This window comes from Nicotiana tabacum, chromosome 12 (genome assembly GCF_000715075.1).
Source record: "Nicotiana tabacum cultivar K326 chromosome 12, ASM71507v2, whole genome shotgun sequence".
NCBI classification, from domain to species: Eukaryota; Viridiplantae; Streptophyta; class Magnoliopsida; order Solanales; family Solanaceae; genus Nicotiana; species Nicotiana tabacum.
Genome location: NC_134091.1, coordinates 128411378 through 128483466, shown reverse-complemented (window position 1 = coordinate 128483466; position 72089 = coordinate 128411378). Strand labels below are relative to the sequence as shown.

The 72089-nt window shown below is 34.0% G+C and overlaps 4 protein-coding genes across 7 annotated transcripts; 2 read left to right on the top strand and 2 right to left on the bottom strand.

Moving 5' to 3' along the window:
- Positions 1-4012: 4012 nt before the first annotated feature.
- LOC107763500 (protein LIGHT-DEPENDENT SHORT HYPOCOTYLS 10-like) lies at positions 4013-6354 on the bottom strand. The gene is made up of 2 exons (XM_075227080.1): positions 5455-6354; positions 4013-4393 (listed from the first exon to the last, which is right to left on the bottom strand). Exon 1 carries the CDS (start codon positions 6062-6064, stop codon positions 5468-5470), a length of 597 nt encoding a protein of 198 aa, XP_075083181.1. The 5' UTR covers positions 6065-6354; the 3' UTR covers positions 4013-4393; positions 5455-5467.
- A 37921-nt stretch (positions 6355-44275) lies between these two features.
- Positions 44276-45706, bottom strand: LOC107763490 (uncharacterized). Its single transcript, XM_075227552.1, has 2 exons — positions 44970-45706; positions 44276-44885 (listed from the first exon to the last, which is right to left on the bottom strand). Exons 1-2 carry the CDS (start codon positions 45704-45706, stop codon positions 44276-44278), a joined length of 1347 nt encoding a protein of 448 aa, XP_075083653.1.
- A 2153-nt stretch (positions 45707-47859) lies between these two features.
- On the top strand, positions 47860-54167 carry LOC107777405 (phosphoenolpyruvate carboxylase). 4 transcript variants are annotated; one of them, NM_001325237.1, is given in 12 exon segments: positions 47860-47894; positions 48515-48702; positions 49845-50236; positions 50320-50404; positions 50617-50839; positions 51004-51107; positions 51206-51293; positions 51447-51601; positions 51785-52773; positions 52775-52778; positions 52781-53170; positions 53633-54167. In NM_001325237.1, coding segments are annotated over 11 exon segments (2892 nt in total). In that variant the 5' UTR covers positions 47860-47894; positions 48515-48534; the 3' UTR covers positions 53927-54167.
- Positions 54168-56318: 2151 nt separating this feature from the next.
- On the top strand, positions 56319-58355 carry LOC107777406 (AAA-ATPase At3g50940). Its single transcript, XM_016597415.2, has 2 exons — positions 56319-57372; positions 57725-58355. The coding sequence occupies exons 1-2, from the start codon at positions 56395-56397 to the stop codon at positions 58202-58204; spliced, it is 1458 nt and encodes a 485-aa protein (XP_016452901.1). The 5' UTR covers positions 56319-56394; the 3' UTR covers positions 58205-58355.
- The last annotated feature ends 13734 nt before the right edge of the window (positions 58356-72089 follow it).

Sequence of the window (72089 nt, the reverse complement as noted above, 5' to 3'; positions counted from 1 at the left end):
TTGATTAAAATTTTTTTTAAAAAGGATTGAAAAAGAAAATAGGGTGATAACTAGACTAAGTTGGAGGAGTTCAGATCTTGAGGAATTAAATATAGTATCAATTACATATGGTATATCATACGAAAATAATATCAAACCCAGTGTAATTCCATAAGTAAAGTTTAGGGAGGATAATGTGTACGTAGAATCAGTGGCGAAGTCACCTTTTGCTAAGGGTGATCAATTGAACACCCTTAGTCGAAATATTACTAAAAATCACACTGTGTATATAAGTAAAATATTAGATTTTAGATGTGTATAATATATATTGAACACCCTTTGTAGGGAAATTCTTTTACTTCTTTCAAGTCTGAACATCCTTGGAAAAATTTCTATCTTCGCCACTATATAGTATCCATCGGGGAGTGAAATAGAACATGAAATCGTAAGCTCCCAAGCAGTGTGGGAGGAGTTATGGCTCTAACCGCGTACCTGTTAAAAAATAAGTCAGCTGACTCATAAGCAGTAACTTGGTCAAGAGAACCCACCGAAGCTGTAACGAAACCCTACCTTACGAAAATAAATATGTTGTTTCAGTTAGACTAACTCTTTGGCTCAACATTCCGAGTAAACATGGTCGTTATTCTACCTTTTGAAAAAGTTAAAGGTATGTTGTTATTTTAGGTTGATTTGAATTAAGGTGGCAAAAGAACATAGTATGATGCCAATTAGGAATGAGACAAAAAGGGTGACTAAGGTTTCCCAAATCTCTCAAAAAGCTGAAGAAATGATGACATTTAAGATCCCCATAAACATACATGATATTACAATATCCATCCTTAGGTTTTAGATTAAGAAATTCTTAGAGATAAATGATTTTTAATACCTTTTATAGCATTAGAATAATCATCATGAAAATCAAATAGAGGCAAATTATCATGCCACCTTTCTTGACCGTTTAAATTGAGCAGGCGCTAACTTCTATACATAATCTTACGAATTTGCTAAGACATGTGTTTTCAATAAACAATTGCAAATCAAGCTAGAATAAAGTTTAATTAAACTTAAATTAAACCAAGAAAATTTCACCTTAAAGAGATATCAGATAAGATTAGTAATTAGTTAGTGGAGACTAATTACAATTAAGGTCAATCGTCCCTATCAATGAAAAGTTTGAAAGATTCTGTAAAGTTGGAAAAAGCAGTAGGGTCTCCTATAGATTTTTAATATTCTCTAGATATTGTGTCTCTTGCTTTTTTTGATAATTCACAAGGCAAAGGTACTTTTACTCCATAAGTTTATTTGCTATTGCTCTTCCCTTTTCGCTTTATTCTAGGTCTATCTATGAAAAATTGTACATAATTGGTTGTTCAAAATTTAACCATAGTTACTTCCATGAGAATATTTTTTAAGATTATCACCTTCTTTAACACGTTTAGAATTTGAAGCTTTTTGTAGTTCTCAATCAATTTCTTTTCCATTCTTTTTTGGGTTGGGCTGATCTAAGATTTAAACTTTACGTGTTCAATATTTAAGATTTTTAATATTATGGGTTCATATCTACTATTTTTTGCAAATTTAATGAATTTTTATGCACAAATTTTTACTTTGATCCGTGTTGAAAATTATAGATTTAATTGAACATGTCTTTGCTGAAACTTTCTGTGTTTCAGCTAGGATATTTTTGTCCATATTTTATCTTCGCCATAAAATATTAACTATTTTTTAATAACTTTGCAAACACTAGCTATTTTTCAATTACCAGTCCGAAAACTCACTAGCTCGTGCTATTTTCACGTAAAATTAACACAGAATTTGTTCAAGTGATTTGAGGATCTGAGTTTAGTATTCCAAATTTGTACCAAAAAATATGCCAAGTTTTTGTCCTTAAGTAGTAGTATTTTATGAAGATTGGAAGTTCTTATATATCCTTCCTCAAATCAATGAAAATGTTTTACACCATGATTTGAAAAACAATAGTTGATATTCAATTGTTTACCCTTAAAAATAAGTAACAATTAAATTTGTACGCGGTTTAAAGGATACGCGATTTAATTCAATACGAGTGATCTAAAAACAACAAGTAATTAAATTAAAGAGAGAATAAACGATCAAACCAATTGCGATGTAACAATCAAGCCTGGTCTCAAATTGAACACTGAAATCCAGCCTTGATCGAACCCTCGATATGAGCTCGATTGCAATTAAAGAAGAGAATAACTGAAGACCACTTTGAACAATAGCTAGAAGACAAAAATAAACTTTTAGTGCTTTGATATGCATGTCAATAGTGTGTTAGAATAATAAAAAAAAAATCTCTCTTTTATATAGTAGGGGAATTTCAGTCCTAATACAAGTCTAAATAAGGTAAAAATTTTCTTTTTCGGTAAATGTCGATCCGTAGTTGATATCGGACGGGATTCGCGCCGTAATATCCGGTTGAGGGCGAATATTACGGCTCCCTATTTGTCACGTCCAACCGTTCCTCTTTTTTCCGTAGTCTCGAAACTTTACTTGGTTCGGGTCCATTATTTTGCCGTGTCCGATCCCATATACACCGTTCACTCCTCCCGAGTTCCGATACGAGCGATCCTTCGGCCTTGCTTGTAGTTGCGTCGAACCGTGCTTCCCTCTTGTTTTCTTATTGGGGAATCGGGGAAAACATTGCCCCCAATTTTACCCGTACACATAATACCCCTAGATGTATTAAGGTTGCAGCTAGTAAATTGAGGAGACTTTGGAAAAATTAATTAATCGTAATATTTACTAGAACGCGATACTGAATGATCTGCAATTTAATCATACAGAAACCGAACATATCATGTTCACTCTCTCAAGTAGCTTTATTGTATGCAGTGTAACTTGTGATTCCTATCATCTCATTTAGAGACCAGAGATGCTTTCTTGATCTAATTAGATTTGTTTTAGCTTGTTTAATTTTGTTGAATGAATATTTGTTGCCTTAAAAAACTAAAAATTTGAATATGTCATGATCAAAATAAAGCTTGGTTAATACATTTTTTTTCCAATTTCCATCTCCTCATTTTAGTTAAATAACCCCCTTTCCCCCTCAAATTATCCCTTAGTCATATTGTTTCCCTCAAATTATCCCTTGAACTTGAAGTATCAATAATTATATTCTAATTTTAAGGTCAAGACATTTTCTTAAAAAAAATGAGAAAAACACAACCATATTCTTAATGCGAATGATCCTTATAATAACCAGAACAGCTATTCAACAGACAAAAGGACACTAAGGCATATACATGTATAATGAGCATGATTATTTTCTATTAGCCAGCTATTAGGACATGATATAATATTCCATGGGTAAGGTGGAGGGAGGCTAATGTGATGTCCAAAGAGGAGCCAGGATTTCAGGCTTATGGGTTCGAGATTCTAATCATTCTAAGTTACTGGGTTCTAAACTAATAATTTATACATATATTCAATGATTTTTTTAAGACAAATACAGGATTCGAACCAAAGTTATTGGGTTCGGCCGATCTCGCTCCCGACACTCTAGCTCTGGCCCTGGTGATGCCGATATAAAATAAATGAATGTATATGTTCCCTCTATAACAATTTAAATGCTTAGATGGAGCAATACACTTATCAACATGATATTAGAGTAGATAGAAGTTCCCTGATTCAAGTCTCAAAATCAACCATTATCAAATATTAGTATTCACAAGCTGGACCGGAAAAAGAAAAAAGTTTACACCTCACATAAGGAGAGATGTATACGCCAAAGATGGTCACACAATTCAACAATATGTTCTTGTATATCAGCAGCAAAAAGAATCAAAAATAAAAACATTGAGGCAACATTTTGTAATTTTCTTACATTTTTGTAATTCCAGCTTCAACTTGTAATTTATTCACAACCATACTATGTAAAATGCTATTAAAAAAGACTCTTGACACAGAGTGAAGAAATGCCTAAATTCATGTTATGTATCTTTCATTTTCAACAAGCATTAGTTTATGATTAACGAAAAAAAGGATCTAGCTAGCTTGAAGATGAAAAACATAAAATAAACCATCGTTATATATTAAACCTTGAAATGTACATTTAAGTTTCACATATGGTTCATATGGGATAGTTTTACTAGGCAGGAACACACCACAGGTATCGCTAGAACCTCAGAACCTACAATAATTTATACCAAAGTATGACAACAGAATAAGGCTAAGAAGAGAATTCACTATTAAGAATTCTCTACTTGCACATTCAAAAGTTTCTAATCCAAAGCAGTATGAATCAAAATAGATACTAGAGTTTAACTTCTAACACGAATAATACACAACAACAAAAAAAAAACAGTCCGGTACACGAAGCATCCTGCGTTAACGCATGGTCCGGGAAAGGGCCGCACTCCAAGGGGGTATGATGTAGGCAGTCGAAACCTGACTGCAAGCATCAGTGGCACACATAGTACATGTAAATTAAAATTTTCATAATGTTGTTCAAAGGAAATTTTATTAGTCGTGATGTCCATTTTATTAGTCGTGATGTCCATTTCTACTAGAACTATATATACTCGAGATGACTTCAGTTAATTTTCTGCTAAGATTGAACGTGATCAACAAATGACACAAAAATGGTCTGGTTTAGGACACATAGAGGGGGAAATATGGACAGAAATGAAACTTATAAAGAGTAGAAAAAGGACTAATTAACATAGTTTAATTGTAGAACATGTACAAAAATGAACGAAAATGACAATGATACAGCTTTGAGTATTGTTATGTTATATCTATTGTCACGTGCGGATTTAGAATTTAAAGTTTATGTATTGTTATATTAATCTCAAGTAAATGTACCGTGGTAATTGGATTTACTGTAAAATATTATAATAGATAGAATAGGAGCAAAATTAAGCTATACATATACCAAAGACATGTACAACTTCTACATATATACATGCAGGATCTATTTTATTTTTTAATATACTGAATTCTACTAGCTATATAACCTTTAATCCCTTAAATTATGCATAATGGCCACCCATGGAATATAATTACAACATCACATAGAATCCCAAATGAGACAAGATTTTACAAAAGCATTCACAAAGATATTTAAAAAATTCAATAAGACCCACAAATCAAATATCGCACTATGCATGTCTACAGAGAGAGCAAGATTCAGCTTTGACGTTTCGAGTTAATCTTAACACAATACTTATTTTAACGTGAAGTATTATATAAGGTATTCAAAACTTAGTTTAGGGTTTATTGACAAAGCCACGAGTTCATTAAATGAAATTTTTCCACATATAATGATCTTAGCTATAATAGAATTCAAGCAGAATAGAGAAAATTAAATAACTTAATTCAGAGTACGTAATTTATATAACACTATTTTAACATATTTTCATATCATGAAATACCTTCTAATAGTATAGGGAAAATATACGACCCACTTAAAAAAAAAAACAACCCTCTTATTTTAAAAGCTTAAAATTTTACCCTTTTTTAACAATCAAGAAGATTGTAACTGAAAGGTCGCAGCAACAGCAGCAGTCTTACTAGTCTTAATTTGCATATTTCTCTTCTTTTTTTTCTTCTTATAAGGAATTCCTCTTGCTTTAGCTTGAGAATCTCTTACCTCTCTTAAATAAACTCTTATAGCACCACTTGCAAATGGATTACTCTCTGGTAAACCACCATTTTCTTCATAAGCAGCTCTAAGTCTTCCAATTAAAGCATCAAGACTTCCCCATGCTTGTCTAAGAGGACAAGTACATGGTCCGGGCGGTTCGGGTTGTCCGAAAAACAGACAACCATGTAAGTGAACCTTAGTCTTACCAAACTGGTCGAGGTATTTAAGAAAATCTAACACATGGTTGTAGTTGCAGTTTGATAGTGGAACCGGGGGTCTTTGATTTTTCAAGTATTGTCCGAAAGTGTTCCAATCCCGACGTTTTTGTGACTCGTATCGACTCAGCTGTGGTGGTGGTGGTAGTGGTGGTTGTGGCTGATGATGATCGGGTGGCGCTATAGTAATAGCGCCACCTGATGATGATCTCGATGATGATCCTTCTCCTACTTCTCTTATTTTCTCATTTGATGACATCATAGTTTGAAAGGTAGTGAATCACAGTCCTATATTGACAAGAACCAGCAATAAAAGCTTCGCACTTAACTGCTTGTATACAGATCGGAAAGGAGCAGCTTAGTACTAGTTGTACTACTAAGGTGACATTTTTTTTTTTGGTGAGAATGTAATGGAGGAAGAGAGAAAGAGAGAGGAGAAGAAGTGAAGTGGAGAAGAATTGAAATCAATAATGGGGGTACTGAGGAGACATTTTATGGGGTCCAATTGTAGTGCTTTAGCTCTTCTTTTTCTTCTTTCACCACACCGTTTTCTTTCTTTAATTGTACCATTAGCATTAAGTATGGCTTTTTTAAAAAGAATTTCCTTATTTTAATAATTCTGCTAGCATCATACATGCAGTCATTATCAAGAATATTAGCAAAATCCAGTACTTTAAATTAACCCTAGTGTCTAGCTATAGTAAAGTGGCGTGTATAAGAACGTCGGAATAAGGTTAATGACTTGTATATGTAAATTTTACTGTAAAAGACTAAGATGGAAAACAAAAAGAATTAGAAAATTGATTTTTTCTAATTTAGGTGATGAATAAACTACTTGTTCTTTTGATCTATATGATTTAAGTTACACATATATATTGACATACACTCTAATATTTTTGTACATTATGTTAATTATAATATGTGATAGCAGATTAATTTTTATTTTACTATATTACTGATGTAATATTTATAATAGTGATGTAATATTTATAATAGTGATTTACGTTAAATACTCCTAGTTAACGTAACGAAAAAGAAGGTAAAATAGGAAGGTAAAAGAAGGTAAAAGAGGAAGGTAAGAAGAATTACAGAAAGGCAAAAAAAAAAAAAAAAAAAAAATAGATAGCTGTAAACTATCTCAATATTAGAATAAGGTGAGATTTTTAGGAAAACTCCAACCTATGAGTTGTCTAAGTATAATTAGAAGTTGAAAATTAAAAGGATCCTAAAAACCCTCGTTTGTAACATAAAAGCAGCTTCTGCAATAAGGCTTTTTACATCAGACAAATGAGAGTCTGTTACGTTAGGAAAATCATTATTTTCTAGTATTTCAGAAAGTGACAATCAAATTGAAAGGTGTAAATTGCGATGGCTACTTCTATTTTGGAAAAAAAAGGGGCATGGTCCCATTTGATTATCTTCTTTCAAATTTGTCACTACTACTATTATTGGTTCCTGTAGATTTGCACTCCATTATGGTTAAGGGAGAAAGTCAGATTTTTAATGAGTAGTGTTAAAATATAAAGAAGTAAGCATAGAAAAAAATTAAGAGAATTTAACATATAATATATATGCATAACAAAAAAAAAATTAACCTATTTATACAGTATAATTAGCTATAAATCAAAACTATAAAACAAAGGGAGCAGCCGAGCAGGAGTAACAAGGAATTCTGTACAAATCTCATTGAGCTTCTTTTTCTTTTTGATTTTCTTTTTCAGTCTTAGGAAGGGGAACAAATGGACTATGCTTTTGTTGTCCTTTAATGGAAGTCTGAATATAAATAGTCCGATTCAAATCTCAACTCAAGTAGTTCTTTTTTTAACAATCATTTGCTTGCTTTGAATATGTTCGATTAGATAGATTTTATATAGTCTTAAAATCGTTAAGATATTGTTCACTTAATGTTTTATGCAAATCAGGCCATGCGCGCAGGCACAATACAATGTCAAGCTTGAGGATTGGATTGTGCGCACGAGACCGATGTGCAGTGCCAAGCAAGGGACGTAGCCAACCCGGGGTGTGCACAAGGATAAGACCCAGCATACGAATATGTCAACATGAATATAGCAACAAGACATTGAAACCTTAACGTCAAATGGGTGGCACAAGAGAAGATAAACCTCTGAGGCAAGCTTCGGCATAGACACAAGGTCGTGCTAATGACGAGCGCAAAATCGGTGTATAAAACTTAGGCTCGCTAGTCAAAGATAGTATAGTATTAAATCGTCTCCATAGGAATTAGTTTAAATAATGTTCTAATAAATCTTCAGCTTAACACTATCCAGGAAAACAAAACCTTTGATTTAAGTTATGGCCGACTAATAATAAAAACTAAGATTATCAATTGTGAGAAAATAATAAAAATTTAGTGACTAAGTAGCAACGATTGAATATCAAGGTGAGAAGTAAGGGTTATGACAAGATATGTGATCAACTATTGTTCCGGGTAACTCTGTGCTAAGTTCACTCTTAACTTCTATTGACTCTTTCGATTTCAACAGATGATTAGGCTATCGTAAGGATTCGAATTCTTCTTCCGAATGAATGAAAGTCTGTTAACCAACCTAATGACAGGTTCTATGAACATATGCAAAAATACATTGAATGAATGATCTTATGAAGAATGTCTCTCGGCTGTTCCTCCAAATTAGGTCAATTAATAACTCATCAAGCTCTTTCGATTACCTATGAGAGGCGTAAAATTAATCCAAACAAGATAACACAATGCGAATTGCAGCAACACTTCTCTTTCGATTAAAGTAAAACCAGAATTGGCATTGCCATTCAATTAATAACTCATTCAACGAATTCAGGCAACTAACAGAAAGCAAACCCCAAAACAATAGTCAAATCACAATATTTGTCAATAACCCTAGGAAAGATTACTCCATAGTGGAGAACTTGTTTATCACAAGAGTATTAGAAGAATAATAAAATATTATAATTCCCAAAATCAAACAAACTTTCGTATTTGGATGAAGTATTTAGAGTCTCTATTGTTTCCTTGCCTTCTTCTCTCCAAAGGTTGCTCCAAAATTCGAGATGCCTTGTGTTGAGATGAGTTAGGCTTCATATAGGTCAAAAAGGGTCGCCTCCAAATTTACAAAAATAGGCCTGGGTCAAATTCCCGAAGGCGGACATGCGCGGTCACGTACTTGGAGGTGTGACCGTGCTCATGGCCACGCACCTCTGGCAGAACTCTGTATCACTTGCACGCTCATATGCGCGGTGGGGGTCACTAATGTGCGGTTATGCACATGGGTTTTCCTCCTGCTCAACTCTTTTTTTCCTCTCGAAGTACACAACAATTGCTCACCCTCACAAAGAAGTGACTAATGCTTTCCAAAGTACCATAAGCTTGGCTAGCATGTAACTCTCCACTAATGTAGGAACAACCTCATCTAGATAATGTAGGACTTTGTATTTGGTTGTAATGTAGGCTATGGGGTGGGTTAGATATAATTTGTATAAGAGTATCTACACCTACCTAAGCACTTTAATACCTACAACTTCATACTTTTCCTACTCCTTTTTCATTGACAATTGTCCACGAACTCCACATTCAAAAGCACACCCCAGTTCTCAATTCTTTAAGCACAACATATAAATATTTTACATCAATTGGGGAACATTCACTTTCATTTCCTTACGCAACATGAGCAAAATTTTCTCCTTTTTTTCTTTTTTCTTTTCTTTTCTTTTCTTTTTATTATTTTTCATAACCCCCTGCTCTTGTACCTCATATACATTCATGATGTTGCACTTTTTTTTCCTACTTAACACTGGTTCCCCTCAAAACCTGCCCCCACCCTTACACATATGTCTCTTCATTTTTTAGCATTACACACAAGGCACTCAAGTATTTAGGGATGGCTACAGGTTCAGGTCGTACTGTGGTTGCCAAAGAAAGAGGAAATTAGGCTCAACTGGGTTGATTAGAGATAAATTATCAGTTCTCAGGAGGGTTCAAAGCAGTCGAAGAAATAAGAAGCTATCAAAGAAGTCCTACGGTCATATCCAAACTCGACTATTACCTAAGATTTCGCCTTGAGTCACAACCAGGCCAAGTTCTAGACCTTATTAGGTATGATCACTAAGCAAATATTTTCCTCACCCCACATAGTATCTTGGATAGGCACACAATTCAGACCGCAGTCACCAACAATCTCTCTGACTTACAAGGGCAGGATCATGTATCCCACCAGTCAGGCACAGTCAACTTTGCCAACTACAATCAACTTTTCAAAAATTAAAACAAAGAAATAACAAAAATTTACTCTAAAGGTGTCTGGTTCAAAATATTACGATAATGGTAAAGAACCAAACAAGAAACCCATGGAAGTACAAGTGAAGAAGTTATCCTAAAAGAAATAAGAAAATATTTTTGGATTTTTTTTTTGAATAAGAAATCAAAGTAAACAATGCTATTTACACTACCCCCACCCCCACACTTAACAAGTGGCATAAAGGTGAAGAAAACTTCCCTGAATATCTAGTCGGGGTCTGAGTCGAAGTCGGGCTCCATTCTTCGCGCCCAAACTAATGCACACATCTATGCAGACAACTTCTTCTCGACCTTCTTTGGGTACACCCCACACTTATTATTTTCGCTCACCGCAGCCTTCTCTTTCGAGCCCTTCACTTTCCACTCAACACTCGCAGCTGGTTCATCCTTTTGTGCCCCATTTTCTATATCCATCTTAAAAGTTACAGTCTGCTCACCCACTCTAAGCATAAATTTTCTCTCTTGTATATCTAATATTGCTTTGCATGTCGCTAAGAATGGTCTTACTAGGATGTTGGGGACCCTTTGTTTCCTCCATATTTACCACTATAAAATCCACAGGAAATACGAACTTACTCACCCAAACTAACACATCTTCCACTATCTCCTCGGGCGTTATAGTCGTTTGGTCTGCCAACTGCAAAGATATGGGAACAGACCTTATCTCTCCAATCTCCTTCTCCAGTTTTCTGTAGATAGATAGAGGCATTAAATTAATTAAGGCACCCGAATAACAGAAGGATTTATCAAAATTAATAGTTTCTAAAGAGCAAGGTATAGTAAAACTCCCTAGATCTCCACACTTTTGTGAGAGTTTATTTTGCAATATCGCACTGCAATGCTCAGTGAGCTTGACCACTAAGGTCTCCTCTATTTTCCTTTTTTTCGTAATGATCTCTTTCAAGAATTTAGCATAAGCAGACATTTTTTAGAGCACTTCTGTGAATGGTAAGTTTACATGAACCTATTTCAGCATATCCAAAAATCTCTCAAACTGCTCGTCCAACTTTTCTCTATTTAGCTTTTGGGGGAAAGGTAAAGTAGGCATATGCTTGCTCTCCTCTATTTCTTCCCTTCTCGGGTTTTCTTCCTTCTTCTTTTTCTCAGCTTCCATCTCGCCTTTCTTCTTCTTATAAACTTCACTTTTCAGCTGCTCCCCACTTTCTTTTTCAAGTCTCATATCTTTTTGAATTGGGGTGCACTACTAAAAATAACAAATTTGCGACCGTCAAATCAGTCGGAAATCGGCTGGAAATCGTACTTTTCCGACGGATTTCCGACTGAAAAGTGTTAGTTGGAAAATACGTGGTCGCAATATATTTGCGACGGAATCAGTCAAAAATTTGCGATGGATTCAGTCGCAAATTGAAAAATAAGGGACATTTGAAATTTGGCCATTTGCAACCGAATCAGTCGCAAATTTAGCGACTGATTCAGTCGCTGACCTGAATTAAAAAAATAAATATAAATTAAAGGTTGCGATTGATTCCGTCGGAAACTTAAAAAATAAAATTAATTTTTAATTAATTATTCCAACTGAATCTGTCATAAATATTGATTATTAAATAATTAAAATATCGATATTTCTCCATTTGCGACTGATTCAGTCGCAAATGTTAATCAAATTTTGTTAGAATCTTTCAATTTGCGACTGAATCAGTCACAAATCTGGGTAATTCCTGGTAAAATTTGCGACTGATTCAGTTGCAAATCTGGGCATTATTAAGTAGAATTCTGTTGTATTTCTAAATACACAACCTGCCAAATAAAACAACCAACCAAACACCTAACAACCAAACAAAAACCTAATATAACAATCCAAATTCAATATTTACTACAAAACGAATAGTAATATTTATAACAATTCAACCAACTAATCAAACAACCAACTATTAAACAACATAAATTACACATGTCTCTAACTTCAACTCCAAAATATTCAAATAGCCTATTCAGAATCAGTCTCATCCTCAGACTCAGACTCCATTGCAGCTCCTTTCTTGCTTTTCTTTTTTAATAATTTTTGGATCAAAGCCTGAGTTGCTTGAAATTCTTGCGATATTTGATCCACTTTTTGATGCATAGCTTCCATGTCGTCTTGGAAAACTGATGCCCCAGTGAATAATGGTGCTGGTGGACTACTGGATGATGGATGTACTCCAATCCCGTAGACTCAGCCTTTATTTATTATTTTCACGAGAAATAAAGAAAAGAAAGTAAAAGAAGTAAGAAAATAAACACGCAACTTTCAAACTAATACCAAAATAGATAATTACATAATATTTATACCTTTATTTATGCCACCAGCCGCCTGTGTCCAAATTGCAGTCATATCCTCCGGGGCCGGCTGAGTTCCTTTAGGCTGAGTTTGTCGCCATGCATCAAGATCAATATGATACTTATCCTGAAATAAACATAATACATGTTATATAAATAAAATAAACCATGAGGGAAAAATAATATAGTGTTGGTGTTGGGATCATACAAATGTCTCTGAAGCACGCGATTCGACCCATCCTTCTCGTGTGCCGCTCTTCTTCTTCTTCTTGTGGGTCTCCGCAAAGACCTCAGCATAAGTCACATCTCCCCCACGATCCTTTTTCATGAAAATTAAAAAGTAATTAGAGATATATATGTATATGTATATATATGTTCAATTTGCATACTTGTAAAACTAAGAATATTTTGTAATGAAATTACCATTCTCAAATGATGGGCTGCAAAACTAATAGAACCTCCAGTATGCAATGCTCCACCCTTAGTAGAAGCTCTATTTAACTTTGCATGTTCACTCTTCTTCTTCTTCCACTCAGGGGTGTTCCACTTCGCCAAGGGATGACATATAACAACATCTTCTCCCAATAACTTAACACACTTGTATTTCACACAAAGGCACCTAATTGTTCCTTCAATACGAAAATCATCAAGTGTCCTTGCCTTAGCAATAAATCCAGCAACCCCTTCTTTAAATTCAACCCTTAAACTCACACGATTAGGATGATTCCTATTATACATCCATCTACGATGCGCAAATGCCATCTACACAAACAAAAAAAACTAGAAGTTGACATATTTATTTTATTTATGCTACTTACTAAGTTATATTCTCCCAAAGGTTATCTAAATAGTTTAATTATATATTTTACTATAATACTTGTGTGATTCCAATATTAATATGTACATTAAACAATTGTAAGACAAAAAAGTCCTAAAACATAAAAATTAATCTAATTTATTTTAAATTAGCATATGATAGCACTTTAATACTTAATTAATTGCATTTTCTTCGTTGCGTTTCAATAATAAATAATATAATTAACACATAGATAGTGCATGGAAAATTTTCAAACGAAAAGCCGAAACAGAGAAGTATTAGCACTTAAGTTGTTTCTTAACTAACATAACTTGAATGTATAAAAATTCTAACTCTTTAAAATATTTTTCAACTCTAACTATTATAACCTAAATTATACGAAGTATTAGCACTTAAGTTATTTCTTTAGTTATTTTTTTATATAAACAAGAATTATTATATTGCAAAAAATTTTAACAAGAATTTATATAAATAATTAAAAAAATAGCTAATTAATCTAAACAAGTAAATTTTTAACATCACTATATACATATTATATTGCAAAAATTATTGCTAATTTATCTATACTATTTTGCAAATTATATAGCTAATTTGTACAGACTATTTTGTAAATTAATGCAAAAAAAACCTTGAAAAATGAACCAACTGATCTGCTGCCGAACCACCACCGGAGGGGATATGAGACGCCTAATTCCTGCACCAAAAATGAGTTAAACAACTTAAGAACAAAATATTTGAGGGGGGGGGGGGTGCTGGACGGGGGAAATGGAGCAGGAGAAGGGGAGTGAGAGAGAGGGAAATCATACAAAATATGGTTAGATTAGCGGATAAAATCAACAAATAGAACGGGTGGGGCAGAAGAGGAGAGGGGAGGAGAGGGAAAAAAGTTAGAGAAGAAAGAAGAAATAAGAAAAAACGAGTTAGGGTGTATTACAAAAAAAGATTTGCGATCGAATCGGTTGCAAATTTGAAATTTGAATTTTCAAATTGCGACTGATTCGTTAAATGTTATTGACCAGTCATACCTCATTTTAATTGCATATTCCGACCAAATCGGTCGCAACCTTTAATTTAATTATTTTTTAAATTTTAATATTTGCGACTGATTTAGTCGCAAACCATAAAAAAATATTTTCGCGGTATTTTTCACGTAATTGAGCGACCGAATCAGTCGCAATTTTGAGCCAAAAATTTAAAAATAATAAACATATATTTTTAATAAAATTTCTGACCGAATCAGTCGAAAATTGCGACTGAATTAAATCGGTCGGAATTATTCAGTCGCAAATTTGCTGTTTTTAGTAGTGGTGAGATCTTTCAATACTTGCCCACTTCTCAAAGTTACAACATTCACCGTTTCTTTGGATTTCTTGCAGTATTAGTAGGGAGAGTTTCTGGAATCCTCTTAGATAATATCGTTGTAATTTGTCCCACTTGCTTCTCTTAATTTCGAATTGTTGCTCCTGGTACTTTAAATCTTTCATTTGTTTTTACAATGAAGGCCTTCATTAGATCTTCTATGCCAGACTGATTGAACTGTTGAGGCTGAAACTGCTGCCTCGGCTGATTCATAAAACCAGGAGCTCCTTGTCCTTGAGATCTGGGTTGTTTTGTTGCCATGCATTTGCAGTACCCCGAGGGGAACTCCATGAAAAGTCGGGGTGCCTCTACCCATTGCATTAAAATTATAGTTTCCCATAACATTCACTTCCTCAATTGAGGCTTGACACTCATGAGTAGGGTATCGCAATCTACACATGTCACTTCCCACGTGTGATTGATTTTGCACCTGAGCAATCGTCAGTTGCTTGGTGTCCTTAGTCATAGTTGCAATTTGGGCATGCATTGCTACAGACGATTCTACTTGGTGTACCCCTGCTGATCTTCTTGGATCCCATTGGTCGTTGGACCCTTGTTCTGCGTCTTCAGTTAGTTCATTCAGAAGTGTGACAATCTCTTCTCGAGTTTTTTTCATTAGAAGGCCTGCAACTGTACTATTCAGCAATCTCCTTGATGACGGGTTTAACCCGTCCTAGAAATCTTGGAGCTGCATCCATTGCTCCATTCCGCTATGAGGGCACTTCCACAATAGCTCCTTAAATCTTTCTCATGCCTCGGCCCGTAACAATTGATATCAGAGATAGTTGTTACGCTACATTGTATTACCAACCATCACCTTATTACTATAATCACAAAAAGTCATCACTGCGCGACCATCACTACTAGCCACCTTCATCGACCATCACAACCGCTAATCACTATTGCACAACCATCACGACCAACTACCACTATTCACCATCTTATAATCAGTACCGACCAAACTCAAGGCACACAAGTTGAATTATAGTCTTTTAATTAACCACTAGACCGTCCCCTAAAATTTAATTATGGTTCAAGTATTTGAATATTGTAAACATTCACCTGTAGTGGAAAGGGAGGCAAATTAAATATCATAATTTGGGACTTTATTGTTGACTCCCTAGATCCTTGCTTATATAATAAGCAGATATAATTAAGTAAACTTGCTGGTCTCAACATAGAGATATTATAAGTAGAATTTTTCAACACCCCAATGGCGACAACTCTTATTATTGCTAATCATTTGGTATACAGAATTCATTAATCCGATTAATTAAGATTTGTATTGCGTAAATCTCATTTAACGGAAAAGCGTTCACTACCAATTTTTTTCATTTCAACACAATACTCGCACGAGACCTTTGGTTAAATCATATCTTTTCTACTACAGTCAAACTACTCTATAACAACCTTATTTGTTTTAGATTTTTTTGAATGTGATAGCGAAGTGCTATCGTAGAAATTATATATTATAACATAGAATGAAAATTAGTTCTATAAAAACTTAACTTTTATAGTAAATGATTGTTCTATAACGATACTGTTATAAAGATGCCTAACTGTATATTCCTTGACAGTGGCGGGAACTTTCTCATGATCGACACGTACTAATGCCATAAAAATTTAACCTCGTTGAGATTACAGCTGTAGCACTAATAATATTTTCCTAATACAGCCAATATAATTGTCAAGACAGTGTCATTAGCATCGCTATTAATTAACCCGCACTTGTCATATATAATGCTTAATGATAGTATTATCCAACTAATACTGCTGTGCTTTTTCACTCATTTTTTTTTTTGTTTTTGTTCTTGTTTGTGGCTCTTTCCTTTTCTTTTCCTTTGTCCCTTCATATTTTGTTTTGATATATCTTTCCAGGATATATTTGTTTTTATTACTTTGCCTTAGTATTTGTTCTTCATCTTCACTAGAGTTTTAAGCTCCCGTTTGGCCATAAAATTTGGAATTTTTTTTACATTTTAATCATTTTTAATTTTAGCCGGATTTTGAAAACAAAATCTTCAAATCCCAAAAACAGGTATAGAATAGTTTTTGAAGTTTTCTACTCCCAAAATTTCAAATTTTTTTCAAGTAAAATGTATGTCCAAGCACAATTTTAACTTTCAAAAATTATTTTTTATCTCATCTTCAAAAACTCAAATTTTTACGTTTATACCAAATCTATGTACAAACACTAGCTAAGTTTTATTCATGTATGATCTAAAAAATATTTATATAAACAGCTCACTTATAAGATAATTATAAGTAAATATTTATAATAAAAAAAAGTCGATGATCTGGTCAAAGTGTTAACTAATCTATTACAAAGGGAAGTCTGATGCACAAAAAATCTCATGTTCACGTAGGATCCGGGGAAGGACTGTACCCCAGGAGTATGATATAGGCAGCTTACCCCCATGCAAATATTAATAGTTACTTTCACGGCTCGAACTCGTAACCTATAAGTCACGCGGAGATAACTTTACCGTTACTCCGATGCTCCCTTTCTACAAATCTACTACAACAAATTAAAATATTGAAGTTTAAAATTTTTTGCCTTAGAGCAGGGGTGACCCTTCCATAAAGCAAATAAAGCAATCGCTTTAGGCCCCATATTTGTGGGGAGTTCATTTTTTGTTACACCTAATAGACTATGTATAAGTTTAAAAAAGAGTTATGTAAAGTAAAAAAGTTTGATTTCTTTCTTTAACAAATATAGAGAAGAAGGATTTGTAACTGTTATAATTTCTACCAAGGAAATTGCACTTGAAATGAATATCGAATCCGAATTTCTTAAGAAACGTATGATATATAGGAAGTAACAATTTGATGCGAATGTTGATAATGAAATCTCAAAATCTTTCGAAAAGTCCTTTAGAATTAATTACTTTTATACATAATAGACAAGGCTATTTTTTCACTTCAAAATAGATTTGAACAGTTCGAAGCATATGGAAATATTTTTGGGTTTCTATTTGGCAGTAAAAACTAAGATCACTAGATGTTGGAAATTAAAAAAAATATTGCCTTAATCTTGAATGTTCCTTAAAGTATAATCATCAATTCGATCTTGATGGTTTAGATTTATTTTTTGAATTAAAAGTATTAAGAAAAATAGTATAATTAGAAGATAGCAGTTTAATTGATACACTTAATCAAATAAAAAGATTTAATTCTCTTCCAAATGCCTAAATTGCTTATGGAATAATGTTAATAACTCATGTTACCGTTGCTTCAGAGGAAAGAAGTTTTCAACATTAAAATTGATAAAATCTTAACTAAGAACAATGTCACAAGAAAGAATAAATGGATTAGCTATATTGTTAATTGAGAAATACTTATTAGGAATTATTGATTATAAAAAAAATTATTAATAACTTTGTATCTAAGAAAATATAAAAAATAGACTTCAAATAAATAAATAAATAAATTAAAAAGTTAAGGCCCCTAATAAATTTTGGCTTTAAGCTACAAAATTCGTCGGACCGTCACTGCCTTATAGAAGCTTCTTGAATTGTCATAGACTGCTTACTGTTTCCTGATTTTATGCTAATTTGTCAAATTTTTCTGCAGTAAGTGCTGAGTGCATGTATCTTTTCTATCATCTCATTTCACTTGAAAGTTGGAACACTTTCCAAATTTAACATTATGCAAAACTAAGCATTAAATGGGAACTATGCTTTCTTTTAGGTAATCAATTGTCACAAACAAAAAGAAAATCACAGTACGTAGAAAAACAAACGGTAATAAAATAATTATTGCAGATTTTCCGTGTTATCTTTGAACTCACTCTCCACAACCCTACACACGGGTAAAGATCTACTCGCATCGTGTGTTTACACCAAATCAATAAATATAATAAGATATATATCTTGCATATATATTTTTAAATGCTTAACCAAGATTATTTGATATGCAAGTCTGCTTTGATTTGTTGATTTTTAAGATTAATTGTTTAGTTAAGTATAAACTCAAACAACAACAACATACCCACTATATACGTAATCTCAAGTGGCGTTTGAGCTTACCCCTACTTTGTGAAGATAGATAGAATTTGTTTTCGATAGACCCTCGACTCAAGGAAACTATAATCATAACAATTTTGAAAAGAAGATACAATAGTTAAGTGTAAACTCCGAGTCCGTCGCATTTTGCACCCTAATGTATATCCTTTTTTTGTGATTTGCACCATATCCTATTTTTTTTTACGATTTCAACCCTAACCTCTTTATTCCCTTGCAAAATAATAAAACCACTATTTATATAAATTTTTCATGAGGGCAAAATAGGAAGGCGATACTTATCCCAGGCGATACTTATCCCAGGATACCATTTATATAATTTTGAGATAACTTATCTCAGGATTAATAACCAACCGAGGGATAAAGCGATACTAAATTTTTATCCCATAATTATTTTTGTTTATCCATCATACCAAACGACCCTTAAGAGATAGCCCTATAGAAAAGGGAAAAAATCTATTAAGAAATAATTTTTTAATTAGTTTTACGTGGTGCGAATAATTTGCCAGGGTTCAATATAAGAATCAAACACGGGTGAAAAACAAACAATAATTTAATATAAGAGAGAACGTATTTAGAGAGAAAAAAGTAAATATGTAATGAATTTCGAATAAAAAATCTTAAATTTATTTTTGGTTAATTTGGTTTTTAAAAGAATACGAAGATTGCCATTTACTTAATTTATTAACTCGATTTATTATGAAGTTAAGAGAATATCTCTCTTTTATGTGTCTACTAAGACCAATTCTTAGTGTTTCTCGTTCTCTTATTTGTTGCTTAAGGTTTTGGCATACTTATTAAAAAATTATTTAATAACATCAATTATAAGAAGTTTTTAACTAAATCATTACCTTTATCTCTTTTTTAAATGGGTAATTAATGACTATATACCTTGTTTAAGCAGTAAGGGTGAAAGTAAAAAAGAAATTAATATCTCCTTAATTATTTAGAGCGAGAAGTATTTTAGATTAATATTTTTCGCTAAAAGTAACAGGTGACCATGAACAAAGAAATCTGGTTCTAAGTATCGTCTTCCTATTTTGCCCTCATGAAAAATTTATATAAATGATGGTTTTATTGTTTTGCAAGAGAATAAAGAGGTTAGAGTTGAAATCGTAAAAAAAAATAGGACATGATGCAAATCACAAAAAAGAATACACATTAGGGATGCAAAATGCGACGGACTCGTAAACTCCCGATGCGAATAAGTTTTATCACCTCACATCACAACACAATCAAGCTTTCTATGGAAGTTATTTTTGTTTATTCGCTTCTCTTCCCATGTGAAAATTTTGTTGTATTTGAACTATAAATCCAATTTATTACAACTCAAATCTCATGGAAAAGGGAGAAATTCCATGTGAACACGACTGCGTGAATTATTATTGGTTAATTATTTTTTTTCCTTTTTTATGGTGTGAAAGAAATTGTAGTATTAACTATAGAATATCAATGAAACATAATTTATGGCGACTCTTTACCTAACAAGCAAAGTGTTTGGACTTCTTAATTATCTTTTTTAAGATTTGATTTATGTACACTGAAAATAAATATTATTTTCACACTATGGTATTTTTTTAATTAGAAACGGAGCTAGCCTATTAATATTAGGTGAGTATTCGGCAGAATCCTGTCATTTTTACATAAGCACTATATTTGTACTATGGAATTTATCAAATATGTATAAATATTTAACTGTAAACTCACTAACTAAGACGAGATATGAATTCCGTGCCAAATTCAAAACTCATAAACTTCAAATCCTGGCTACACTTCTGATTTTAATAGGGTATCTATGACATGTTTATTTTGTTTTCTAGATTAACACTTGCACAATTATTTGATCGGGTTAAGTCACATTAACCCGATGATGTAAGTGTATAGAAAATTAAAATCATATTTTTAAGTACTCGCTTATTAATTGAAGTTGAAAATGATATATTTAATTTAATATTGTGCAAATTCTAAGTCTTTCTTTGATTACAGAAATCATTTTTCAGTTTCTTAAAAAGATAGCAGTTTGTTTAAATAATTTCACTGCTAAATCAGGAAAATGTTTGTTTAGAAGCTTTAATCAACTTAATTCTGATTTGATTCGATAATAAGCTGCACCTTCAAAACAAGAATATTTTGTCCCCACTTCCTATTATCCATTTCTATACACCGAGTTATTTTCACTTTGTTAAATAAAGTAATTAACCTATATTTGAGTCACTTATCTATTTCTTCTGCATATTAAATGGTTACTATCAGTCACTTATAATTTGCAAATAATTCCAAATTAAGGAGTACCTGTACTAGGAGTAAGCATCTTAAACTGCTAATTTATTTTGCCTGTAATAATTGGTTATCTAAATCAAGATTTAGAGAGAAAATTAGACCTAATAGGAGCTCTATGGGACATGGGTAGCTATCTAGCTAATGTTCAAAAATTAATTTGACTTTTATTTAACTTTGTAATTATTTAAACTTTAAATATGATTAGTCTTCGATTCAATGTATAATGCAAAAAAGCCAAGAGAAATTCCTTGTAGTGATAGATCAAGAAAAATATATGTGACGATGCAAAGTACAAAAAAGTCAAGAGTGAATTCCTTGTAGTGATAGATCAAGAAAATATGTGATAAGTAATTTTAATGATTTGATTTTATTGATGTGATTTAAAGTAGGTTTGAGCAAGGAATTCCATTTGAAAGAGACAAATTAAAGAGGGAATTTGGTCGAGTTACTATTTGATAGTAGTAATTCTTTTTTAATCACCAGTAAGAAAGGTTCAATAACTCTAACTAATTTGTATTAGCGTCGAGTAGGTTTACTAAAAAACATAAAACGCTCTCTACTGAAAAAAGTTTATTTCCATTCTCGAATCCAAAATTACTAGTTAAGATTATTGTTTGATGGTAAATAACAATAACTACGAGGCCATGCCTTATTGTCATCTCCACTACTTGACTTGATTTATCAGTTAAATAATTAATCATGATTTTCCAATTACAAAGTGTCTAACTCGATCGACTTATTAGAGGAAAAATCTCCTACATGTTATGCTATTTGAGTGTAATATAGATAATTTTGGGAAAACTATACTATACAACTGTCTTCAAAAATAATAGCCGATAAAATATATATTTTTACATATTTAGTGTATATTTCTGTATATTTAACTAATTGATAGATAATTATTTTGACCGACCACCTAAATATGTCACTTGTGCAATAATTTTCTTGTGAATGAGGCGGAACAAAATGATGTATTTGGGCCAAGGAATGGTTTAGGGATCTTTACACAAATAGCCGGTCATATTAATTGTTTACTTTTTCTAGCCATATACATTGATTATACATAATTATACACATGTAATGCATAAATTATGCATATATTATATATTTATTGGCTATTTTTAGTTTAAGTGATAGGGTGAACGGCTATTTGGGTTAATTCTTCCTGGTAAAGCACTGAACAACCGCCCAACAAAAGGTTATTGGGCTATCAAAAAAATTATGCCGTGCCAAATAAGGTAAAAGCTAGTTTTATTCGTGTTATATATAAGTTATTGAATCCTCTTTGGGTGATAAAATTTTTTAGTAAAATAGTAAATCCGATTCAAAAATTATTTATTGTCACGGGTTACAATTCCAAGTGTGATATTTCTAATCCTCTAGTATAAAATTATGGCTCTGCTACTGAATAAGAGGTAATATAGTTGTTACATATCTTTGAGGTCTCTCATCCCCTTCTCCTTAAAGTTCCTTGTATTTTGTGTTAAGGTAAAAACCAATTCTATTTGTGTTATATGGAGTATAAGTTATTGAATCTCCTTTGGCACGATGGAAAATTCTAGTAAAGTAGCAAATGCGATTCAAAAATTATTTTAGGCCACGCGTTCCAATCCCAAGTGTGATATTGCAATAAATAATAAGGGTATTATCATTTTTCGCCCGCCTCAGAAACTATTTGCATCTAGTATCCGAAAAAATATATAAAATTTATTTAATTTTCGGCTATACAGTGTCATTTTTTTCTTAAATAATAATTCAGCCCATAAGGATTTAGAAGCCCAGTGGACAATCTCCAGTAGATGACTGGACCATTTTGTTATTCCAGAATCCAAACTATTATGGGAATAGATGTTGAGGACTGAAAATTAATGGATGAAATTCAAAAAATAGCCAGATTTACAAGTGGTAATTGAAAAATAGTCACAGTTTCAAAAGTAATCGAAATTTCGTCACTTTTCATAAAAAGATAAATCTGAACGAAAATATTGTTCAAAATACGGAAAATATTCCAGCATAATATACTAAAGTTCGAATTTTTTACATGTGAACTTCCAGCATAATATACTGGAGTTCCAGCATAATATACTGGTCCAGCATAATATACTGGAAGTTCATACATAAGTGCTCCAATATCCAGTATATTATGCTGGAACTTTCCGTGTTGCAGTAAAATAATGATTATTTTTTAATGAATTTGCAAGCGCTAGCTATTTTTTAATTACCAGTCCGAAAAATGGCCAGCTCGTGCTATTTTTACAAAATTAATGCATGGCTGATTTACGCAAATGTCCCCTTTTTGGGTCACTATTTAGATTTTGTTCTCGTTTTTAAAAATTGTGCACATACAGTCCTCTGAAAATTATTCTTTCCCGACAGACTTGGATTTAATGTTTGCTCATACAATTTTCAGTTTGCTTAGAAAATATCAGACTGTGATCTAATGTTTGCAATAATTTACAAAACTTTAGACGACGGTCCCACATTTTTTCATATGATTTTTATTTTGCACAAAAAAGATTTTTAGACCATGGTCTAAAAATTCCATCTGTTGCCAGAAAAATAAATAAAAAAGAGTCATTTACTAAACAACTGACACAAAAATGGACAACCGGCAAAAAATTCACTTAACGCATACGGATTATGTATAGCATATATCTGTTACTCCAATATACATTCGGCTTCCTTTTAGAGATAAATTTCTAATAATACCATTTAGCTTTCAATATATTTATAACCCTTTATATGAATTGACAGTTGAAACAACTTTAATTTAGATATTTATTTTTATGTGCTAAAGATAATCTCAAAAGTTGAAAAGTTAGTGCACATTCATTGTTGAATTGGGATAATGTCTCGAAACATTTAAAAACTGAAAAATGTTATGAAAATAATTATATTGTGGATGTCCATTTATTACTCCGCTATAGATAATCTTCCAGAAGAAGATTATCCATTTAGTACTCTATTGAAGTTTATCTACAAGCAGCTGATGCAGGCAGGTTACAAGCAGCTCAATGAAATGATTTGCAGCAGCTTCTTATTAAACAGGCAGGTTGCAAGCAGCTCATGCAGACAGCTTACAAGCAGCTAAAGAAAAGTCTTGCAGCTGCTTCCTGAAAAGCCTCGCAGCTGCTTCCTTTCTTCTATAAATAGAGAAGTTTTCAGTTCATTATATACAACAGTTTGAAGTTGAATAAAAATACCAATCTCCCTCTATACTTATCTTCGGTATCTTTATTTTACAGTCTTTATTTTATAACACGTTATCAGCACGAGACTCTACCATCTCGAACAAATACTCCAAGGTACGAAGCAAGAACAAGGCATGAGCAAAAGACCAGCGCCGGACCCGGTGTCAGTGCTACGAGCATCGTACAGCTTCATCTGCTTGGGATTTTGGCGGAGAAGGCTTGTCTTGGACACCATTACTTACAATAAAGACAAACTCTTACCACTTGTGCAAACTATCGATTGCAAAGTCACCAAGTGAGGAATTGAAGATTGACAATCTGGAGGGGTCAAATTTGCGTAAATTAATTTGAGCCTTTTGCTTATATTTTTATATCTTTATTATCATTTGCTTGGTTATATGTTATGTATACAGTATCTATTTTGGTATTTGTTTTCATCCTTATCATCTTAATAAAGGATTACAAAGTGGATAACATTATTAGATCCACTTAAACTCTAGCAGAGTTTGCAAGAAATATACAACCACCAGAAGTGACTATGTTTCGTATATCTCATTATAACTAAATTTTATTAACCACCAGAAGTGGTATATGCCTATGATCACCAGAAGTGATAATTTAGGCTTTCTATGGTTACAATTAAAGATAAGCTAGAGAAATATTCTCTATATTACATGCACGCCTCGATTTGCTCCTGAAGTAGTAAATATTTTAAAAGAGGTTGAAGCATCACAATTTGATGTGATTAATGCGCGTTCAGATAATTATGTTCGATTTCCTGAAGGATGAGAATTTTTAATAAATATTAATCTATTCCCTGAAGTGAATGTGATAATATTAATAAAGTCGTAAATATGAACGCGCTCTTATTGTAAATATATTACAATTCACCTCCAGAAGAGTTGATATGATTGAGAGAATATATATTCAATATTTCGTATTTTAAATTTGCTCCTGAAGAAGTAACACAATTGAAATTTCCTCCTGAAGTAGGAAAATATTTTGAAGCACTATCTTTATGTGCTTAAACAAAATAATAAGTTATTCAAAGTTATTTTTGAAGCACATTTTCATCCCCTGGAGTGAATGAAGAAATACCACAACTCACCTCCTTAAGAGGTAGAATAATAGAGGATATAAATATTATTTTTGTAGCATAAAGATCATTGCCACACGTACTTGTTGTACGTAAAACATCTTGGATAATTTTATTAAGTATCATTCTAAGGAAAAAGCATTCTTGTAGAATACTTTCTACTACAACCACGTTAATATATTATGGTTAGTTATTGAGTTCCCTGAAGGAAATAACAACTCGTGTATCTTTCCTTAAAAGATGCAATGACTATGTGGTTGCCGTATTGATACAAAATATTCAGATGTTAATGATATTTCTCCTTGAAGGAGATATTTGTCACAAAGTTAGTGGTAGAAATATTAAAATTCTTAATTTTCGTCATTTATAAATTTAGAATTAGCTTTATATTGTTCATTTGATTATGGTTTTCTCTCATGACATCAGAAGTATCTGAGCAATATTTGGTAGTACAACAAAAGCTCCTGAAGAACTAACTGTTTGTCTAGAAGACACATGACACAAGTAGTGTCTGAATAATATTTGATTGTGGACAATAAATGGAAGGCTCCCGAAGAGCTTATTTGTTATTATTGTGGTCAAAACATATGTTATGATAAACCGAAGTTTACTAATACATATGACTATCATACTGAGACTACAAATGATTGAGAGATTGAAAATTTTCATGTTTCGACAATCATATGGGGTAAATATGTATGTGAGAAGATACCTGCATTATTCTTCAAATTTGTACTACATCATATATCACAATATACCAGAAGTTTACTAATGCAAAAGCAGCCACAGTAAATCAGAAATTTACTGATGCAAAAGTTTATGCCATAGTAAACCAGAAGTTTACTTAGAGATAGCGCATGCCATGATAAACTTAAAGTTTTCATTTGCCATTTTTAAATGAGCTATTTGAGAATTCAGATAAGCATATACTGAAGAACTAGAAGATTCTTCAAGAATTCTCTTGTGTTGCTTGTTCTCATAATAACTTGATTATACCAGCTAAAGTTGGGACTAAAATCCCTGAATTCTGGAATATATAAAAGGTGAATATGGGCTCATTCACCTATCATGTGAACCACTTATAGATGCATATATAAGATGGATACATGTATGTTTATTGTCAACCTGCAGTTTGGCATTTGAAATTGTCTTTCTCAATTAAGAGCATAATTTTCAGATTATAAAATCAAGATAGTTCATCTTGATGATCTTGGTTTATATCCAGACTAGTTTAGTATTGAATACCTCCTATTAATGGCTAAACTATTGCTTATGAGAACAAAGTCTCATGTGTTGGTCTAAGATTTTCTAAATTATATACAGTAGCACTTGTATGCATCAGACCAACAAAATATGATAAGTCCTCCCCTCACAATTGGTTTAGGATAAAAACCCAAATATTTTTACTATCTAATAACTTTTGATATGTGGTATATGATTAATTTCTCTACCACAATGCACAAAGATATGTTTTCCAAAGAAGATTGAGGATATGAGTTAGTTTTTCTAACATTTGGTGGATGGAATAAAACAGCTGGAAAATATGCTATATGAATCGAATTATCATTAATATGATCCTCGCTTAGAAGATAATTCAAGTCAAATGCCAGAAGCATTTGCTGATCCAAAATTAAATATCATATTTCAGCTGCAAATGCTCCTATTAAAATTAAAGTCTCTGAAGAATAGAGTTTACTGTACGCATGAAGCGTGGTAGACCAATCGGTTCTAAAGGTAACAATTCTTGAAAAGAAAAGGAGCAAATGATCAAAATGATCATAATAAGGAGGGGAAATAAGCTTTGGAAGAGCCCACGACATAACATTTCATGAAACTCCAGAAGAAGTTCAGGTACCTGAAAATAAAGAAAGTGATGAGATCTCAACAAGTTATGTCGCTTGCGAACTGATACGAAATGATCGTCGACGATATATTTGATACAATATAGTGCACAATATTGTAAAAGATTATGAGGATCGGACCTGTAGTTCAGACACCTGAAGATGTCATGCCATTTAAATGTAAGTCATAACCTATATGACTCATTTGATTAATTCTATATGAATATTCCCGAAGGATTTAAAATGCCTGAAGCAAATTCAAAATCTCGAAAAATGTATTCAATCAGATTACAAAGATCTTTGTACGGTTTAAAGTAATCTGGCGCATGTGGTATAATCGCCTCACTGAATTGATGAATGAAGGTTATATAAATGATGACATTTGTGCATGCGTTTTTTACAAAGAAATTAGCATCAAAATTTGTTATACTTGTTGTTTATGTTGATGACATAAATCTTTTTGGAACTCAAGAAGAGCTCTAAAAGGCAATTGAATATCTTAAGAAAGAATTTGAGATGAAAGATCTTGAAAAGATAAAACTTTGTCTTGGTCTGCAAATTCAACATTTAGCAGACGAGATCTTTATCCATCAATCTACCTATACATAAAGGGTCTTAAAATGCTTTTACATGGACAAAGCGCACCCATTGAGTACACCAATGATTGTTCAATCACTTGAAGTGAAAATGGACCCGTTCCGACCTCCATAAGAGGATGAGAAACTCTTTAGTCCTGAAACACCCTATCTCAGTGCAATTGGTGCACTTATTTATCTTGCTAATGCTACAAGGCATGACATAACATTTTCTGTTAATTTACTAGCAAGATATAGCTCTTCTCCTACACAGAGACATTGGAATGGGATTAAGCATATATTGAGATATTTAAAGGGAACTCTTGATATGGGTTTATTTTATGCTAACAAAGGTAGTGCAGATCTTGTTGGTTATGCAAATGCAAGTTATTTATCTGATCCCCATAAATCTCGATCTCAAACCGGGTACGTGTTTATATGTGGAGGTACTATCATATCATGGCGCTCCACAAAGCAATCTATTGTTGCTACTTCTTCAAATCATGTTGAGATAATAGCTATTCATGAAGCAAGTAGGGAATGCGTATGGTTGAGATCAGTGATTCATTTTATTCGAGAAAAATGTGGTTTGAAATGTGATAAAAGATCCACAATTTTATACGAAGACAATGCTGCATGCATAGCCCAATGAAAGGGAGGATTTATAAAAGGAGATAGAACGAAGCACATTTCACCAAAATTATTCTACACACACGATATTCGGAAAAATGGTGACATTGATGTGTAACAAATCCGTTCAAGTGACAATCCGGCCGATTTATTCACTAAATCTTTGCCAACTTCAACTTTTGAGAAGATGGTATACAAGATTGGAATGCGGAGACTCAAATATTTGAAACAAGGTTTTCATCAGGGGGAGTAAAATACACGATGTACTCTTTTGTCCTTACTAAGATTTTTTCCTACAGGGTTTTCCTTATAAGGTTTTAAATGAGGCAGCTAGAAATGCGTATTACTAAATATGTGTACTCTTTTTCCTTCACTAGGATTTTTCCCACTCGGTTTTTTCTAGTAAGTTTTTAACGAGGCACAATACCTTTTAATGAACATCCAAGGGGAGTGTTATGAAAATAATTATATTGTGGATGTCCATTTATTACTCCGCTATAGATAATCTTCCTGAAGAAGATTATCCATTTAGTACTCTGTTGAAATTTATCTACAAACAGCTGATGCAGGCAGGTTGCAAGCAGCTCAATGAAATGATTTGCAGCAGCTTCTTATTAAACAGGCAGGTTGCAAGCAGCTCATGCAGACAGCTTATAAGCAGCTAAAGAAAAGTCTTGCAGCTGCTTCCTGAAAAGTCTCGCAGCTGCTTCCTTTCTTCTATAAATAGAGAAGTTTTCAGTTCATTATGTACAACAGTTTAAAGTTGAATAAAAATATCAATCTCCCTCTATACTTGTCTTTGGTTTTTTTTACTTTACAGTCTTTATTTTATAACAATTCGAAAGTTTTTCTATTATTACTAATTATATTGTGCGCCATTTCCTTTGCCTTTGCTCAACATTATTGTAATTTATAAATTGACGATAATTAAATATTTTTGAAAGTTTGGATCCATAGGCGATAACACATGTTCTGTTGCCGGTTTATGCGGATCGAAAACTTGTGAGCTCGAATCTTGTTCCATAGAAGCCGACTCGATCTCGTTGACAGACGAATTCAGAATTTGAACACTATGGATTTGAATTTGAAATTTTACGTACAATTTATTTGATTTGAGATTATTTTATTTAGTAAATTTTTAACATATATACTGGTTCGAGCCCCTTTCATCATTTTTTGAGATTTGTTCCAATTATTTTTCTTCCAATAAAACTCAATTATCATAACAAATTCTCTGGGATAGACTTTTTGATTGTACCGATGAATTAATGGCATTTATCAAAGAAAATATATTTAGGGGTCATTTGCTACAATGATTGAATATCTCATAAATATCATATGGGATTAGCTATCCCACCTTTTATATCAAATAGTTAATCCCACCATTTTAATATAAATTTTATCCCAAAATTAGGTAATGCATATAACCAAATATGGGATAAATACAATCCTAAATTTTATTTCGAAATTATTATCCTTATTTCATGACCAAACGATCCCTTAGTTCTACCGGCGGAAATAATTAACTAAAGCAGATCTCACCCTACCAACCACTTTATACAGTACAACAACAATATTCAATCCCAGATAAATTAAGATCGACCATATAAATCCTTATTCGGTTAATTTAAATTAAAAATAAAATAAAATACTTCTATTTGGTGCTTAAATGTTGAGGAATGTGACGACATTATTCAGATTCACGTAATGAGCTTTTAATATTCAATAATCAGCTCTAAGGCTTATGTGTCTCAGTTTTGAAAGCTCTAGTAGGACTGATAAGTTGAGTTCAACAGTTAAATAAGTCAATAATGAGTGTAATAATTCATTGAACTTATCAATATTTTATTTCCCCTAAGTCAAAAGATCACCGACCACTAATTTTCAAACAAAACGGTCGCTCTTTAATTCATAGAGTAGAGCATATTCATGTTTGACTAAAAATATGCTGAAATGATTCTTCTAGAAAACATATGCAAAAATGGGTTTTTTTTTCAACATTGACGGATAAATAGCATATGACAATATGCAATACCTCAAGAAAATCAGCTAGGTTTGTGGTAGGATGGATATGATCTCTCAATCCTTAATTAAAAGTCTCGGGTTCGCGCTCTGAAAATGAAATTTTTTTCTGGTAGGAGCGTTTTTTCATTTAATATAACTTATACGACGCGAAACCATCGACGAATGAGTAGTATATGGCAATATGTATTACCTCAAGAAAATCAGCCAGGATTATGGTAGCACGGTAGGATGTATAAGATCTCTCAATCCCTAATCAGAGGTGTCAGGTAGGTCTATGAAAACAAAAAAATAAAAAAATCAAGTAGAAGCGTTTTCTCCTTTAATGGACTTATACGACGCGAAACCGTTGACAGTTGAGTTGTATATGGCAATATGCAATACCCCAAGAAAATCACCCAGAATTGTGGTAGGATGGATATGAGCTCTCAATCCTTAATCAGAAATTTTGGGTTCGAGCTCTAAATAAAAAAAGTTCTGGTAAAAGCATTTTTTCTATTAATGAGCTTTATATAATGCGAATTCGAACTAATCAGAACATATTCATGGTTGACTTAACTACAATAATGTCTTTTGTTATTGTCTCTTGGTTGTTGGCAAGTTGGTCTCCTCTTCTTGTAGTCCCCCAATTATCCTCTTTAATTTGATGCGCCTGCGCTTGATTGTAACTTCATACCAAAACTAAGACTAAAATAAATATCTTTGTTTTTTCCATCTTCATATATGGAGTAGATTCTATCAATTTTATTTACGTGACACATTTTTATATTTTGTTTGTCCCTAAAATATAACATCGATCTATCATTCTTTAGAAACTACTATATGTAATTTTTCATTCTTATTTTACTCTTAGCAACATGATTTTGGGGACGCACTTGAAATAATTAAATTAGTTCTTTTATAAGGCCAGCCAGAAAATAAAAACATATCTAGAACTCTTACCCTCACTCATTTAAATGGATAATTTTGATATTTTACATATTAAAAGTCTTCATCAATTTCTTAAAATCGCATCCAGTCAAATAACTTTACATAAAATGAAAAGGAGAAAGTAATTAATAAATTATGACAAATTAGACAGATAAGTTAAATCTTAATAATATTGTGATTGTCCTGTGACTTATTTAATAAACAAAATAAGTTTGTTCTATTGTTTTCATAAGCGAAAAGGTTATATCCCAACATCAACTCACTATTGAAGTAGAAAGCCTTTAATTAATCTTTTAGGTCTTCTATACTATTATAGTTAATTTTATATATATATATATATATATATATATATATATATATATATATATATATATATATATATATATATATATTATTTTATTTTTCACACAATAGATCTTTATAAGACCACTTTTTTTAAAATATTATTTAAATTGTAAAAGGTCTACTACAGATTACAAGAAATTATGTGTCTTTCATTAAAAAATCAGGAGTATTATCTCAATTACATCTTACTACAAATTGCACTTACATTGTAGAAAAACTATAACATTTAATAGATAGGGATTGACTAGGCTTTCTAATTTAATGGTTATAGCTTCTTCTTTATTTTTTTTGGTAATATAGTGGTTATAGCTTCTATTTTAGCCGGTGTTTGGATCATCGCCGGTTTCTACGTCAAAAAGTTATATACATATATATATTCGTGTAAAGAATTTTTACTTTAGCAAATCATTTTTAAGATTAGAAATCTCACATGTTAAAGATTATTTATAAATATTTATTGAATTATTTGATCGTATAAAAAATTTGTTACTCCATAGATGTATATAACTTTAAATTGTCTTTCGCATCGAGCAAATTCTTTAGGAAAATCTAAAAGTAACAAATTCAATCGACCCGCAAGGGTGGCCAAGTTGATTGAGCAGAAAATCCCTAAATGGGAGGTCGTATGTTCAAAATCCTCTGCATGCTTAAGCTTGCCTAAAATGATTTACCTTTTCAATGTGGTTTGCGAGGTATTGTACTAGAGCAGGGTTTACCCAAAGCATACCCGAAGAGTAGCCGTTGCGGGTTCTTTAGTTTTAAAAAAAAATATCGACTAGTGTTTTTTTTTTTTTTTTTTTTTTTTTTTTGGTGAATAGGGTTGGTCGATGTTCTCTAGCCTGAATCATCCCTAAATGCCGGCCACTGCAAGATTCTTTACATCCCGTCATGCGTATATAGACAATCATTTATTTTAATTATTTGTATGATCACAAATACTTAAATATCAATAATGAATTGATGAGTGGCACCGAATAGGAGTGTGATCATTGACCCTTCTTTTTGTCCAATTTTTTAAATGCATAATTGATCGATTATATTATTCATAATTTATATTAGTCATTCCATTTTAAAGATTTCATCTTTTTGAAAATCCTCCTTGCCATCATTTTTCTAGGATAAGAATTTACGCGCACCCGATATTTACATACTACTTTACCATAATTGAGTTAAGAACTAAGATTAAAATATATATTAATTAACTATGATTCAACAATGAAAAAAAAATACTATGACTTAACAATTAAATATGTTAAAATATGTGTTATATATTCATTGAATAAGTGTAAGCACATTATGCATGGCTTTGACTTTCACCATTTACATACCAAAGTCACCTTTCTAATTTATGCCCTCAATTACCTCTTATAATAGGAGTTAAATACCATAATAATATGCTGTCTAGTGTCTAGGAATAAAAGTCCACATTATCTACTTGAAGTTTCAACTAAAAAGGCAAAAAGGAAGAAAAATAGGGGAAAACAGGAGGGGAGGTGACTTGAGAGGAACCGTCAAGAAGACCTTCTCAACACTTGAATTGGTCAAGCGACCTCCCATTTTCTTTCTCAATTTTTTTTGGATTGAAAAATGGTTAAATGAACGGGTTATGATGGATGGGGCCTTTTAATATTTTAGAAACTTGTGGGTCACAATGTAAGGTTTGAAAAACTTTACACCTCTCATTTTTTCTGCCCAATTTCTCTCTCATCTCTTACTCTCTCTGCTCTCTCTTCTCTCTATCACTCAACCCCATCGACCAAGGTGGTTTCCGGCAGCACGGGACAAGAATCAAGCTTCAATTTTGGATGTAATCATCTTTATAGACCCATCAAGCACTGTATTAAAGGTCAGAATGCGTCAATTTTGTGAATCCTAAATTTTTCTTTTTTCGTTTGTTACATTTTTGATTTCGGGTTTTGTAGAATGTTTTGTTCATGTGCATGTTCAAGATCGATTGGGTTGTGAATAACCATATCTTATATGGCGTGGGTGGTTATATTTGCTTCTTGGACTACCTCTGTGCTCTGTATATTAGAATTTCGTCATAACTGTCGACATAATGTTTATTGATAAACCTGTGGTCGATTGTTTTCTGGTCATAGATGTTTGCTGGAATTAAGGCTTATTTTTCTTATTTTGATCATAATTTAAAAGTAATAAATGTGACATTGCATATTTTGATGTAGGTAATATGAGGAGGAAATCAGCTGCTAAAAACATATTCCTTTGACAGAGCCTTCACATCCTTCAAACGGGGAAGAAAATGCAGAAAAAGAAGCATCGCCAAGTAAAGCAATTGATGAGCCTTCAAAAACTGCTACTACAAAACGAAAAATAGATACTTCTAAAGCTTCCTCTAGTAAAGGAAATGTTGAGATTTCTAAGCGTGATAGGAAAAAAAAAGAACAAAGAGCCATCAAAGTCTATCAGTAAAAAAAGAACAAGATCAAAGTATAGATTAGTTGACGAGGACATACCTGTTAGTAAAAAAATTATTTCAAGAAGGTTAGCATTAGAGGGTGTTGATGATGAATAGGAAAAAGACTTGGACATAAATACAACACAAACTCAAATGGAAGAACAGGTTTCTGAAAAAATAATTATTGAATAAGAAAAGGACAGTGGTGATGAAGCTTTAGGTGTGGAGGATGATGAAAATAGTGATGCTACTGCTCAGGAGGTTGATAAAGATGATGAAGAAGAAAAATAAGAGCATGTAGCAGTAGAAGAAGAAGTGGCAGAAGAAGATGACGATGATGATGAAGATGATGAACAGCTTGAAGATGGTGAAGATGGACTGGAAAGTGAAACAAATGCAACAGTTGAAGGTGACCGGGATGCTCTGTCAATTTATGTGTTTGTAAGGGTGATCGACGTATCCAAATACAGATTCAGGACTTTTCTAAAAAAGCATAGACGTTTTCCGGCCAAGATAAGTGTGAGGTCTAGGATCAATGTATTCCACGAGTTCAAGGATAAACTTAGAACAATAAAAATGATGGAAAAGTTTAATAGTGGTTGTTTTGGTCAGTTTGCAAAACTTTCAGAGCACTGGACACAGTGCAATGGACAACTTATCCATTCTTGTTGATTCGCCGAATTTATTGCGCGAAGAAGCGCGAGTTGTGGTTATATGTTGGAGACAATCATGTTCACTTTGGATTTAAGAAATTTGCTATTATGACTGGATTGAATTATGGTGCCAAACCAAGTAAAGAAGCTATGAAGAAAGTGATGGATGATGGCCAAGCATTCTGCGACAAAGTTTGCCAGTCTATCAGGAAAGGGGTGGATGCAGAGCTTCTTTTGAAACAGTTGAAGTCCAAGAGGTTTGACACAATCGAGAGGTTTAAGATTGCATTGTTGTGGTTTGTCCATTCACTCTTGCTTGCAAGGGATAATGTAACACGCGTCGATAAGAAGTGGATTCGTATGGCTAACAATCTGGAATATTTCATGAAATATCCATGGGGCAAGGAATATTTTAAGCTTACAATTGAGTACTTGAAGAAATACATATTTTCAATGCACAAATCATATGTGAACAAGAGGAAGGAAAATAATATCTCTGGTAAAAAGTCCAAATCGGCTAGTTATGCCATGAACGGCTTCCCATGGGCATTCATGGCAAGTATTAAAACAACATTCTCATTTTTTTTTGCAGTTGAGTACTATTATTTTATTTACTACAGACAGAAATTAATACTTTTTGGTTCATGAAAAAATGTAGGCATAGGCGTACGAAGCAATTCCGCTATTTGGTCGTAATACCGAGAAATCAAAGGTCGTACCGCTGCCGCTGCCAAGGATATTAAGATGGCATAGTAAGAAAGTGACTTCTGACCCTGATTGGGATCCCTTTAAGTAGAGAGTTGATGACCCTGGTATGGTAAGATAGGGAGTGCAATAACACTCCACCGGTAGATTAGAATCAACCAAAGTAGGAGATTATCATAGACCTCGTATCTATTGTTTTGTATTGCTTGTCTAATGACTTCTATCTATGCTATATTTTAGGAGGTTCACCCTTACCTTATTCCTACTCTACGTGAGATGAATATGGACAACATGAAAAATTTGGTACCATACGACGATGAGGTAGTGGATCCTATAATTGACTAGTTAGCGGTTGTTTTGGAATGGGTGACTCCAATTAAAAAAGCACCTGGTGCAGCGAGCTTAGAGACTAATGATGAAGCTGACATTGCTGATGATGACTCTTTGGGCGGGAGTATTCCTGGTTCATCACTAGTTAATGATTTATCTGATATTGGTAGAGGAGGACCATACAAGATATGCAATGCTCAGCCAAGTGATACGTGCGCGGAGAGTTGAAGGTTGTGAATGAGAAATTGGATAAGGTGTTGAAGATCCTTGGGGAGATGCAAAATCAGAATGAGAGATCTTCTAAAGTAGTTGAGTCGCCTTGGTACAGAGTTAAAATATTGCAAAGCAGATTGAGGAATGCTCCAATTTCTGCAAGCAAGATGAGGAAGCTGAAACAGAGCAAGAAGAAGAAACCAAAGGTAGACGTACTCAAACCAGTTTCGGAGCAAGATAAGAAACTATTCTATGAATGGTTTGAGAAGAAGGAGAAGTTTCCCAAATACTTGTTGGAAGCTGTGGTTGGAGGTTTTCGAGCAGTTGTGCAGTGCTAACCCGTCCGTTTTAGTTTTTGTAAGTCCCTTAATCACTCACTGCATGTATTTCTTTTTTTTAGTAGCTCTATATTTAACGTACAATTTTTTAAATAATATTTAGCATACAGAGGAACTTTTAGCACTGATACGTGTACGAAACATAAAACATCAACGCCTTTGTACTCGTAGTCATGTTGTTATGGATGTTGCATTATGCAACAACATGTGCACTACATGGGATAAGATCAAAGAGGTTGTCAGTAAGAGGGGAGAGATTTGGACTTTTGTGAGACAGTTGATGCTTGTCAAGACTTGTGTCTTACACCCCTGATGCTATATCCTCAAGAAAGTATGCCAAAACCTAGGGCTTTGGAGTGGTGCAAGGCTAAGTTGTTGTACTCTGCGTGGCAAATTGATAACAAGTATTTTGTGACTGTTGTTTTCCACTTGGCAGAGGGTTTGATTCAAATTTACGATAGCAATGTCAGTTTGTCTGATGATGGTAAACTAGAAGAATTGTACAACCCCCTCGCACTCGTGTTGCCTTGGATTTTGATGAAAACTGGCCAGTTTGCAGACTCAGGCCAAGATGTGCTTATGAAGAAATGGTCCTGGGAGCGTATTATGGATGTGCCAGCCATTCAGCAAAGGTAAATTAAATGTATCATCTATTATGTTTTACTCATTATTCTTGTTTCTTTAATAATTAATTGTATCTTTGATTATTGTAGTGAAAGCAGTAAAGCATATGCAGTGAAGGTTATTGACTTCCTGCTAACTGATACGCCGTTGGATCAGCTTAATAACAAACGAATGGAGTTGTTCAGGGAAAAAATTGCAGTTGATATCTTCAGGGGAAGGATGGACCCTTCTTAGTTTTATAATTGAAATTCCAACTTGTGTTGGCCATAGGACAAATTCATTTTGGGTGAACTTCTAGTAATTTATGATATTTGCATCTACCTCTATGTAATGAAACTACCTTGCTACTTATTAATTGTTGATGTTGTAATTTTTATTTCCTTAGCACTTCCTTATTGTATTACAACAGACAGCTACTTGGTTGCGTAATAGACAATGTGTCTAGTAATAAGCTAGCTGCTTGGTTGCGTAGTAGACAATGTCTCTAGTACTAATAACTTGATTAAGTACAACATTACATCAGACATAACCCAGAGGTTGCATAATAGACATTGGGTCCATCAATAAACTAGCTACTTGGTTGCGTAATAGACTAAATGTCGCGTTTAATAACTTCAATAAATTTAACATTACATCAGTACAATATTACATGATCTAAAATACTTCCAACAAAACAAACTTACAGTAATTAAACCATTCCTACCAACAACAACCCAATGTTATCCTTATCACTTCATCATCCAAGCTGCCACAAATTCGACAATGATGCACAAGAGCATTATTGAGCCTCATTTCATTCATCTTAACCATCCCTCCAACTGTACAATTTACAGGAATGTGCCCTCCCTCCAGTTCAATCCCTCCATCATCATCATCATCATCATTTTCCTCATGAACATCTATTGCTAATATATTTTCAAGTTCAACCACCTTCATTTGCAGAACGATATTTCACACTTAAGAGCGTCCTTTTCACACTTCAAACTACTGATAAGGTCAACAATCCTTGGATTTAGCAGATCATCATCCTATTCCCAAAATTATCATATTTTATCCTATCAAATCAAATGGAAAAATAATTTATATGTAAAATTAAAAAAAGGCGAATCTGTGGAATTTATCTTACCTTAGTTTTGGAACATTTTGAGAAGTGCCGGCCAGCATTTACCGGAGTTGTAACTGTAAATTAACTGGTAGCCATGCCGCAGTGACAATTCTTTCTCGACCTAAAGGATGCACTCGACCCTTGACTCATTTTCCTTCAATTATTTGAGTAATATTTTTCGGAAGTAAAAATTAGGATTAAACTGTGGTAAATTTTGTTTTGAGTCAAATGGGTTAATTTGAGCGGGTCAAACAAATATGGTTGAAATGTGATCAATTTTATTTTGATCACATGGCCGGTCAAATAAATTTTAAATGGGTCAAATAGGTAATTTCAACGTGTCAAAAAATATATGGTTAGGGATAGGCCACGTGGACATATTTTAATTTACTGAACAACATGAGTTGTCTTCCATCAATCAGTAGTCGCTGATAAAATTCTTTAATAGTCTATAAACCTTGAACCCTAACCCCCAACCCTGAACCCTAACCCTGAACCCTAACCCTAGACATTCAACATAAATCAATAAACTTCCTTAATGGGCAAGTGTTAACTTGAGGTTTTGTTCTCAACTCTTATTGCGGTCGCGAGTAAACTAATTGTAATGACCCGACTGATCGTTTTGAGCTCTAGCGCATCGTTCGGTGGTTGGAGGTTATGAGCAGCTTCACTTCAGGTATTATGACTTATACGCGTGACCGGGATTGAATTTCGGAAAGTTCGGAGTTGAATTGGAAAGAAAATTCTCATTTCAAAAGCTTTAAGTTGGAAGAATTGACTAAGATTGGATTTTAGTGTAAACAGCCTCAGAATCGGGATTTGAAGGTTCCAACAAGTTCGTATAATGATTTTAGACTTGGGCGTATGTTCGGATCGGGTTTTGGATACCCCGGGAGCGTTTCAACACCTATTGTAGAAGTTAGCATTTTGGGAGAATTCCATAAATTTGGGTTGAAGTGCATTTCAATGTTATCGATATTTGTTTGGAATTTCGACCCCGTGAATAGCTCCGTATGGTGATTTCGGTATTGGGAGCGCGTCCGAAAGTGGATTTGGAGGTCCGTAGGTCAATTTGGAGTCGTTTAGCCAAAAGTTAGGAATTTGAATATTTTGAGAAGTTTGATCGGAAGTGAACTTTTTTATATCAAGGCCGGATTCCGATTTCGGAAGTTGGAGTAGGTCTATAATGTCAAATGTGACTTGTGTGCAAAATTTGAGGTCAATCGGTCGTGATTTGATAGGTCTCGGCATCGAATGTAGAAGTTTGGAATTCTAAAGTTCATTAAGCTTGGAATGGGGTGCGATTCATGAATTCGACGTTGTTTGATATGATTTGAAGGCTCGACTAAGTTCGTAATGTGTTTTGGGACGTGTTGGTATAGTTGGTTAAGGTCCCGAGGACCCCTGGTGGATTTCAGGTTGGTTAACAGATCGAGTTTGGATTTGGAAGAAAAGATTAGGCAACTGATATCTGGTGTGATCGCACCTGCGCAATAAGGGTCGCAGGTGCGGTTTGGGCGAAGCTGCGCAGTGACCGCAGGTGCGAAGGGTTGTCCGCACATGCGAGGTCGCAGATACAGAGGTACGAGAGTGAGAGAAGAATCTGGGAGCGCAGGTGCGAGGGTATGTCTGCACCTGCGAAGGCGCAGATGCGGAAGAAAAGGCGCATGTGCGGAGTCGTGCTAGGCAGAGGAAATGCGCAGTTTGGCCGCACCTGCGAGACTGTAGATGAGACGAAGGGTCCGCAAATGCGAAAGTCGGGGCTGGGCAGTGTCTCCTTTAAAGCGAGGGCTTGACTCTATCTCATTTCATTTTCGCCCATGGGAGCCGATTTTGGAGCATATTGGAGTGACATCTTCATCAATCATAATGGGGTAAGTGATTTTTTCACAATTTTGAGTTAAATACATGAGTTTACATGGATTTGAACATGGAAATTAATATAAATTGTGGGGGTTTTAGTAGAAAACCTAGAATTTGGTATTTTGGATTTTGACCATGAATTTGAGCATGGAATTGGGAATAAATCATATATTTGAGTTCATAAGGTTATGGGTAATGAATATCTTCGAAAATTTTCGAAATCCGGGCACATAGGCCCGAGGGTGATTTTTATCGACTTTTCGATCGGGACTAGAAATTACTATAAATTGGATTATAATGAGTATTCGAGTGTATATTAATGGGTTTGCATAATTATTGGCTAGTTTTGGAACTACGGAGCGAGGTAAGTCTCCTTTCTAACCTTGTAAGGGAGGAATTCACCCCATAGGTAAACTAAATTATTGTGTGCTTCTATTTGTGGGGGTCACGTACGCACGTGACGAGAGTCCGTACGTAACTACTAGCTATGCCTATGTCCGGGTAGTTTTAGGCTCACATCAAGCCTTGTTGATATTGTTATTGATTTATGTTTATTGTTTGCCTTGAGAGGGAGCGAGATTGAATCCGCTTATTAAATATTTAGAAAGAAGTTGAAATTGAAGAATTTAAGATTTAAAAGGTTTCATTTGAACTTCGTAATTTCGAAAAGAATTGAGGAATAATTTAATAGCTGAAGAAATCTATGTGTAACCACGTCGCATGTATGTTTCGCATGCGGGGTAATTTCCTTAAAAAACTATAAGGTGAATTTCCCTTATTTTGAAAAGAACCAAGAAAGAGATATGATTTTAAATGTTACATTTATGTTTGACCGCGTTGCACGTATGATTCGCGAGCGAGGTATTTCCTACTACTCTCATGGGAGCGGGCCGTTCGCCTCGGCAGATTAAATAGATGCATCTATGATTCGCTCCATTCGACCCTCTGGCAGTACACAGTTTAAATATTTGTTGGATCGGGCCGTACGACCTCGACATGATTTGCGCATGCTTGTATTGCTTGCCTTGAAATTTATAAATAATGATATTGCCGCCCTGGTCTGAGATAAATTGATAAAGGATGAACGGTGAATTTGGAAATCTCTTATTAACAAAGGAATTGTTTACTTGATTCATGATTTTCTTGAGTTTACTGCCATTTTTTTAAATAAATCCACGACTAATTATATTATTGATGGCCACAGTAAGTGTCGAAGTGGACCCCTCGTCATTATTTCTTCGAGGTTAGACGGGATACTTACTGGGTACGCATTGATTTACGTACTCATACTATACTTGCTGCACGTTTTGTGTAAATACATATATGACTAGTAGCTTTGTGGGCGCAGGGGCACGGTTATTACTGGGACTTAGGTGAGCTGCATCTAATGTACGACCCGCAACCAACAGAGTCTCCTTCAGAGTATTGTATTTTCTTTCCTGTCCAAATTTGTATTCCAGACAGTTATTGTATTTTATTCTAAATTCCTAGAAAATGCTCATGGACTTGTGACACCGGGGTCTGGGATGATTATGGGATGTTCAGTATTGAAATTGGAAAACATTGTTATTATTCTGTAAATTCATCTTTTACTAGATAAATTGAAGAAAATTTACGATTTCAAAAATATTAAAATGAGAATTTAATTAACTATTTAGTGTTAGCTTGCCTTACAGTGGTGTCCGGCGCCATCACGACCATTAACGGATTTTGGGTCGTGACACTAATAGTCGAGAATTCACTAAAATAAGGATTACACCATGTTCGAACTTGATTTTTTTGATAAAGTTTAAACATCTTATTAAACATCATGGAACATTTAAAGTTATTATACATGGCGGTGTATTTCATACCATTGAGAGTTGGTCATTCTAAAATATATAACAATTGAAGCAAGACCTCTACGTATAAGAGTGTTGTCTAGTAAAGTGTTGTCAACAAGTAATGTCTCTAAGTATGAATATTGTATATTAAATATTGGGTTGTAATATCAACATGTGTTGATATTAAATAATGTTGTGATCGATTATAATAGGTAATTAGTCTTCAAATTGCATACATTGCCTTAACATTATGTTGTAATAATATTCATTGACTATATAATGAAAATTATTTTCACCAATTATAGGCTTAGGTTGATACCGATATAATTGATACGTTAGAGTAATCCATTTTATCCAATTCAAAGTTTTCAATTTGTTGAATAAGATGTTTACAACTTTAAGTTATTCACAAATAATTGATATTTTTTTGATTTAAGGTAACTAAATTAATACTTTACACTAACGAAAAACTAACAATCGAGGAACTACCCCTATGCCTGTCCAATTTATGACTGATATACCATTCTTAATTCCTTACTATGAAATTTTATTGGTTTATATTTACAATGGATCTATAGACCACCAGTGGGGTAGACTATATACTATCGGTTTATTCAAAAACTGTTGTAAAAATTTTAATTCATTGACGGGAAATTCAAATATTTAGAAGGCTGAAATTTATATCCTCTGAGTTGTATGTTTCTAATGGAACTTCTTTATTTTATTTTGGGGGCTTTTTGCACTTAAGTGTTGTCAAATGAATAAAAAACAACCAAAGTATAAAAATAAAAACAGGGAACAAAATTCAAAAAAAAATAGGGCACAAAATTAAATAGACAAAAACTTAAGTTAAATATTTTAATTAAATAATTTCCCTCACAACAACATACATGTTTTTTCATTAACTAAAGAAAAACAATTAAACTGCAGTGGGAGAAGGATCACGGGGAGGAGAATTTTCTGGGCTAACATAGTGGTCAGTATTTTCACCAGTCCTACGAAGGAGAATCCGCAACAAGCGTGTTATACGACAAATGTTCCTTTCTTGCCTCATCTTGTCTTCTTCGATCTCTCGGATGAGCCTATCCAATGATTCCCTGACGAAAATGGCGTCCATGCTTGGCCTTAGCCTCAGAGGCATTTTTAAGTTAAGTGATTGGGCTATTTGAAAGAATGATGAATAAATATTTTCATTAGATACAGTGTATTTATAGGCAAAATTTGACACTAAATGGTGCCTTTCTATATGACTTCTCGTAAATGACGTGACTGTTGAGTGTTTTGAGAAACGAATTTATGCTTTGAATCAACATATTCGATGTATTTCAATTAATTATGCAAGTTCTTTTCATATTGGCTGCCAGCTGTTATTAACATTAGATATTAAATTAACTACCTAAATCAGTGGTTGTCAATAGACTACCTAAACCAGCGCAACAAGTCTTGATTAAGTTGAAAATATCGATGGGAGTTGACAATAGAACATTGGTTGATTACAGGTGGTTGAAGATAGAATAAGGGGATTGATCGTAAAACAAGGAATAAGTATGTCACATGACTCCTTCTTAAACTAAGGAGGTTGATTCTAGATCATAGGTCTACAATAGACAATGTGAGTGGTTGATTCTAAAACAGTAGTCATGAGACAACTTGGTCACATGACTCCTTCTTAAAATAATGGGGTTGATTCTAGATCATAGGTCTACAATGGACAATGTGCGTGGTTGACAATAAAATAGTAGTCTATGAGACAACTCGGTCACATGACTCCTTCTTAAAATAAGGGAGGGTTGACTCTAGACCATAGGTCTGTAATAGACAATGTTGGTGGTTGACCATAAAACAATAGTCTACGATGTACAATGCAACAGTTGATAGTAAAAACAACAAGTCTAGTAGAAACAACAAGTGATTACAAATAATAAGTTTAGAATATTAAAAGAGTTAATTATCTTTATTACAACACCAGTAGCTAAAAGATCAAGAATGCTGCAACAATACTTTACAAGTCATTTTCTTGTGGCCAAGTTCTTAAAATGAAATATTTAGTTTTAGCTTTCTTCCTGCTGTCATAAGAACTAGGTTCTAAAATACTTGGCCATCTCTTAAACTTCATTTTATCCTTTGTAGGCTCGACATCGGGTGGAAGTATTTTTGTGGATTGAATCTCGCCAGGCACCACCCACTTCTCCTCTATAGGAATTACGTGAATGGTTCCTTCATATGCAGTCAAATATGTTGAAACCTTATAGAACGGAGAGGAGTGATCGTAAATGGAGGAACCATATCCATACCCAAAGCTCAATCTCAGAGCTGCCATTGCATGTGGGCAGGGTATTTTTTCCAAATCAAACTGACAACAAGAACATCTATTCAAATTCAGATCAACTACTGTATCCCTACCGCGCCCGACGATGCTAAACTGGTTTTTTTCCAATTTATGCACCCGAAGCGCATCGCTGACAACCATATTATTCCTAATCTTCTTTTCAGCAGAAGGAACAAAGAGGGTCAAAATATTTTTTATTTCATTACGTTGCTCCTCGAATATTTCTGCAAACTTTCGAATAATATGATCGAATAGTCCAGTGATCGGGAAGTCTCTTTGATCCTTAAGCATTGCGTTAAGTGATTCTGCAATATTTGTTGTCAACATGCCGTATCAGTTTCCTGGAAAGAAGGCCCTTCTCCACTTTTGGAATCCAATTTCATTCACGAGACAATTAGCTACTTCCCTGCTTTTATCATGCAAATGCTGCAAATGGTCAAAGAATTCCTCAGTATTGTATGACTGTGCGACAGAAAATAAATCTTAATAAAAATTCCACAATGAAACCTCTTGCGCATATTTTCAGCAATGTGATGCGTGCAAAAACCACGATGAACGGCAGTAAAAATATTTTTGAAGCCATTCCCAATAGACAGATGCCGATCAGATATAATGCACAATTCATCACTGTCGTCAACAATGTGCCACAACTTTTCAAAAAAGTAGGTCCAAGAATTATCGCACTCTTTATCGACTACATAAAATGCAATTGGAAAAATGTGATTCTCTGTGTCTTGTGCCATAGCAGACAACAAGCAACCTCCATACCTGCCACTCAGAAATATCCCATCAACAGCAATAACCTTTCCCATATGCGCGAATCCCTTAATGAAAGCTCCGACATATAAGAAAAAATATCGAAAATGCAATTTAGCATCAACCTTCAAATCAACAATACTTCCTTCATTATAGGATATCATAAAATGGCGATACGTTTCCAACAAAACATACCCTTCTTCCTGAGTACCCCTAATTATAGCCTTAGCTATTTCACCTACCTTCCAGCTCCTCCAATAAGTAAGATTTTAATTAAAATCTGCAAAAATAGCATCTTTCAGATCTGATGGGGATGGGCTTTTGCCATTAACATACCGTTCCTGGTAATATGCATCCAAAATCTTCGACGATGGGTTAGGATGATGGCTTGATATGTGTTGTACCCCGCATGTGTGCTTGCCATGGTGCTTGGTAAAAAAAACCCTATCAAAACTCTCATACTTTAAAGCGCATAACTTCCACGGGCAACTCACATCTCGGCATGCCACTGAAGTTAATTTACTGCTACTCTTCTTCATACAAAACATAAGATGCATTTTTACAGAAGCAATCTCCAACTGTTTTATTAGATCCAATTTGTTGTCAAAACATTTCCCAAGGAAAAAACCTGTACCATCAGGGTGGCTGTGTTGTGTAGATAACGAGTCCACCAAACCTTCATCCCCAACTGCCCGACTGACAATATCTAGGAGCTCTTTCGCTCCATCTGCATCTTCTGGACCATACCAGTTAATTTTATTGTCACCAAAATCATGCAAGTCATCACTAAATCCATTGAAGCCATCTTTCACCATTCTTTCCTCCTCTACTTCTAAAATTGGTGGTTGTGTTGTTGTTGTTGTTGGTGGTGGTGCAGCTGCGGCATTTGAACCTTGATGAGACCTTTCAACAGGAACTTCAACCCCTTCTTCAAACTCATTTTCAACCACAAATATCTTCACACAAGGCCTCATACCATCAATTGTAACATCAAGGAGGTACGATTGCAAATCATTGTCATTCTTAATGAAGGAAGGAGGAATCTTGTCCCTCTTCGGTGCAGAGCTAAGCATATATGTAATATTCAAATTCCTTGGAGAACATGTTAGTTTTACACGTTTAATGATGACATCAATAAATTCGTCAAATGTACAAATGCTAGGTATACAGATAGGTACTGTAACCTTTATATAGGAATTCTAGTTCCAACTAGTTGGCCCCTCAACTCATTCACCAGAATATAGACCACATACTAATATATAATCTCTCATCAGTCTATTGTGAACCGGTGGTATATTTTAACAGTGGTCTATTGTATACTAATGGTCGAGCACTGTGCAGAAAATATTTTGCAGAAACCCAAATTAACAATGACGAAAAAGATGAGATGAAAACACCTACTAGATGAAGGAAGTACACAATATACCACCTGGAATGAATTATCAATCCAATGTACCACCAATTTCTTCCCTAAATTCGATAGATCCGAAAACCCTCCAATTTGTCAATTTCTTCAAAGTAAATGATTAATCAAAAGAGTGAAACTTTGAGAGGAATGAGGAAGAAGGGAGACGACCTTTGTGTGTTGAATGCAATAAAAACAAGATGCAATAGAGGAGTCAGCCGTGGGAAATGGGGATAGGGGCGACAGATGAGGCAGGAAGGGATGGGTTTTTTTTTATTTTTATTTTTTAAAAATTTGGTAATATTACATTTATATATGTTGAGGCCAAAGTGTAGTAACTGAAATTTTAGGGATAAAGACTCAGCTTCCCCTTCACTTTATAATCCCACTTAACCATTAATTAAGCATGAATGTCAATCCCACAATAATTAAAACCTGAAGGTCGCTTGGCCAATTCATGTTTAAAAAGAGGTCACCTCGCCAACTATCCCAGGTGACTTACGACTAGAATTGATTCTTTTATTTCTTTTGATAACAACAACAGCATACCCAATATATTTCTATAAGTGAGGTCTGGAGAGGGTAATGTATACGGAGACCTTATCCCTATCTTGTGCAGATAGAGAGATTATTTCCGAAAGACCCTCGGCTCATATAAGCACCTTCCGTTTTCTTTTTATTGAGAATAATAAGAGCTACTCCTTATATTTACAAGTTATAAGGTAACACAACATTATCCAAGCATTTGAGCCTTGTTATTTGTTAAAAGGTGCTTTAAAAAATTATAAACAATTTCGAGATTTGTTCTTGTTTTTTTCTCTTATGTCTTTTCCTTACAATATGCAAATACATATTCTAATTTCTAGCAGTGGTGGATGTGGCGTATGAATAGCAATTGTGAGCGCACTATACATCTAATATATTCGGTTTCTTTGTATGTAGCTGGATGTATTAAAAAGTAATATATATATATATATATACAATTATTATCAAAAAATTATTATGTAGGTACAATAATACTACACCAATTAGATTAAACTATTAAATAGACTTTACTAAATGCAGGAAAAGAAGGTAGTTTTTTTTTTGGTGTAAAAAAATCTTAATTTAGTTTGATATTTGCAATTGCTTAGTTATACCTTCCATTAAATTGTTGGGCCTTTATACCTTTCCGTTAGCAAATTGTCTTAAATTTGTCCTCATCATTGACATCGCTCCTAGAAGGTAGACTTCGCGTGTCCAAATTCTTCAAGAAAAAAAGCCTAAATCTACCCTCAAATTTTGACGATGAATTAAAATTACTCTTAGTTTGAAGTTTCATTAGGGTCAAGGGCAAAAATGAAACTTTTTCATGATGGGTTTAATATTAGACAAAAAGTTTGCACAAAACAAACTTGCTCAATTTCAAATACCTAGTACATGAATAAATTTGGCCCTTTTTCCTATTTGATTTTATTTTTAAAAAAATTCAATCACATAAGAGAATTAGGAAAGAGAAAATAAAATAAAAATTAAATTCATAACTAAAGAGGGGTCATGATTCTTGAAATTCTGCTAATCCTAAAAAAGTACTCAATGAAAATAAAACCAAAAACAATTTAACTGAGGCTAACCTGCTAAAGTACATCCTTTCAAACTTAACTTGAGGCGTGAACTTGGCCAATCACATAAATTCAATAAAATAAATCCAATTTAAAAAATAATGAGTACTGATTTACTTACTATAATAAGGTACAAAAGGATAGTGGGGATGAGTCTCTCCATCTATATATAGCTAAACTTATACACTGCTTTTACATCAAATCTCTACCCCTCAAACTCAAAAATTGTCCACTTGTAGGAAAGGAGATTATTGGGTATGTCTTCTTTTTTCTCATTCTTTTCTACTACTTTCACATACCAAGATTCAGTTTTTTTTCCTTGTATTTATGCTATAGAACAGTTACACTCGCACCAACTTCTCTAGTTTCAATAGCAAATTTTCAATTTAACCTATTTTTTCAGTCACACCATGTAAATTATATGTTTTGACCATGAAAATTCAAATTTTACTTGAACTTGAATTTCGGGATTTCTCGAAAATTTGAAAAACTTCCAAATTATATTTATATCATAACAGAACCTTAATTTTCAATATCATTTTCACTTTATTTTTATACTTTTTTTCCGAAATTTCACAATTCTTATGTATATAAAATAAATTTTACTCATTTGTCATTTCTCTATTCCAAATCTTGGATCCCTCTCCTTTCACTTTCAAGATGTCTCTTCAACATTCTTGATTTTGTAAATCCATCAATATTTGTAATACTGTATATATGTATTAAAAGATTCACTAAATAAGTACACTAATTGATTTCAAACCATTAAATCAAAAGAATAGTGGTAGAATCCAAACCAGTAACTCATAAAAATTTAAATCTTGGATCCGGGACAATAATTTAACTATACTGCCATCTCGGTTTTTTTTTCGCAGGTTTGTTGATAGTGTGAAAAATGGCGACACGGAATTTGGAGAAATTGGCATCAATTGATGCACAGTTAAGGGCATTGGTTCCTGGCAAAGTTTCTGAGGATGATAAGTTGGTTGAGTATGATGCTTTGCTTTTGGATCGGTTTCTTGATATTCTTCAGGATTTACATGGGGAAGATCTTAAGGAAATGGTATGCATTATATGTTTCCCCGCCTTTTATTGTTATTGCCACCAATGTTGCACGGACTCTCTAACATATTGCCGCATCTGTGTTGGATCCTCAAAAATATAATACTTTTGGAGGATCCGACATGCACCCGTCAATATTTTTGGAGAGTCTGAGCAACATAGATTGCTACATTCTTGTTCTGTTATTTAAGGATTTTACTCGGTTTTTAGATTCCAGTGTGCCTTGAGAGAAGTGCTTTTATTTTTGCATCTTTTCTGTTGTTTGAAGCTAAAGATTGAATCTTTATGGCTGTTTTGATTGAGTTGAACATAAATAATCAGTCTTTAACATTTGTAAGTTAAAGGGTATTTTGTACTTAAAGGAGTGGGAGGAGAATGTTCTATTTTCAAATTTTCTCTTATTTGAAGCTAAAGATTGGATCTTTATGGCTGTTTTGATAGAGTTGAACTGAAATATTAGTAGGTTTTTAATATTTGAAGATTGGATCCTAAACTTGATGTCTACTGAAGTGTCCAATTTTTTCTTGTTTGAAGCGGAAGATTGGATCTTTATGGTGTTTTGATAGAATCGAATTCAAATATTCAGTCTTTAACATTTTAAATTTTAAAGGGTATTTTGTACTTATCTTCATATGCTTTTTTATTGGTGGATTACTCAAATAGTGGCTGTTGTTTGGGTTGTTTGACTTATGTAGTTGAAATATTCAAAAAATTTTAAGTCATTTGAGATCCTAAACTTAGTGTTGACTGAAGTATCCTATGAGTTTATTGCACATCATTAACATAAAATCAATTGATAGCTAGTTATAAGACTGACCGTAGGGTTTTGGTCTATGTTGCTCGAACTCTCCGAAAATGTCATTGGGTGCGTGTCGGATCCTCCAAAATAGTGAATTTTTGGAGGATCCGACACGGGTGCGGCTTGCCTTTTTGGAGAGTCCGCGCAACATAGGTTTTGGTTCAATAGAAAAAGTGAACCAAGTATGGTATTTAAGTGAAGAATGGTAGAGGGGTGAATCCATTATCCATCGAGTTTCTAAACTGAAAACAACCGATTTCTTGATTATCTTAAAAAGAAAAAGAACTACTTGTTAGACTGGTCAATGTTAAAGTTTTTTTTGTTTTTGTTTAATCTGACTCTAGGTCCAAGAATGTTATGAACTTTCTGCGGAATACGAAGGCAAGCACGATCCAAAGAAGCTGGAGGAGCTTGGAAATGTGTTGACAAGTTTGGATCCAGGGGATTCCATTGTCATTGCTAAAGCTTTCTCTCACATGCTTAATTTGGCCAACTTGGCCGAGGAGGTGCAGATCGCCTACCGTCGACGACAAAAGTTGAAAAGGGGGGACTTTGCTGATGAGAACAATGCAACAACTGAATCAGATATTGAAGAAACTTTCAAGAAACTTGTAGGGGACTTGAAAAAGTCTCCTCAAGAAGTTTTCGATGCTCTGAAAAATCAGACTGTGGATTTAGTCTTAACTGCTCATCCTACTCAATCTGTCCGAAGATCTTTGCTTCAAAAGCACGGAAGGTCTGCTCTTCAATTACCAATCTTGTTCTCTTTAGCAGTTACACATCTTTTATTTTGCCTTGGTCTGACTTTCTTATGTTTAGGATCCGAGATTGCTTGGCTCAGTTGTATGCTAAAGACATTACACCCGATGATAAACAAGAGCTCGATGAGGCTTTACAGAGGGAGGTAATTATCAGTTTAGTTACTCGATGCATGTCATTTTCCCTGAATGAATTTCCGTAGTTTTATCTTAATTTGCTTAACCATCCAAAACTTTAGTAAGCTTCTTATAACGGATGAAGTGAGTCCGTATATGTAAATGTGTTGTACTTTCCATGAATCATGATGTAGTGGTAAGATGGCCTCATTGTTTCTTTTCCCAATTGTATATTTTGCAGATTCAAGCTGCTTTCCGCACTGATGAAATTCGGAGGACTGCTCCAACTCCACAAGATGAAATGAGAGCTGGAATGAGCTACTTTCATGAAACTATTTGGAAGGGTGTTCCAAAGTTCCTTCGTCGTGTTGATACAGCTCTTAAAAACATAGGGATTAACGAACGACTTCCTTACAATGCTCCTCTTATTCAATTCTCCTCTTGGATGGGTGGTGACCGGGATGGTACTCTTTCTTTCTCTTGATAATGCTATTTCCTAGTTATTTTATGTCTTGCAAGTTGAGAAAGCAAACTTCCGGAACATTCCGTTCTGATATATTATGTTTATAGATTTGGCGAAGACTCCTCTTATATTTGACACTCATCAGTTGTCTGATAATAAATGTAGGCAATCCAAGAGTGACTCCTGAGGTCACAAGAGATGTCTGCTTACTAGCAAGAATGATGGCAGCGAATTTGTACTATTCGCAAATAGAGGAACTCATGTTTGAGGTATCCAACAACTTAAAAAAATTTGCTCTTGATCCATCTTGAAGCATTGCATCACGTCCAAGGTCTTTTACATGCTTCTAACTCGTATGTTCTTTCAGTTATCTATGTGGCGTTGCAATGATGACCTTCGTATTCGAGCAGCTGAACTTTACAGGTCCTCAAGGAGGGACACTAAGCACTACATAGGTAACTAGTGTTAAAAATATAAAAATATTTTTTGCATCTGATATTCTGGTTAGTGTTTATTCTCCAGAAATTGCATCAAGTAGTCTCTGTCAATCCCTGTTGGATGGAGCAATTGTATAATTCTACTTTTCGACTTTTCCTTTTGATGTGTAGAATTTTGGAAAACAATTCCGCCAAGTGAACCATACCGTGTAATTCTTGGCGATGTGAGAGATAAGCTGTATCAGACACGTGAGCGTACTCGCCAAATGTTAGCCCATGGAATCTCTGATATTCCTGAGGATGCAACTTATAATAATGTTGAGCAGGTATATAATACTTGTCACCCTTTTTATATGAAGAACATTCTAATATTAAGCAGGGAACAGTTGCTAATCTCTAATACATATGAGAATGTGTTGGCCAAAATATGTTCATCTCTTCACTATCTATGATATAAAATGATTCCTTCTGCTGAATATTACGCTTATGTGGTTGTACATTTTATGCAGTTCTTGGAACCTCTTGAACTCTGCTACAGATCTCTTTGTGAATGTGGTGATCGCCCCATTGCCGATGGAAGCCTTCTGGATTTTCTTAGACAAGTTTCTACCTTTGGACTCTCATTTGTTAGACTTGACATAAGACAAGAGTCAGACCGCCACACTGACGTCCTTGATGCCATTACCCAGCACTTGGAAATCGGTTCATATCGAGAGTGGTCTGAAGAACGTAGACAGGAGTGGCTTCTTTCTGAACTCAGCGGCAAGAGACCTTTATTTGGACCTGATCTTCCAAGAACCGAAGAAATTGCTGACGTCTTGGATACGCTCCATGTCATAGCAGAACTTCCATCTGACTGCTTCGGGGCATATATCATCTCAATGGCCACTGCACCATCTGACGTGCTTGCAGTTGAGCTCCTACAGCGTGAATGCCATGTGAAGCAACCTTTACGAGTGGTTCCACTTTTCGAAAAGTTGGATGATCTGGAGTCTGCTCCTGCGGCTGTTGCACGTCTCTTTTCGATTGAGTGGTACAGAAACCGGATTAACGGTAAACAAGAGGTCATGGTCGGGTATTCAGACTCTGGCAAGGATGCTGGTCGTTTCTCAGCAGCGTGGCAGCTATATAAGGCTCAAGAGGAGCTTATAAAAGTTGCCAAAGAACATGGTGTGAAGCTAACTATGTTCCACGGTAGAGGTGGTACAGTAGGAAGAGGAGGTGGGCCCACCCATCTTGCTATATTGTCTCAGCCACCAGATACAATTCAGGGATCTCTCCGTGTCACAGTTCAGGGTGAAGTTATCGAGCAATCGTTTGGGGAGGAACACTTGTGTTTTAGGACTCTCCAACGTTTCACTGCTGCTACCCTTGAACATGGGATGCATCCACCCGTCTCTCCCAAACCAGAATGGCGTGCACTTATGGATGAAATCGCGGTTATTGCTACAGAGAAGTATAGGTCAATAGTTTTCAAAGAACCTCGATTTGTTGAGTACTTCCGCTTGGCCACACCTGAGTTAGAGTATGGTCGAATGAACATTGGAAGCCGTCCATCAAAGCGTAAACCTAGTGGAGGAATAGAATCACTCAGAGCTATTCCATGGATCTTTGCCTGGACGCAAACTAGGTTTCATCTCCCCGTCTGGCTTGGCTTTGGGGCGGCATTTAAGTATGCCATTGACAAGGATATAAAAAACCTTCGCATGTTTCACGAAATGTACAATGAATGGCCATTCTTTAGAGTCACTATTGACTTGGTTGAGATGGTGTTCGCCAAGGGAAACCCCGGTATTGCAGCTTTGTATGACAAGCTTCTCGTTTCAGAAGATTTGTTGCCTTTCGGCGAGCTTTTGAGGTCCAACTACGAGGAGACAAGGAGCCTCCTACTCCAGGTAACTCTTCATGAATGAGTTGGTTAATAGGAAACTGGATCTATACTTAATGTATTTATCACACATTTTTTAAAGGGCTCTTTTCATTTTTAGCCAGCGGCCCAAATTATTTACAGGCGGTACCCCGAATATACAAAACATATACACCGATTATGTATATGATACGTATATATATGTATATTATATGTATATTTACTTAATATACATTTGCCGGCTATTATTCTTTTGGGCGGCCGAAAAATGTAACTATTTCCTTTTAAAAAAAAGATCTATTTCACTTATTTAATGCTATGACTATGTTGGCATGAGCCAAGGGTCTATCGGAAACAGCCTCTCTACCTGCACAGGGTAGGGGATACACACTACCTTCCCCAAACCCACTTGTGGGATTACACTGGGTTTGTTGTTGTTGATCTATTTCACTTATTTTATCTGATTGCTCCAACTGTTGTTTCTTAATAGATTGCTGGACACAAGGATCTTCTGGAGGGAGACCCCTACTTGAAACAACGACTCAGGCTGCGTGATTCCTACATCACAACCTTAAACTTGTTGCAAGCCTACACTCTCAAGCGTATACGTGATCCTAACTATCATGTCACGCTAAGGCCTCATATTTCGAAGGATTACATGGAATCGAAGTCAGCTGCTGAACTTGTGCAGCTGAACCCGACAAGTGAATATGCCCCCGGCTTGGAGGACACACTCATCTTGACAATGAAGGGTATTGCTGCTGGACTGCAGAACACCGGTTAAACTCATTCTGAAGTTCGTGTTTTCTAATTTTTATATACTCGAAAAGCATCATTCTGGTTTATGATAGGTGATGTTTTTCATTTCTGTTGTGTTTTTTTATGGTGGTGAAAGTATGTTGTTCCACCCTATATTTCATGTTTGATAAAGCTAATAAGACTCCATTTGAGTGAGGTTTACTTGCACCAAAATGAACTGTAATCTCATTGCTGGCTCAATGGAATATCAAGTTGTTTCTTACATCCATTTTTATGAACCTGTTTTTGGAAGTTAAATTTGGTGTATTTTTGAGTATTGTTCATCAAAATTCGAAAAAAATCTAATCTTTTGTTTTAATTGACAATACATTTTACATGCAACGTTCAATCTCATCAAAGACTCACTTGATGGGCCTATTCCCATCCCTTGAAATTGGGGCAAGTGTACGGATAGTCATTTTCGGGATGCTATTTAAAATTTAGCCAATACTTATTTTGTCTTGAAATTTTAAACTAAAAATTTTAACTTCAGGATGTTTTTGTCCTGAAAAATTGAATTAAAAAAATGAAAAATCAAGACGCACTGGCTAATTCTTAAATAACAGCTGCTACCTGATGTCATTTCTACCTAGAAATTTAGTCAAAACTCGTTGAGCAAAATTCATTACTAGCCATTCGCTAGAAACTAATATCATCCGTTGGCCATAAATTAACTGACATGAAAAAATAGCGGGAGATGAAGGCAGTAGAATTAAAAGGTAAACTATTGAGTTTGGCTTTTAATTTCTTCAGAAGGAATCATTCATCATTTGATTCTTTTTTGGCTTTTATGCTATTTAGATATTGATATTTTATACATATTTACGAGAGATAAAAAAAATAAAAATTTTGTTATAAATATTTATTTTTGTCAACTCAAGGAAGGGACAAAAGAGACAAGTGTCGTGCACACAATAATTATACATATTTGGGACATAACATTCTTTTTATACACATTGATATATCATTTAAATTCAAACTTTGAAAGAGAAAATGCCAAGAAATTGATTTGTGCCTTTTCCTATAGGAGTCCAAGATGTGCACGTGCTGTAAGTGATTAATGAATAATTAAAATTTTACAAAACACTACAATTGGGAGCACTTGTATAATTACTATTTCTCCGCTTTTCCGAAATTAAAGTGATTAAATTATATCCAAACTATATACGATCACTATGCAAAAAACAATATACAACTACATATCTCACTATACAAAAAATATACAACATATAATATAATTTATACAAAAAATATACAATTTTGATTCAATAAAGCTAGAATCTTTCAAATATTTTACTATACTACAATTCATGTGCACACTAGTACAAAATGTATATATATTCGCAACAAATCTCACAAAGTTTGATGAATGGGCTAACTTGTCATGCCACAAATCCTTGCGGATTGTCAAAACTTTAGTACAAATTGTGTCATAATTTTAGAAGTAATTGGTCACAATATGTCTTTGGTACAAATTCTTCAAAAATCCTGACAGATTGCCTATGTAGAAATTTCACCGTCACATTCTTAACAATGCTCCGTGTCTGAGTGAAATAGATCCAAAGATACCTTAGCCAATAATAGCGTGGAAAATTCCAACATTTTTGCTGTTCAATTATGTCTTCTTCTGTTATTACTGGGGAGTTAAAAATATAATCGTATTACACAAGGACACACGCTCTTTCTTGGCAGTCAAATTTGACTACTTTTACAACTTAGCCCGATTTGCTGACTAAGAGAATCTGACCAAACTTGACATGTAATATGTACAGTCCACATTGAAGGTTACTTGCAAATCAAGTTCAAAAACCTGCTAATTTACTAATATAATATAATGATGAAAATGATGACTTATGATGCTGATGTTGATGCTGATTAGGTTATTTCTATTAAACAATTTCAGTTGTCTCCGTATGACCTATAAATCACGAGATCAAGTCGTAGAAGCAGTTACTAACGCTTGCATTAGGGCAGACAGTCTACATTACACCGCTTGAGATGTGGCTCTTCCCCGGACCCTGAGTGAATACAAGATGCTTTAATCTCGCTAATATTAAAATGGTAAGTTTCCATGTCGGTGGTGGATGATTGCTTCCCAGAAACTACCTAGTCTACTTCAAGTTCGAACCGTGAAAACAACCATTAATGTTTGTATTAAAGTAGACTGTCTACATCATACCCCTTGGATTCCGACTTTGTCATTTTAATTTGCTAATATTAAAATGTTAAATTTCCAAGTCGGTGGTGGAAGATTGCTTCCGAGAAACTACCTAGTCTTCGTCAAGTCTTGTTTTAATGTATTATTTATTCTAACTTTATTGAAAATTCCACAAGCTATGAAGTAGACATCCACTATATATATATTTCAACTCTTGGACAAGCTATTCAAGTAAAGAAACCCTTTTCATTTCTCATATTACCTTAGCTAAAGATTTGCTTCAATCTAAAAACAAAATGGCTCCTGAATTAGATATGGCTAATGTTAAAGCTGTTGTCTCTACTGTTGCCTCTGTTGCTGCTACAGCAATGCTAGTTCGTAGCATAGCAAATGATTTCATTCCAAAAGAATTCCGAAGCTACATTTTTGACAGCTTCCCCGATATCTTTCGTCGTTTCTCTTCTCAATTCACCGTTCTTATCCATGAATTTCAAGGACCATCCCCGAACCTGGTGTTCGAGGCAGTAGAAGTTTATTTAGGAACCATAGCGAACTCTTCAGCTAAAAGTATTCGATTAGGGAAGACTGAGAATGACAAGAATCTTGTCATTACAATGGACAAAGACGAAGAGATAATCGATGTTTTTGAGAATATTAAGGTAACATGGAGAATGGAGTGTAGACGTATCGAGTCAGGTAGCCAGAACGACGAGATAAAAGATATGATTGCTGCATTAAGTTCTGAACTTAGATGTTATGAGCTGAGTTTTCACAAGAAACACAAGGAAATGGTAATGAAATCGTATTTGCCTTACATTATGGAAAGATCAAAGGCAACGAAAGAAGAATCCAGGGCTATAAAATTGTATTCAAATTTCAGAAACTGGGGTTCTGATGGTATGAATCTTGAACATCCTATGACATTTGACACTCTGGCTATGGAGGAAGAGATCAAGAACGTGCTAATTGATGACTTGGCCAGTTTTGTTAAGGGGAAAGAGTACTACAACCGGATTGGGAAAGCTTGGAAACGAGGCTATTTGTTATATGGTCCTCCTGGAACTGGTAAATCGAGTTTGATTGCTGCTATGGCGAATCATTTGAACTATGATATCTACGATTTGGATCTTACAGAAGTTCGTAGCAATTCAAATCTAAGGTCGTTGTTACTTGGCATGTCTGGTCGTTCCATACTTGTGATCGAGGACATTGACTGCAGTATCAAGCTAGAAAACAGAGAAAAGGAGGAAGAAAAGGAAAATAAGCACAATAGGGTGAGTACCTAAATCAATACTATGTTTTCTATAACAACACTTTGCTATAACAGCCAAACGAGACTATTATAGAGAGGTTTGATTATAAATAAATCGATACTATAGTCAAACTTCTGTATAATAGTCATCCTTTATAACAATACTTTACTATAGCAGCCAAATTTTCTTTGGAACCAATTTTTCGTTTTATGTTCTCTATAACAGCACTTTGCTATAACAGCCAAAAAATTATTCAAAACAAATGAGACTATTATAAAGAGGTTTGACTATAGTTCATTTTGCAGCTCATATTACATATTTTCTTACCTCAAACTCATACTCTTTATACATATGTTGCTTCTGTTTTCGCCAGGTGACACTGTCGGGAATACTTAATTTTCTTGACGGGATTTGGTCGTGTTGTGGAGAGGAACGGATAATCGTTGTCACTACCAATCACATAGATAAACTAGATGCAGCATTGCTCCGGCCGGGTAGAATGGATATGCACATTTACATGTCATATTGCAAGTTATCCTCTTTCAAGCAACTGGTTTTCAATTACTTGAGGATTCAGGAACATAAATTGTTTGATAAGATTGGACAACTCTTAGAAGCAGTGGAGGTTACTCCTGCAGAAGTTGCAGGAGAACTGTTAAAAAGCACGAATCCAAATATATCTCTTCAAAGTCTTATTGAATTTCTTCAAAACAAAATTGCAGAAAATAAGATGAAAGCTGAGATGGATTTGACATTGCAGAATGAGAAACCAGAGGAAGAACCAAAGGATACAACAAATTCTGAATCTACACTTGACTCTTCTGAGGATCTCACTCACGTTGTTAATCTCTAGATAAAGATGGAGGCATGTTTCATCTCACAGCGCAGAGGCGGAGCTAGCCTATTAGGTGCGGGTTCGGCCAGTCATTTTTGTTTAAACACTGTATTTGTATTAAAAAATTTATTAAATATATATAAATATGTAACTAAGACGAGTTATGGGTTCCGTCGACAATTTCAAAATCCATAAACTTCAAATAATCTTGGCACAAAAATTGCCGGTCAACAAAAATTGACATGACTAATGGTAACTTTCTGAAGGCGATTACGATAACTACACCTCAATCTCAATCCAGTTGAGGCTGGGTATATGAGTTCCAAATACTCCAAAATTTGTGTTTTTTTCAGACAAATAAGTTCTCTAAAACTAGGGATAATTAATTTAAACACTAACATATAATCCCTGAAAATTTTGAAAAAACTCTAGTCAAATGCTAGAGCTAACAAATATGAAATCTATTCATTCAAACATATTCAGATATAAAATACAAAAGCAAATCATAATTGATTTGACCACTTGTTCTCAGAATCATTTGAATTGACATTGAAAACAAGTTATTTTGGATTTTGATGATTTGAGAATTATAGTTTGAAAATTTCGTCTTAATCCAAAATACCCTCTGGACTCATCAATCCAACAAAACTGATTGTCCCCAACAGAACCTAATTTCACTACCAAAATCTACTCTAGATCTTCTCAAATTTTGGAGTGGTGGCGTCGTTTCCTTACCTTTTTCTTTCATCCTGCCCTTCCTTATTATTAAATAATCATATTTTATTCTTTACCTTACTTTTTTATATATGTATTTTACTATTTATCCTATTTTTCTTAGTAATGTTGCAAGTTTATTCTTCATATTGTTGGTGCATGACATCATGAAACGACGACAAACGATACAATCTATCCAAACATTGTATTTATCAAACAATACAATACAGTACAATACAATACGATATGGATACATTATGAAACGACATGTAACAACAATCCAAACAAGCTGTTAGTGTAAAAATTAACCTGGGAGTTGTTCTTGCTCAAATTGCTCCTCATTTGTCCCCTTTTCAACTTCCCTTGTGTTTTAACATCCCAGATACTTCCCAAATGTAATTACAAATCTATTCAAGTATTCCAACGAACATGATCCTCGTGTGGATCCACACGTACTTCGAGGTCAGTTAAGTTCGATGTTTTTATAATTTCCAAGAGGAAAGTAGTATACTTTTAAGTAGATGGAGTGATCAAGTGACCCTTATTGCGACAACATACGTCTAATGGCGTAGAGTAATATGTCGGTATGAACATGAAACTCCTTATTCCAATCCGGAAATCGAAGGATTGAGGCTAACAACAAATATTCATCTGCATACTTAAAGGCTTAGTCCTATTTCAGTGCCCCAGTATAAGCTCGTTACTAACCTAAGTTAGGTACGAAAAACTTTACGGCGATGGATTATATTTATGGTGATCGCTTTCTTTAATATCTAAGGTGTACTTGAGCATGATTGATATAATGAGAAGGCAGTGTTGTATCAAAAAGTAAGTAACGTTTGATATAGTTGAGATCACATTGAAGAAGTTGTCTTTCAAAATTAACATTAATTAAGTAAAAGAAAATAGCTAGAATTGTGAACTACCAGCTAATGATTAAATATTTCCTCCTTCACCGTTTAAAGGTGTCAATAGGTTTAGAAAACTAACATATTTTTGCCCCTTATTATGCTTTTCTAAGATACCACTGATTTTTACATTCTTTCATCTGTATATAGAGAATCAAAATAAAAGGGGATTAATATAATCCTACCTATTCTTCTCCTCTCGGCAGTAACGACGGATCCATTGAGTTCGATTCAAATTGGATATATTGATTTTCATTTTATATGCATGCAAGATGTATCAGGGGTAATGCTTTACTTTTGCCCAATAGACACCCCTATTGGTATTTTTCATTGCCAATATCCCATTTATCATTGATGACTCCAAGGCTATATTGTGAGTCGGGGGCCAAAGCTCCGACAGGATCTTGAGTTCGAATAAATCTTTCGATGAGGAGTTTGAAGGGCCTAGAAAAAAAAAATTACTATTAGAAATTCGGCAAAAATCGTCCGCGTCTCGGTCGGTTGGCCAGTTTTTTTTCAAAATATTTTTTTTTTATTTTTTTTTTTACGAAACCGACCAACTTCGGTCTGTTTTATTTTTGGCAAAAAAAAATGCAGGAAACTATTTTGGCATCCCGCGAAATTTATTTTTTAAGAAAACTAACCAACTTTGGTCGATTTTTCATGTAAAATAAATTAAAATTAATATTCAAAAAATCGACCGAAATCGATCGGTCAATTTAAAAAAAGCAACTGATTTAAAAAATGCAACTAAAGAGTACAAATAAAATAAAATAAAGTCTTAAACCCAAATGTACCAATGGTCTAGTAGTAGAATAGCATCCTGCCACGGTACAGACCCCGATTCGATTCTCAGACGGTGTATTTTTTAATTACATAATTAAAATACTGACCGAATTTGGTTGGTTTTTTCGGCATATTTTTCTGTTTTGGTCGTTTGTGAAATTTAATTAACCTACTGAGATCGGTTGGAAATTACGATCGACTTTGGTCGCTATTTATTACCGACTAGCCTTATTTTGACGGATTAAAGTCGATTGAAAATCAGTCGATTTTTTCAGTTTTCCGACCGATTTCAGTCAGTATTCCTGAACGATTTTTCATAGTTTTCTAGTAGTGATTTTTTTTCTTTACGGCCGTATCTACTATGATAAGAAAGCACTCTTAGTTGGCAAAATCATAGACCAAAGAAAAATTGAAATTTTCATCGTGATTTCTGCAAGATGAAGGGACATACTAAGGAGACATGTTATAAAGTAATAGGGTATCCTACTGATTTCAAGTACAAGAAAAGAGGACTAGGAGCCAATGCTAATACTGCTTACAATATGAATGCTGAGAATTACAACCATAATATTGTAGGGTCTAATGCATGAAGGATTGAAGCAACACACAAGGGACATATGAGTGAGCTTCCTAGGCCACCACAGTTCACAGCTGATCAATACAATCAGATCATGATGATGTTGAACAAAGATGTTCCACAGAACACAATGGCTAACATGGCAGTTATGATGCAATCATTTAAGGCCAATACAGCTAGAAAAGAATGGATCATAGACACTGGGGTAACTAACCATATGATATCAGACTTAAGCATGTTACAAAATATTAAAAGACTTGAATCCCGAAGCTGTAGGAAGGTGTATATGCCTAATGGTCAAGTGAATTTGGTATCACATATAGGTGATTGCATAATTTCTAAGGGACAAGTAGTGAAGAGTGTGCTATTTGTGCCATATCAGTCTCTAAAGTAACTAGAGATCTTCATACTAATTAATGAGGGAAGAAAATTATCATAATTTATAAATTTATTGTATAAAATAACCTCAATCAAGTAACAAAAAATATACTGTAACACTTTTTTTATTCTAATTATTTATATAAATTATATAATATATAATAGTAACAATAATAATAAGAATTTAAAATAAATTTGGGGCCTTCAAAATTTGGGGGCCTAAGGCAATGGTCTCACTGCCCAAAGCCTTAGAGCCGCCCCTGCTATTTAGAAACTACATAAAAATATTATAATGCACAAGTGTTAATAATTCAAAATATTTAAAAAGTATTTGCACAAAAATATGTTCAAAGAAAATCTTGTTTGACTACCCAAATAATAAATAATAGGTTCATATAAATTGAAACAAAGGGAATACTAGCACATTACTCTTCTTACATATTTCTTTTCTGGAATAGTACATTACTCTTACGATTAAGTTTTGGGTAACCAAAATATCTAAGTTTGATTAATAAAATTAATTAATGTAAACAAATATTTGATTAAACATGTGAAATAATCTAAATCAAATAGGTCTTCAGCGTAGGTATAAACAGTATTAAGTGTTTTCCTATTAAACAAAAAAAAACATAAAACACATAATACCTGAACGTGAAATATGGTAGATATGAAGCCTAAAGAGCAAGTTAATAGTAAAAAATTTAAAAAGGTAGGTCGCCGAAATAACAGGCGACCTATTAATGCAAACTTTTACCTGTTTTACTATAATTAAAAGGTTGGGAAAATGACACTCTCAAATTAATAGCAGAAAAATATATATATATATATATATATAGTGGCATACACATGAATTTTCTTAAGCGATGTCAATATTTGAAAAAGGAACAAATGAATAAATTATTATAACAAGCAGTGTCATTTTTTATATTTATACCCAATATTTTAATTTAATTATTATTTATACATACGAAATAATTCGACGAAGTGGTATCACATGACACCGTTTCAAGCAAGGTGCCTACAACAATATACAAAAATATACAAATTTTATAAATTTTTGTGGCTGACGAATATAAATAATTCGGCCCGTTTGGTGGAAGTGTTTAGTTAGTTTCATCAGTTTCTTAGGAGTTGTGCTATATTCTACTAAGATGGTTCTGTTTTATATCCCAATTAGACTTAGCCATATATATTTTCTCAGAATTCACTTACAAATGATTTGCAATTTTATATTTCTTCAATGAGTATTGACTGAATTGTACCAATCCTGGCCTTTATATAGAGCTGGAACTGCTAATTATGATTAAAAAAGTTAATAAAAAATTGATTAAATAAGTTATTTTTGATAAACATAAATTAATTTATGATGAGCTAAAATGTAACCATAAAGTATAATACAGTAATTAATAATTTGACTAAACTCTTGCACGAATTCGTAGTAACTTTTAGGGTTTGTTTGTCTTGGAAACAAGTTATGCGGAAAATATAATATTGAGATTCGTAATGTAATAATTGTAACGCAGAGATTATTTTTTATCGAAATTTGTTTATTATATTTAAAATAGGATATATAATGTATAACTTAAATTTGTATTTTATTAAAAAAATATATAAAATTTTGTTTACAATTATATTTGTGAATTATTATAGGGCATTTCTATTTCATTTAACTCGGTTAACATAAACAACATTGGGTGATCTTACCTTTTGCTCTGTCCTTGTGGAGATGGGGAGAAAGTAGCATATTATAGGTGGTTTCTCATGTCATGGAATATCATACTTTATACTTTGGTGCCGAGAAAGTTATATTTCAAGAAGTCATTTTCTCATGTTTCTTTGACGGGGATTATTACTGACTTGTATCACTTGTATTTAAACACGTAATCAATACAATAAGTGTTAATTGTATTTGTTCGTTTAACGAATACAACCTGTATCAACTGTATTCAGTGGCGAAGCTAGAAATTTCACCAAGGGTGTTCAAACTTGAAAGAACTAAAATAAAATTTCCCGATAAAGGGTATTTAATATATGTTATATACCTCTAAAATCTAATATTTCGCTTATATATACTGTGTAATTTTTCGGCGAAGGATGGTCAATTGACCACACTTAGAACTATATAGCTTCGCCCCTGACTGTATTCGTTCACGCAATTGTATTCATTCGCGCAATGAATACAACATGTATCAATTGTAACCAAGACTAAAATACAAGGGCGTATAACTTATATCGACTGTATACATAGGTTTATACAAATGATAGAACATGTGTCGACTGTATTTGTTCACGCAATGAATACGACTAAGGTGAAATACAGAAATACAGAAAAATAAAATGCTCTTGTTGAGAGTCGAACTTAAGACCTCTGCTAACTAAGCGAGCGTTCTAACCAACTAATCTACGTCAGTTCAAAATAATTAATCTCTTGTTTCATGAATTTGCTATAAAATTCAAATATAGCTATGAATGGTAAGTTTGCTGAAAGTATAGCTACATATAGTAAATACAATGTAAATTTTTGATGTGTCACATAATTTTGTGCGAAAAAATTCATCATTAAACTCTTCCATTTGCTAATACTTTTATTAATATTTAATATTTAGCTTTTCAATAAATATTTTCACTAACCAATCACATATTAAAAAAATATTTTCTAAGAAAATATATTTTTAATAGAAAATATTTTTTTCGTGAAAAATGACTTCCGTCGTATCTGCTTAATTCTAGCGACTAATCAATTTTGAGGAAGCAATGCCATAGGTTCTTGCATTTCAAATATATTTGAATTAAGATAACGTACTCGCCACAAAAACAAAACAAAAAACGAGCAATTGGCAGAGTTTTATTTAATTTGTTCACAACTAATTAGAGCTACTTGAAAAACTCATCTATTAATCAATTAAGATCCTACATCGAGAATGTGTACAGCTAAAAAAAATACGAATATTTTTTTAATGAAGTGAACTATGCATAGTTTAGAAGTATAGTCAATTAGCCAAGTTGATATTAGAAAATGTAGTGGAACGTGTAATCATCAATACTAATATGCATTTTGCGAAAATATTGGATCTAAAATCAAATAAGATCATTATTTTAATAGGGTGATGGAAAGCACAATTTAATGCAACTATCAAACTTCTTAAATTAGATCATTATTAACTTTTGGAATATCGTGACGGAGTAATGGAGTTCAAGTTGCAGATTACTTTACTTTTAAAAAAAGGAAGTCTGCGCACATGACCTAAAAATAAAAGCATTCTAAAAAAATTATAAAATAAGAAAAAATATTAGAGAGCTTATTCGCTTCAAGGAGGTCTATAAATTACGATTTTCGAAAAGCAATGAGATGCACACAAAAAAATTCTAAAAGCGTGAAAAACTAATGGCTAACATGATGTTGCATAAGCTTGGCTTCATCCTAACTATTCTTCTCATATCAGCAGCTGGTATCCATATATCTTTATCTCTATATTATAATTCTATCTAATTATATTCACTTTGTATGTGATTGTCTCATATTTCAAATGCATACTTTGATACATGACATTTGATGTGTGATTTGTTTTCAATATCAATTTGATTTGACGTTGATAATTATCATGGTTAATATTTCAGCGAATATTTCGTGGCTCGAAAGGACATCGGTGATGGCTACACCAAATGTCGATCATGATCTCGCTACAGTCGAAAGAAGACTACTTCCACAAACTAATAGTCTTAAAACTTGTACTAGAGCTTGTACTACCAGCGCTGATTGTAGTGATTGTTGGATTTGTTGTGTTTGCGCACAAAACTCGCCATATTATCCCATGTGTATATAGACTATGTTCAACCACTATATATAGGCTTGGTACGTATCGCCTTTTAATTTGTTGTATCTTTTTCTTTCGTACCCTGTAATAATGAAATAAGTGAAGTGCACGAGTTTACAAATAATAAAGTGAAGTGGACGATCGAGTTTCAAAAATGGAGAGAAATATTATCCACAACTCAAAGTGCTGGCTGAGCTAGCTGGTTATTACTAGTTTTTATTATGCATCATACTTTTACCTGTAAATCTATGGTTGATTTGGGAATCAACCCTAGACTGATGTGAGAAAGATAGAAGGAATGTAGAAGAAGAAGAGAGGAACTCTGTTATTATCAGAGAAAGAAAGAAATGTTCCAATTATATTGTTTTAGTAACTACCACTATATATAAGATGAGCTAATGACAAGCTTAACTAACTAACTAACTAACTATTTACAATAATGCCATCTTTATTTACATAACTCCTATTTTCACACTCCCCCTCAAGCTGGCAGGTACAAAAATATTAAGTACTCCCAGCTTGCCGGTCAATGACTCATGTTGTATTCTGGTAATCCCTTTGTCAATATGTCTGCTAATTGATCTTTTGAAGCAACATGTTCTGTTTTGATCGGTCCCATTTGTATCTTCTCCCTGATAAAATGGCAGTCTATTTCAATATGTTTAGTTATTTCATGATATACTGGGTTAGCAGCTATTTGCAAAGCTGCTTTGTTGTCACAATACAAATCAACTTGCAGTGTTACAGTTGCTCCTAATTCTTTTAACAGTCCAACCAACCAAACAGCCTCAGAGACGGCACTGGCCATAGTCCTGTATTCAGCTTCTGTTGAGCTTTCTGATACTGTGTTTTGCTTCTTGGATTTCCATGAGACCAATGATTTACCATACTTGACCAAAAAACCTGATACTGATCTTCTTGTTGTAGGACATGATGCCCAGTCTGCATCACAGGACACAGAGATTTTGTCTGACTTCTCATTGCTGAACAACACTCCTAGTCCTGGTTCCCTCTTTATGTACCTAGCAACCCCCATAGCTGCATCCCAATGAGATATTTTAGGTTGTTGAAGGAACTGACTAAGTGTTTGGATTGTATATGCTATGTCAGGTCTTGTTAGAGTCAAGTACAACAGCTTTCCTATTAATCTTTGATATTGCCCCTTATCTTCGAGCACACTATCATTTTCATTGCCTGTCAGCTTGTCATACTCTAGTATAGTCAGCTTCACATTAATTTCAAGAAGTGTCCAAGCTGGTTAGGCATCTCCCAGCCCCAACTTAGATATAATCTCCAAGGCATATTTTCTTTGATTTACCATAATACCTCTACTCGACCTGCTGAATTCCATTGTAAGAAAAAACTTTAGCTCTCCTAAGTCTTTGATCTTGAATGCTTTGTGCAAAGAATCGTTTATTACATGTATCGGTTGCTGATTATTTCCAGCACTTAGCATATCATCAACATAAACAAGAATAACCACTATATCACTTTGATGTTGTTTAATGAACAATAAATGATCAAGACTACTTTGCTTGAAAGCTGACAGCACTAGAGCTTCAGTCAATTTTAAATTCCATTGTCTGCTAGCCTGCTTCAACCCATACAGGGATTTTACAAGTCTACAAACTAGCTTAGATTTGCCAATTGTCTCCCTCTGACTTGAAAATCCCTGTGGTAGCTCCATATAAACCTCATAATCTAGATCTCCTTGCAAAAAGGCATTGTATATATCCATCTGTTGGATATGCCAGTTCTGCATAGCTGCTAATGAAAGTATTGTCCTAACAGTAGCAACTTTAACGACAGGGGAGAATGTTTCATTATAATCCAGTCCTTCCTTTTGACTATAGCCTTTGGCTACTAGTCTAGCTTTAAATCTTCCTATTTCTCCATCAGCTTTAAGCTTGATCTTGTACACCCATCGACACCTAATGGGAGTCTTCCCTGGAGGCAAACATACTAACTCCCAGATTTTATTAGCTTGTAATATTGCTATTTCTGTCTACATTGCTTTTATCCACCTAGCATCCTTACATGCTTCATAAAAAGATGTAGGTTCAGATATTACTGAAAAAACCCCCAAGTAAGATTTGTGAGAGGAAGTTAGTTGATCATATGAAAGATAGTTAGCCAGAGGCTTCTTAGCTGGCAAAGGCACTACATAATCTGTCAACCATAATGGTTGTTTAGTCACTCGTCCAGATCTCCTCAAAGGTGTTGAAGTATCTGATGAGTAAATAGCAGGTTATTCAATGATCTCATCCTCATTTGCTTGTGTATGAGGTACAATACTGTCTTGAGGAGCATTAGACTCTATATTAGTGTGGGAGGAACTAGGTGAAGCATCATGTTGCTCTTGATAGTCAACAGATAAGGCACTAGGAAGATTGACATCAGTGGGCATAATATGAGACTGTATATTTGTTCCTTATATATCATCCTCTACAGAAGCCTGGGGCTGCAATGCTTATTCTATAGAAGTAGGAATGTTAGAATCAATATCTGCAAAATAAGAAGGATGGTTAGGAAAAACACCTTCCTGGCAGGAAGTTGGCAAAACAGGCCCTTCAATATCTTTGAAAGGAAAGACTCTTTCTTTGAAAGTGATATCCCTGTTGATAAAGAACTCCCTTTTCTCCAAGTTGTACAAAAGGTATCCTTTAGTAACATTAGAATACCCTATTAACACTGCCCTAGCACTGAACTTATCATGTCTAGGTAAGACACTAGCATAGCACAAACATCCCAAAGTTCTCAGATGAAGCAGGATTGGTCTTTTCCCATGAAACAGTTCATAAGGTGATCTACCTTGTAACACAACTGAAGGTAGTCTATTGATAATATACACAGCTGCCAAAACACAATGTCCCCAAAATCTCACAGGAATATGCCCCTGAAATCTAATAGCCCTTGCCACTTCAAGAATGCGTATATGCTTCCTCTCAGCTACTCCATTCTGCTGAGAAGTATAGACACATGTTCTTTGATGTACTATTCCCAACTCTCTTAATAGAGTAGTGAAGTTATGATTCACAAACTCACCTACATTATCTGATCTCACTGTCTTTATCATAGTACTGAATTGAGTGTGTACCATTTTAAAAAAATCTCTTAATACAATGAATACATCATTTTTGAATTTCAGCAGAAAAATCCAGGTTACACGAGAATAGTCATCAACTATTGTTAGAAAATACTTATTGCCATCAATAGTAGAAGTGTTATAAGGCCCCCAAACATCCAGATTCAGTTCAAAATTTTCAGTACTCTTACTATCACTAGAATGAAAAGGCAATCGTGTATATTTAGCTAAAGGACAAATATCACACTTATCTATTACATTTCTACAATTTTTAATAGGCAATCCAAGAATCTCTTTCATGGCTCCTCCAGAAGCATGTGCTAGCCTTCTATGCCATAGAGAAACATCAAGCCCTTTCTCCTGTGCACTTAATCCTTTACTCATTTTTTCTCGTTCATCTGCAGGTAAGAAGAGGTACAATCCATCTTTCTCTTTACCAATCCCCTTTATCCTCCCACTTGAGAGGTCCTGGAATAGGCAAAAATAAGGGCTCATTAATTAGTATATTTGACAAGAGTGGGTTGCTTTAGTGGCGAGCACCCTCCACTTCCAACCAAGAGGTTGTGAGTTCGAGTCACCCCAAGAGCAAGTTGGGGAGTTCTTGGAGGGAGGGAGCCGAGGGTCTATCGGAAACAATCTCTCTACTCCAGGGTATGGGTAAGGTCTGCGTACAAACTACCCTCCTAAAACCCCACTAGTGGAATTATACTGGGATTAAGGGCCTCCGAATATGGTTTCTCCTTAGGCCCGAGATCTGTTGAGCTGCCCCTGCTAAATATGTAAAGATTATTTTTTTTAAAAGTAAAATTTTATTTCAAAATTTTCACTAAAAATTAATTCGTTTGACACTCTACTCGAAATAGACTCACATCAGTGGTATACTAATCATTTGTTTGAGCAATTAGAAACAACTAATTCGAATGAAACCGGCGCCAATACAATTACCATATGGTATTGTTAGTATCAAGAGGATAGATAATTCACAAGTTAATTATTCATAGAAATGAAGTCCTTGCAGTAATGGTATAAAATATTCATATAACCAGCCACCTATAATAAGGCAATTATAAATAAATCTCGATGACAAAGCATCAGTTGAGATGACGTGATAAAATGATAACTAATCTACTATAATAAATTACACCACATTAATAATATAAGAAATTATTATATTATCAGTGTATGTAACTCAAATCCTTAGTAGGAGTTTGGATATAAAAAAATGTGAGTTTTGAAAAAAAAAAAAGTATTAATTTTTGGGAGATAGAGTTATCAATACATTGGGTAAATTTCACAAATGATCATATAGTTATGATTTTTTTCCCACCAAAGTCGCATAATTATATTCTCTTACAAAAAAATCACAATACTTTTACCATCTAACAAAAAAATTACAACTACTGAAAAATCTAACTTTTCAATGCAACATTTTTTTCAGAAAAATTCTACTGAATCAAAGTACTAATACAACAGAAAAGTGGATACAATCATAAATTCGTGTTGCATGACCCTGAATCTCCATAAAATGAACTCAAAAGTCATGAAAAAGCAATAAATATTGGTCACCAGGCCGTTTTCTATGGACCTACAAAATTTTAGGCCAATTGGAGTCTGTCAAAAAATTTCTATAGAATCGGCATGTACTAACACACACAAAAAACTAGATATACTCATAAATTCATATTGCATGATCCCGAATACCATAAAAGGAACCGAAAATATGGAGAATCAATAAGTATTGGTCACTAGACTGTTTTCTTTGGTTCTATAAAATTTCAAGCCAATCAGAGTTCGTCAAAGTAATTATATAAAATTAACATGTACTAATAAACACAAAAAGTGAATATAATCATAAATTCATATTGCATGATCCCAAAACGCAATAAAATGAACCCAAAGTCATGGCAAAGCCATAAGTATTAGTCACTAGACCGTTTCCTATGGACCTATAAAATTTCAGATAAATGGAGTCCATCAATTTTTTTTTACAGAATTAGCATGTATTAATACATGAAAAAGTGGATATATTCGTGTTGCATGACCACGAAACGCTATAAAATAAATCCGAAATGCCAAAAAGCAACGTTAGTCATGGCAAAGAAATGAGAACTAGTGACTAGGAGATTTTTTATGGAACGCAACATGTACTAATACACACGAAAAGTGGATATAATCATAAATGTGTATTGTATGACCCCCAAAACGCCATAAAATGAACCCGAAAGTCATGGGAAAGCAATATTATTGGTAAGTATGCCGCTTCTCATAGACCTACAAAATTTGAGGCCGATCGAATTCCGTAATTTTTTTCATAAAATCAACATGTACTAATACCCGTAAAAAGTGGATATAATCACAAATTCTTGTTCATTACCCCCAAAATGCCATAAAATGAACAAAAAGTCACGACAAAAACAATAAGTATTGGCCACTAGGCCATTTTCTATGGACATACAAAATTTCATAACAATTGGAGTCCACCAAACAAATTCTACAAAATTAGCATGTATTATGTAACGACCGGACTTGTTGTTTTAAAAATTTACGTTCTGTTCGGTAGATTAAAGCCTCGAGCAGCTTTGAAATGTGTATTATGATTTGCGAGTATTACACCATGTGCGTCCCAAGGTGACGTAATGAATATGAAACTTTTTAATTATTATTTAAATGATTTTAAAGTCATAATATGTCTATGATGTTTGGATAGAAAATATGAAGTTTGGAAAAAATCGGATTAAAGTTGCGGAAACACCGACTAAAGATTTGCCATGTAACCGAGATTTTTGAGAAATATATTTCGTGTGCTATATGAGGTCTTTTGGGGCATATTATATACCAAATTTAAGGTTTTGGAATGTAGTTTCCAACGCACTTAACCGTTCATTCATACGACTCCCGGATAAAAAGATATAAACGTCGGAAAATGGGCGAATGAGAGGGTGCCAAGCTAGCACCTTTTGACTTTTCAAAAGTTGATATATGTCTTAACTCGTCTCTCTCTTCATTTCTACATAGAACCTGACCATAGAACACCATAAAACTTATCCTTGATCTCTCTAATAGTATTTCAAACAAGATTATCATCCCGAGCACAGAATCAAGAAGCGATAACATTAAAACGATCCCTACGACGTAAGTATCGCTATATCGCCTCTCTTTTTCTTTGTAGTTTGAATTTTGGAAGGTACTTCACAGTTAAGAAAACGTGTACTTTCTGTATTTAAGTGTTTAAATATCAAGGAATTTTGATAAATTTATTTCCTAATAGTTAGAACTCACGGGACGGTGATCGGCGGCCGTGAGTTCTAGTTATTTAACTTGTAGTAGACTGTTTTGTGGGATGTTTCGTGTTGCCTTTGGGCTGTATATTTTTATACTTTTTAATGGAGTTTTGGAGGAAATATTGTGTGGAGAAACACCATATAATTACGGAATGGTGGGCTGGTCATTCGTCATTACATCCTTTTAAGTTGTTTGACACTACTTTGGTTGTCGTTTTATGTATGAAGTGATTAGGGTGTGTGGGCTATTTTGTGGTATATTGTGATAGAGATAAGGTTGGAAAATGATGCTTATATGTTGTTATTTTTGTGCTCTTGTTGTTGTTGGTATATGGTATTGGAGGAGGACCTAGTTACAG

Excerpts from the sequence above, each read along its gene's own strand:
- LOC107777405 (XM_075225988.1), top strand. The coding sequence starts at position 48,535 with ATGGCGACACGGAATTTGGAGAAATTGGCATCAATTGATGCACAGTTA. Across the intron at positions 48,703-49,844 it reads GGGAAGATCTTAAGGAAATG|GTCCAAGAATGTTATGAACT; the intron begins GTATGCATTATA and ends ATCTGACTCTAG. Across the intron at positions 50,840-51,003 it reads GATGGGTGGTGACCGGGATG|GCAATCCAAGAGTGACTCCT; the intron begins GTACTCTTTCTT and ends TAATAAATGTAG.
- LOC107777406 (XM_016597415.2), top strand. The coding sequence starts at position 56,395 with ATGGCTCCTGAATTAGATATGGCTAATGTTAAAGCTGTTGTCTCTACT. Across the intron at positions 57,373-57,724 it reads AGGAAAATAAGCACAATAGG|GTGACACTGTCGGGAATACT; the intron begins GTGAGTACCTAA and ends TGTTTTCGCCAG.
- LOC107763500 (XM_075227080.1), bottom strand. The coding sequence starts at position 6,064 with ATGATGTCATCAAATGAGAAAATAAGAGAAGTAGGAGAAGGATCATCA.
- LOC107763490 (XM_075227552.1), bottom strand. The coding sequence starts at position 45,706 with ATGCTTAGCTCTGCACCGAAGAGGGACAAGATTCCTCCTTCCTTCATT. Across the intron at positions 44,886-44,969 it reads GATGCATATTACCAGGAACG|GAGCTGGAAGGTAGGTGAAA; the intron begins GTATGTTAATGG and ends TACTTATTGGAG.